The 72,089-nt window shown below is 36.5% G+C and overlaps 6 protein-coding genes across 6 annotated transcripts; all 6 read left to right on the top strand.

The window, feature by feature from the left end:
• The first annotated feature begins 20,678 nt into the window (after positions 1-20,678).
• Positions 20,679-23,115, top strand: LOC143578381 (putative O-methyltransferase 3). Its single transcript, XM_077061977.1, has 3 exons — positions 20,679-20,802; positions 21,744-22,556; positions 22,668-23,115. The coding sequence occupies exons 2-3, from the start codon at positions 21,771-21,773 to the stop codon at positions 22,968-22,970; spliced, it is 1,089 nt and encodes a 362-aa protein (XP_076918092.1). The 5' UTR covers positions 20,679-20,802; positions 21,744-21,770; the 3' UTR covers positions 22,971-23,115.
• A 3,285-nt stretch (positions 23,116-26,400) lies between these two features.
• On the top strand, positions 26,401-28,840 carry LOC143578380 (putative O-methyltransferase 3). The gene is made up of 3 exons (XM_077061976.1): positions 26,401-26,524; positions 27,469-28,281; positions 28,393-28,840. The coding sequence occupies exons 2-3, from the start codon at positions 27,496-27,498 to the stop codon at positions 28,693-28,695; spliced, it is 1,089 nt and encodes a 362-aa protein (XP_076918091.1). The 5' UTR covers positions 26,401-26,524; positions 27,469-27,495; the 3' UTR covers positions 28,696-28,840.
• A 3,288-nt stretch (positions 28,841-32,128) lies between these two features.
• LOC143578379 (putative O-methyltransferase 3) lies at positions 32,129-34,574 on the top strand. Its single transcript, XM_077061975.1, has 3 exons — positions 32,129-32,252; positions 33,203-34,015; positions 34,127-34,574. Exons 2-3 carry the CDS (start codon positions 33,230-33,232, stop codon positions 34,427-34,429), a joined length of 1,089 nt encoding a protein of 362 aa, XP_076918090.1. The 5' UTR covers positions 32,129-32,252; positions 33,203-33,229; the 3' UTR covers positions 34,430-34,574.
• Positions 34,575-37,863: 3,289 nt separating this feature from the next.
• Positions 37,864-40,303, top strand: LOC143578378 (putative O-methyltransferase 3). Its single transcript, XM_077061974.1, has 3 exons — positions 37,864-37,987; positions 38,932-39,744; positions 39,856-40,303. The coding sequence occupies exons 2-3, from the start codon at positions 38,959-38,961 to the stop codon at positions 40,156-40,158; spliced, it is 1,089 nt and encodes a 362-aa protein (XP_076918089.1). The 5' UTR covers positions 37,864-37,987; positions 38,932-38,958; the 3' UTR covers positions 40,159-40,303.
• Positions 40,304-43,591: 3,288 nt separating this feature from the next.
• Positions 43,592-46,028, top strand: LOC143578377 (putative O-methyltransferase 3). Its single transcript, XM_077061973.1, has 3 exons — positions 43,592-43,715; positions 44,657-45,469; positions 45,581-46,028. The coding sequence occupies exons 2-3, from the start codon at positions 44,684-44,686 to the stop codon at positions 45,881-45,883; spliced, it is 1,089 nt and encodes a 362-aa protein (XP_076918088.1). The 5' UTR covers positions 43,592-43,715; positions 44,657-44,683; the 3' UTR covers positions 45,884-46,028.
• A 6,568-nt stretch (positions 46,029-52,596) lies between these two features.
• Positions 52,597-61,368, top strand: LOC143578376 (protein NRT1/ PTR FAMILY 1.2-like). The gene is made up of 4 exons (XM_077061972.1): positions 52,597-52,837; positions 52,934-53,151; positions 53,975-54,516; positions 60,507-61,368. The coding sequence occupies exons 1-4, from the start codon at positions 52,720-52,722 to the stop codon at positions 61,318-61,320; spliced, it is 1,692 nt and encodes a 563-aa protein (XP_076918087.1). The 5' UTR covers positions 52,597-52,719; the 3' UTR covers positions 61,321-61,368.
• The last annotated feature ends 10,721 nt before the right edge of the window (positions 61,369-72,089 follow it).

Genomic DNA, 72,089 nt, shown 5'->3' with positions numbered 1-72,089 from the left:
TCGAATGAGATAGATCTTATCATTTACTTCTGATTCGATCGAACTACTGATCGAATAAGTCACATTCGATCGAATAAGAAACTCGTTCGATCGAATAGACTGATTCGACTCATTCAAGCAGAAACCCGGAATGAAGAACACCCGAACCAAAACGACCAAAAACCCGATCAAAACACGGTTAAAAACAAGTAAAACTTACATTTTTGTAATCTACGTGAAAAACTGAATAATGTGATCGGATTAAAAAGAGGGTTTGAGAAAAAACAAATTTGAGAGAGAAAATCCGTAATATTTTTCGAATAAATCTGTCCGATCGAATAAGTTTGAATATTTATACTGTTTTTGGACTTATTCGATCGAATGGACTTGTTCGTTTGGATCATTCGATCGAATGAGATTCTATTCGATCGAATGAGTCTCTTCACAACTGTTCGCATTCTCTCACACACTGATTCGTTTGGATCATTCGATCGAATGAGATTCTATTCGATCGAATGAGTCTCTTCACAACTGTTCGCATTCTCTCACACACTGATTCGATCGAATCAGTTCATTCGATCGAGTTATTCGTTCGAATAGCAACCTATTCGATCGAATGAGGGAAAACATTTGAAAAATAAATTTTATAAATTTCTCATTTCCCGTCCATCGATCGTGATGCCTATGAACCTGCACGAAAACATAAACTTTTGACACTTGGTTAGTTTTCTTAGACATTTTCCAATCCTGAGAGCTTCGTTCCTACAGAACATATAGATCATAATACATTAGTAACAAATGGAAAAATATCAGGCTCAAACATCTTTGGGTTTTCTTGTCACTTCATTCTTTCTTTCATGCACAGCCTGTTGCACAGATGAACATTTAGCAACCTGCATGAAGTTTTCTTTCATTCCTACACACTGGATAAACATTTAGTAGGAACAGACAGGGATCAGACTACCTGTCACGATGATTTCTCATCGATTCTCAAACAAACAGAAATAGATAAAATGAAAAATAAATAGAAATAAAATCTTTTTGGTTTTTATCAAAATATTTACAGGGTGAGACAGGGATCAGACTACCTGTCATGATGATTTCTCATCAACATTAAAGCAGAATAAAATTAAAAATCTTTTTGTATGTTTTTTTTTTTTTTTTTTTTTTTTTTTTTTATAATATTCAACCTGAAATAAACAACTGTACAAAAATTTAAAACACATTATTTTTGGTTGAAAAGGATCTATAATAAGAAATCATACAGACGTATATGACTATCTACTGAGACTTTTCGAGATTTTTCATTTTTTTTTTTTTTTTTTTTTTTTTTTTTTTTTTTTTTAACAGAATATACGAAGTTAAACAAGACATAATGAATATTCTTTTTGTGAGAAAGATCCGAACAGGAATCATACTAATTACGTGACTGTCACACAGATCCGTGTTTAGCTGTATTATGACATAAAGAAACAGGTTGTGAGCATGTAAATAACTTAAAATGGTTTTCATCGTTTCTGTGATACGAGTTAGGTTCAATTATGTCTCAAAATTTAAGTGGGTATCAACTCAGAGATTATGATGCCTCCTATCTATTCTCAAAGCGTATTTGGCTTTCCCCAAGTCACCCCGAATTGACCTTGACCCATAGTGTCTGATTAAAGTTGTAAGTGTCTTCATCTGCTTCCCGTTTTCTTTCTTACTCCATGATTGAGAAGTCTTGACATTGTTAACTCTAGAATGTTTCAATCACTCATAATGTAATTTTTTATTTTTATTTTTTATTTTTATTTTTTTTTTTTATTTTTTTTTTTTTACAAAGACTTCAGAGTAGTAAACAATTGCAAGTCCCGAATCTGGATCACTGCAGTTTCTTCACACACTATCTTTACGGGAATCAGAACACTTATGGGCTCGTGTATGACTGGGTAATCGCTTTTCTGCCTATCATTCGGAAAGATATATATGAAGACATACAAAACTCTTAAGGAGTTTCCACGTAAAATCGAGTAGATTTAGTTTGTATCACATCTACTTTTACGCACCATAAAAAGCTACCATGACACACAATGACCGTTCTAAAGCCTTTTAAGCCTAATAACTTCACTAGTTAAGCACACAGAATCAGTGTATCTATCATTTTCCAAGGTTGGATCAATTTCTCATTTTCTGAATATATATGAATGTCTTTTTAAAAAAATATAACGTTTAAATTATTTCGCCCCGATCAAGTCAAAGTCTTCAGGTAAACGGCTATCCTGAAGATCCAATGGATCAACTGGACCGACCACATACGAGTATGTGTCCTTCTAACTAAGTATAACCGACTATTTTTCAGCGAAAGAATAAAAACCCATCAAAACCCGCCCCGATCACTTTCAGTCATCTGGTTAATGGCTATCCTCATAATCTACTAGTAGAAGTAAGGACCAAAACACATCCGAAAATGTGTCCATCAAACTGAAGTAATCGACATAATTTTAAGCGATAGTGATGTATAAAAATTTAATATAAGAAAAATGAAAATAAGCTGTACAGAAATAGCAAATCTTTTTGATGTCTCAGTATGATAGCGTCTGTGTACTATCACCTTTCTTGTAACAAGATCAACTTCTCAAAATTTTGAAAATTTTTTAATGTTTTTGGGTTTTTGTATTTTATATTGTTTTTGGTTTTTTTTTTTTTTTTGAAACCTTTCTCCCCCTAGAATTTATAAAAAACAAAATCTTTTTGGATTTTTCAAATTTTTAAGAAAAGAAAAAATGAAAACAATTTAAATGATATCTTCAGGAACATCATCTGATATACGTTTAACGCCGTTGATCTCTAGTAAATATAAAAACCGTGGTTTATCAAATGCTTTAGTGAATAGATCAGCGCGTTGTTCCTGAGTGGGGATTTTTATCACATCGATTAACTTCTTTTCGTAGCAGTCACGAAGGAAGTGATATCGAATTTCGATGTGCTTCGTTTTGCTAAAATGGACCGGATTTTTGGTAATTGAAATTGCAGCAGAATTATCAATATATATGGGAGTAGTAGAACATTCAATACCGTAGTCACGCATTTGTTGCTGAATCCAAATAACTTGAGAACAGCAACTGGCAGCCGCAATATATTCCGCCTCAGCTGTTGAAGTGGAGACTGACGTCTGCTTTTTGCATTGCCACGTTACTAAACGACTTCCAAAGAACTGACATCCTGCTGTTGTTGATTTGTAATCGAGTTTACAACCACCATAATCCGAATCACTATACGCATGAAGATCGAAGTTGTCATCATAAGGATACCAAAGACCCCAATCTGGAGTACCCTTCAGATAACGCAAAATTCTTTTGACTGCAATCAGATGGGAGACCTTCGGCTTTGACTGGTAACGTGCACAGAGACACGTAGCAAACATTATGTCAGGCCGAGAAGCAGTCAGGTACATTAGAGATCCGATGATCCCTCTATAGTGAGTTGGATTGATCAATTCACCCTTCTCGTCAGGATTAATCCCGTGATTAACCTCTAAAGGAGTTCCCTGTGAAGAAGAACTCAACATCTCAAACCGTTTCAAGATGTCATTGACGTATTTTGTCTGGTGAATGAAGATACCGGAATCTTGTTGATCAACTTGAAGTCCTAAGAAGAACTTCATCTCACCCATGGAGCTCATTTCAAATTTTTCTTTCATCACTTGTTCGAACTCCTTACAAAGTGTTTTATTCGTGGACCCGAAGATGATGTCGTCCACGTACACTTGTACCATAATTAGATCTCCTTCTTTTTCTTTTGTGAATAGCGTGCAGTCAATGGTTCCCCTTCTAAACCCGTTGTTCAGAAGGTGTTTGGATAGTTCTTTATACCAAGCTCTCGGGGCTTGGTGAAGACCGTACAAAGCCTTGTTGAGCAGATAGGCTTTGTCCTTGTGATATGGGTCTTCAAAACCTGGAGGTTGTGCCACATATACGGTCTCTTCGATGTGACCGTACAAAAAGGCACTCTTGACGTCCATCTGATATACTTTGAAATTCTTGAAAGATGCATACGCCAAGAACATCCGGATTGCCTCCAAACGAGCAACCGGAGCATATACCTCATTGTAGTCTAGGCCTTCGATTTGCCTAAACCCTTGGACCACCAGGCGGGCTTTGTTGCGAACAATCACTCCACGATCGTCACGTTTACATTTTAGTACCCACTTAGTGCCAATTTTCTTCTGTCCTTTGGGGAGATCCACCAGCTTCCACACACCAAGTCTTTTAAACTGCAATAATTCCTCTTGCATGGCTGAGACCCAGTTGGAATCTTTCAGCGCATCTGTGGTGCTGTGTGGTTCTTCTTGTGCTAAGAAGCATTCATGGGCATTAAGAGCAACTGATCCTGACTCCATCATTTCTGTGTAGAGACCAAAATTCAGCTGTCGACGAGTTTTGACACCCTGTTGAATGTCCCCTATAATGTTGTCTTGTGGATGATCACGTTCAGTTCTAACAACCGGATTGTCAGGAACGACAACATTTTGTTCCAAGTTAGTTAAGTTCGGCTCAGGAACTGGAGCGGATTGTGGTGCCTCTGAAGTAGACGTTAGAGGCTGATCTGCATTCGGCACTTCTTGATTTGACGATGAAGGTTGTGAAGTAACCTGAGTTGGTGCCGATTGTACCTCATCTGCTGGAGATTCATCTTCAGATTCAGATTCGGAAGATTCTTGAACTTGATCGCTAGACTCTGTGGAGGAAGATGATGACGGACCAGGATGAGTTGAAGATTGCAAAGATTCATCAGGAGGTGCATTTTGCGCCTCATACATCATTTGAATAGCAATCTCATACAGATTGAATGACTTGAACAATTTGTCATAATCAAACAACCAGTCTTCTCCTGTCCCCTTGGCTGGTTCTGTGTAGCGTTGAACATCGACATGGTACCATTCTTCAACTAATTTTGTTGATCTGTTGAAGACCCTTTTGAGAGGTATGCTGTAACCCAGAAAATAGCCATTGATGATCTTCTCCTCGAACTTATTATCGACTTGCCTTTTAAGTAACGTGCAAAGAGCTCCAAATGGTTCCAGGTGCTCTAAATTAGGCCTTCGTCGTTGAAGAAGCTCGAAACTTGTCTTGCCGTGGCGCTTGACGATGCCTACCCGATTTAATGTGAAACAGGCGTTGGCAATTGCCTCACTCCAAAACGTAACAGGTAACACTGAGTCGGCTAACATTGTTCTTGCTGTCTCGATTAACGTACGATTTTTCCTTTCAGCAACCCCGTTCATTTGTGGAACATATGGGGCACTGAACTCCTGAACGATCCCTTTTTCTTTGCAGAAATTTTCAACATTCGCATTTTTAAATTCTGTACCGTTATCTGACCGCATTCTTCGAACCTTCAGATTGTATTGAGACTCAATAGTTGTAACCAGCAGTTGTATACACCCAAACGTTTCTGATTTTACTTTCAAGAAAAACACCCAAGAGAATCTAGAATATTCATCAGTAACCACTAGACAGTATGAGTGCCCAGAGATACTTTTGACGCTTATTGGGCCAAAAAGATCCATATGAAGGAGTTCCAACGGAATATCAATTGAGTGGAAACTCTTAGACTTGTGGGACCTTTTTATTTGCTTTCCGGCTTTGCACTGCACACACGAATCAGGGAGACGAAAACTTCTCAGATTAACTCCCTCAACTAGTCTGCGGTGCACAAGCTTGTTCATGTTCCTGACATTTATGTGTCCCATCCGTCTATGCCATAAGACAGTATCACGTTCGGATGCCTTGGACACAAAACATGTCGCCGTTGGAGACGATGACCCTGCCTTAGCTATATCCAGAATGTAGAGATCACTCTGGCGAGCAGCTGACATTAAAACCTTGTCTTCAGGAAAGTTGAAATCCTTAGCCAAGATGTGGCAATCTCGGTCGTCAAACATAACTTTGAAACCTTTGTCGCAGATTTGACTTATCGACAACAGGTTGTTCTCCAACTCTTTGATGAAATTAACTTTCTCAAACGAAATTCGCCCATTTGACACAATTCCTTGGGCCGTGATATAACCTCCTTGATTTCCTGCAAAGGAAACTGCACCTCCTTTTATTTGTCTGACACTTGAAAGGAGATTCATGTTTCCAGTCATGTGCCTGGAAGCTCCTGAGTCTATGATCCACATGTTGAATCTTGGATCATATAGAGCAACCTGCACACAAAAACAAAAGGTTTAAATATCATTGGAAACCCAAGCCCTTATGGTCTTGGGTTTTCCATCTTCATCACGAATGAACAATTCAATCCATTTACCCTCATTAACACTGTTTTCAGATTTGACATTGTTATCAACAGTGTTAGTTTTCTTTGGTTTCCAAAAGTCAGTCTTCTTCTCAACATGTTTGAGATAGCTGGTTGAAGACTGAGTTTCACTTGTCGAAGTGGAAACACTTGGATCTGAGGGGTTTGGGGATTGGTGTGGTGAGGTTGGCTGAGGTTTCCGAGGAGAAACCGACCTCGGTGTGTGAAACCGTTCTTGACCTTGAACGTCAATGGTCGGTCGCCTTCTAGGAGGTGACTTGACATACCTCGGATCCGGAGTCGATATGTACTGCTTAGGATCCGTGTACTTATAGCAAAATCTTGCTATATGCCCTACCTCTCCACACGAAAAACAGTAGTTTCTCCCCCTTTGACTTGGTGGAGAGAAATAACTCTGGTTTTGTCTGTTATCATAGTACCCCCCTGGATTTGACATTTTGGGGTGGAGTTTGTCTAGGAGGGTGTTTTGGGAAATTATGTTTTTCATTAACGTTACCCTCCTTTACAAACTGAGTACTATGTTCCACATAGACTTTCTCAGATTTAGGATTAAACTTTTTCTTCTGAGAATTTCTTGTTGTTGTTGCCTTTAACTTAGATGGTGGTGGGCCCGATTTAGTTGTGGAACCTAAGTCTGTGGCATCAACATTTTGTTTGGACTCAGGAGCCGGGTCAATGACTTCTTTACCCTTAGACTTAGAAATTTGGTTTGTGTCCTCGGGTATATAATCATTTGATTCATCATCCGGCACAGCTCCTGGTGTGCTTGAAAATTGATTCAGGATCGGGGGTGGGACATTGTTATATCCCACGCCTCTTTCCTTTTTGCCTCGGAACTCGGGAATGATGTGTTCTAATAAATAAGATGAATTTGAGTAACTTTTTAATTTGAAATTCAATGATTCAAAATCAGCTTTCAAGTTTTCCAATTCTTTTTTCAAAACATTATTTTTATTTATGTGAAAATTGATAGAGTCTTGTTGATTCAGAACACATATTTCAAGTTCCTTGTTCTGACGCTTAAGGCTATCAATCTTTTCTTTAAAAACAGACTCTTTCTGCTTCCAAGCCTTATTCTGTGCAAGCGCGTCAGTCAGTTCCATTAAAGATCTTGAGGCTGCTTGTTTGTAAGCCTCGAGATCTTCAATTCTCTCTTTTAGAGATTGAATTTCTTGTTCATACAATTCACATTTTAAACATTTAACATTTTCTGGTTTGGGAGTTGATGGGTTAGAACTTACCTTGGCATTTGATGTCTCTGCCATGAATGCAAAGCAAAGATTCCCAGCTTTTTCCAGAAACGATGCAGAAGTTGCTTTAGACTCTACTTCGTTGACTTCTTCAACTTTAGCAGCCTCTGCGGGAATTGTCGAACATGGAGATGTTTGAGGAACATTTGACTCTTTTTCGTGATCCTCCTTAATCTCCAAAGATACCACTTCAACCTCAGGTTCTCCTTCATGGACTTCAGCAGCTGGTTCATCGACAATATATTCTTCATTGGTCGAGGAAACAACAGACTCTGTTTCAGAGTTTTCATCTACTACTGTGACATCAGCCATGTTGATGCTCAAGTTCCATGTCTCGCCTTCATCCCCTTGAACTGCAAGAGCAGTTTCGTTGTTGATGTCGACGTTGTTTGCTGTGGTTTGATTTTGAGGGACCAGTTGTCTCTCAAGGTTGACAGTTGCAGCAGCTGCAGCAGGAGTGGATGATGATGAAGTGGTTCGGAAGGGATATTGGTGACCTTCCCTTCTTGGCTTCGAACACTCCTTGGCAAAGTGACCAAGTTCGCCACAGTTGTAGCATTTTACTTTGTTTTTATCAAAGCCGAACTTGGATTTGTTGTTTATAGAGAGGGCCTGACCTGTTTTCTTCGTCCACTTTCTGGCCCTTCGGAACGCACTGCCAAGAGCCCACATAATGTCTATGCGTTCCATATCATCTTCGTCAAGCTGTTCATAGTCATCGCTGTCCAGATGACTATTTCCTAGCTTACCCGCCACCATTAAACTGTAGGACTCAATTATCGTGCCTAGAGTTGCCATGTGTTCTTTGGCAACCTCCACTGTTACTGTTCCCAAGCCTTCAGTATTCAACGTTGCTTTCTCCGTTGACTTGGGTCCGGAGTTAGTACTTGAGTTTCCAGAAGTTAATGGTGGGACGGAAGATCTCGTTTCAGTCCCCTTTGATTGATTTGACGTTGAGGAGACAAAAGCGGTCTTCATCGGAGCATGATCAGTTGAATCTGACATAGGAGGTTTTGACATGTAAAGTGATTTGTCAGAAGTTGATCTCGGTTTTCTGGAAGAGGCTCTTAGTTCAGCCTCTTCGTGTCTGATTTCTTTAATAAAATCAGACAGGAGAATCGTCTCCAGCTGATGACTTCTTCTCATTACTGTCAGGAAGGTGCTCCAGCTAGGTGGAAGTCCTTGTGCAAGACATCTAACTTTCTCAGTCCCTGTAGTTTTGACGTTATAGGACTTGAGTTCTGACATTAGATGGTAAAATCTCGACAGTAACGACTCAATATCTTCTCCCGACTCTGGACTAAACAGATCAAATTCACGCTTGAGCTCCCGTGCGTGAATTTCTCTAAGGGAATCAGATCCTTCACATCGGTCAACCAGTGCGTTCCAAAGAGTTGACGCTGTAGTAAACTGGTTAAACTGATGAAAAAGATCAATGGAGAGTGCTTGTGATAGTAAGGAGAAGGCTTTCTTCTCAGCATCAAAGGCTATCTTTTGTTCTTCAGATAGCCTAAAGTAGCTCAACGACTCACCATCATCATTCGTTGGATGCACCCAACTTGTCTGGACAGCTTCCCAAAGTCCAGGATTTACACCTGTTATATGAATTTGAAATCTTGTCTTCCAGGTTGTAAATTCGTTTAAAGTCATTAGCTTTGGTGGCTTGTTATAGCTTCCCGATTCAGAATCACTTTCGAGAATCGATTGAATCCTCTTGTTGGTACTCGAACTTGTAGCCATCTTTGTTTCTTTGCTTTAACGTTGAACTGTTGATCGAATGAGTTTGATTCGATCGGATGAGTGGCCTATTCGATCGAATGTGTTATGGTTCGATCGAATGTCTCTCTGAACTACAGATCTGATCTTCCGAAAGTTATTCGATCGAATGTGAATCTGGTTCGATCGAATGGGTTGAGAGGTTCGATCGAAAGAATTTTTGGTTCAATCGAACGGGTTCTGACAGTCGAATAAGACAAAGATCGAATCGGCGGATCGAATAAAAGACTTATTCGATCGAATGGTGACTAATTCGATCGAATGAACAAATCCGGTTCGATCGAATGAACTAGGAGTAATTCTCGGCGGGAAAAACTGATTCGGTCAAAGTTCAAACTTGTTCGATCGAATAGGAAGGCTATTCGATCGAATGAGTTCCAAAAATAGACTGGTTCGATCGGAAAATCTGGAAATTCCAAAATTAGAAGATTTTGACGGATTTTCGAATTTTGAATCAAAAACACGAATTTTGAAAGATCAAGAGGCAACTGAAGATCGAAATATGACTTTTAACACAAAAACAACTTAAGACCAACCAAAAAACGGATCAAAACCACCAAAAATACGAAGAACACGAAGAACGCGAAGAACGTTCTTGACGAAACTCGAACTTTTAACACACAATTCTAAGATCAAAACACCAAAATATGACAATTTTAACAGTTTTTGACAAGAACACGACGAACACCAAGATCAAAAACACCAAAAATTCGGAATTTTCCGGCAAAAATTACGATTTTCGCGAGAAAAACACGAATTTCACCACGAATCTAACGTGAATCAAGAACCAAAGGCTCTGATACCACTTTGTCGGACCGGTGCGGGACACGGTTTCCCAACGATTCACGGGGCAACGTGTTAGAGTGCGGAATCCTCTAACACGGCGATTCGGTGGTGATCAACAACGCACGGTTACGATTCCTAAGACGGTTTGACACCTAGGGACGGAGGAAAAGACCGACACGACGAAGATTGGCAGAGAGGTTTTTCGGCAGCAGCTGGTTCGTGACTGTGTGTAATGTATGCTATATCTCGTGAAATTTCCTAAGTTTCGTTTATATATCGAATACTGATTCGATCGAATGAGTATCTCATTCGATCGAATGAGTCCTGGTTCGATCGAATCAGTCACTGATTCGATCGAATCAGTTTCTTTTGACATTTTCAGTCCGTTAACTTGGTTTCACGATCGTTATTTACATATCGAACCATCCTGATAGAACTGGGGACATATACATGACATTTCATGTCCTAACAATCAGGGACAAGAAAGGGAGCGAGAAGGTGGTCGCAGACCATTTGTCCAGATTAATTGGAGAGGAGGAAGAATATTCTAGGGCCATCAATGAGTCATTTCCGGATGAACAACTGTTTTCTGTTTCAACTTTACCTTGGTATGCTGACATTATTAATTTTCTTGTTGCAGATACAGTTCCTGAATTTTGGCCCAAGAAGAAGAAGCAACACTTCTTGTCACATGTAAAGTATTACGTTTGGGAAGACCCGGACTTGTTTCGGGTGGGTGCCGATCAAGTGATGAGAAGGTGTATTCCCGAGGAGGAAGTCAAAAGTGTCCTATACCATTCTCATTCATCACAATGTGGTGGACATTTTAGTGGACAAAAGACGGGGCATCGTGTCTTGACTTGTGGATTCTACTGGCCCTCCATATTTAAAGACGCAGTTGAGTTTGTTAAAAATTGCGTTAAATACCAACAAATGGGTGGCATTTCAAAGAGAGACGAGATGCCCATGCAACCAATCCTTTTTGTCGACATCTTTGATGTTTGGGGGATTGATTTCATGGGCCCGTTCCCAAATTCTTACGGGAATTTATATATCTTGGTGGCAGTTAACTATGTTTCTAAATGGGTAGAAGCAATCGCCACCAAGACAAACGACCATACCGTTGTTTGCAAGTTTGTCCAAACAAACATATTTTCACGATTTGGTGTTCCTCGTGTCATAATCAGTGATGGGGGTTCACATTTTAAAAATTTTAACTTTGGCAAATTGCTTAAACGGTATGGCGTTAACCACCGCATTGCCACTCCATATCATCCTCAAACGAGTGGCCAAGTGGAGGTGTCCAATAGGCAAATCAAAGAGATTTTGCAAAAGACGGTAAGGCCTGATCGCAAAGATTGGTCAAATAAATTAAATGATGCATTATGGGCTTACCGTACGGCTTTTAAAACACCTATTGGAACCACCCCTTATCGGTTGGTTTATGGGAAGGGATGTCATTTATCTGTTGAACTTGCCCATCTTGCGTTATGGGCGCTTAAGAATATTAATCTAGATTATGAGTGTGCAGGTAAGCAAAGGAAGTTGAACTTGTGTGTGTTAGAAGAGTTGAGAGATGAAGCATATGAATGTGCATCAACTTATAAAGACAAAATGAAAAGAGTGCATGATGCTAAGTCGAGGAGAAAGACGTTCGAGGAAGGTCAAAGAGTGTGGTTGTACAACTCACGTTTGAAATTATTCCCGGGTAAGTTGAAGAGCAAATGGACGGGATCATATCAAGTCAAACGAGTGGGTAAAAATGGTGAAGTGGAAATCGAGGATTTTGATGATCATTTAAGGCAAGTGGTTAATGGACATCGATTGAAGCCATATTTAGAAGATGCATACATGAATAAAGAAGTGCATGAGTCGGAGGTTTGCTTTATTGCAAACGAACCGACGTATTCGGTTGAATAAGAACCAAGAGGTGTCTGGCTGTAGACACTAAATTCAGCGCTAACTAGGAGGCAACCCAGCTCTGTAAGTGTATATCTTTGTATTATGAGTCTTGTTTTTCTAATCGTTTGTCTCGAATGTTCAGTATAGTGCAAAGATCGAGTGTGGGGATGAGCAAAGCAGGGTGTTCTCGGGTGTGTTGGTAAGATAAATATTAAGTAAACTGAGTGCCAGGTAAGTATTTTAAGTTAAAATGTTGAAAAATGGCTAAGGAATTCAAGAAAATGACAAATTTTGAAAGATAGAAAAATTTTTCAATATAAAAAATTCGGCCAAACTTTCTGTGAAAAGTGCGTTTAGAGACGCGCTAAAGTCACCAGGGTGAGTCCATAGCGCGCCACTCTAAGGTCTATTATTATTAAAAAAAATAATTTATTATGATAATAAATCCAGTTTCATCCTCCTCTTTCAAACCCCACACCAAACACACCACACTCCGGTCTTCATTCATCCCGTTCCGGCCGACCACCACTGCACGGCCACCTCCACTGTACACCACCGCTTCCCGTCAACCCACCACCACCACATCTGCACACCTCCACTACCTCCCGTAACCACCACCGCACCTCCTCCCTCCGTCACACCATCACCGGTCAGCCATCACCTCGCACAACCACCACCCCCTTGTCACCACTACACCCCACCCTCCTGTCACACACCACCAACCACAGCCGCAAACCCTAGCGCCACTAACTCCTGACATCTCTGCCGGCCGTATTCACCATCTCCGACCACCACTCCTCCGCCGTCCCCTGCCACCGTTACTTTTTAATTTCTTGTTCAACCGAACCCAGGTACGAGTGCGAGTTATTATGCTTTGATTATGTACTTGTTTTGATTTTTGGGGTTAAATGGGTGTCGGGTATGAATTATTTGGAAGGCAAAGTTGTTAATTGAGAACCGGGGTATGTGGGTTTGGGTGTCGGGCAAGCTCGGGTTAACAAGTGATAAGTTGAAGTTGATAAAGGGTGTTTGTTGGGTCTTAAACGAATGCAATTACTTTGAAGTGTGTGGATTGTTGAATGTATCGGGTTGAGATTTTGATGTCGGATTTTGCCCGGGTTGTTATGTTGTTGAATGGAACTATTTGAATGTGGGACAAAGTGTTGTATATTTTTGTTTTAATTCGGTGTCGTGTCGATGGATTGTTGGGAATTAATTTTTATTAATCAAACTTTACACAAGTAAACGGTAATTCACCCTGTACTTAAACTCCATTCGGGTGAATAAACCGAGTTTTCTAAGCTTTATATTTGCATTCCCGACAATCTTGTTTTTTTTTTATTTTTTTTAGTTTTATAATTATTTGTGTGTATATATATAGTAGTTCTTCTTTTATCGTATTGACAATCGCGACTGAAACACTATACGGTTGTCAATACGATTTCGGGTAACCCGAACTGATTATTGGAATTATTATTTTGCAGATATGTCACAAGAACAAATTGGTTCGAGACCCGCGAGGCGAAAGCGACCCCGTAGGCAGCCCGTGTTTGACCGGTAGCTCAACGATATGGTCGTCGTATTCGTTATGAGGTGGAAGAGATACCGATTGAGGAGGCGTTGGTTGACGAGATTAAGGGGAACAAGGATACACCGCATATTATATTGAGGTTCAGTTTGAATACCACGAAAAGGGAAATATATGATAGGATTTGGGAGGCGCCACTGTTGCGTCATCGTACGTTTAATTGGGATTTGTTGGGTACATTGGGTCAGGCTGAGAGAGTTAGGACGTCGTTGGGGCCGCGTTGGGCCACAATATTGAGGTTTGAGAGGACACAATATGTCAAATTGGTTCACGAATTCTATGCTACATTTAGACATAAGACGAGTGATTTCTATAGCGAACATGCACTCTCGTTTTCGTTGGGGAGGCAGTTATTTGAGATGTCAGTGCCGAGATTTGCGGTACTTACTGGGTTGTATACCGAGGAGGAGGTGCAGACGAGTGCATTCACAGAGAGTGTTCGGGGTTATACTCTAGGGACCCAACGGTATTGGATTACAGCCACTGATCTGGCTGCTTTTTGGTCTACTATTGCTGAGGGCCCGCATGCTAGTAATGCGGTTTCATCTGCCATTCGAGATCCCGTTCACAGGTATATTCATAGAGTTATTACTTCCACTTTCGTTGGTCGTCAGTCGGGTCACGATAAGTGTAGCAATCTGGACTTGATGTGTTTATATAATATTATTGGCCAACATGATGTTAACCTAGCTACCCTTTTATTATCATCCATGGGTCGGGGTGGACGTCGTGCTGAGAGTGTTTCGGCTAGGTTGCCTTTGGGGCCTATTATCTCACAGATTGCAGCCGCATTGGGGGTGTTTGAGAAATATTCTGCTGCTTATTTGACTCCGGGTTTGGAAACAGAGGTTGTGAATGTAGCTGATGCAAAGAAGGCAGGTATGTGTACGTATGAGGATCCTCCACGTCTGGTGGAGGCACGTGTATCAGCTGGGGCAGGCAGTAGTTCGCAGAGATATCAGATTGAGAGACCACTCGCTCAGCCCCGCATACGAGCACCACGGCCGACCCGTCTACCACCACAGCCACAGCCGTTGACCTTAGAGTATGTGTTTAAGGGACAGCTGGCGATGCATGAGGAGAATCAGACTTGTTTCCGCGCTTTATTTGATCATTTGCAGGTACCAATGCCAGACTGTCTGAGGCCGTTTTCTGACATGGGTGGATCAGGTTATGTTGGGCGTGATTCTGAGGCAGGAGGTTCGGGCACCGGTAAGGCTGGTGACGAGGAGTAGTTGATGATGGATGCAGTAGCAGTAACAGCCGGTTAATTTTGGGTTTATCTTTTATTTTCCCCTTATTTTTGTTTTTATATCATGACGGTCTGTACTAAATTTAATATACTTAAGGGAAAAATGTATAAAGGGGTAATCGGCTGGGTAATATATGCATAACTTTTATGACTGCTGCTGTTTATTTGTACTTTTGTGTTGTATGTGAACTTTGTGGGTGTTGTTCACTATAAACCCTCACGAGACCTCACTCGTCCACCCGGGCTACCAGGGGGTTTAAAGGGCTTGTTTCATACGCTAAATGCAATCGTGATTCCTACGAAAGTGAGTTAGGTCTTTTAAAAATTTTACTAGTTTAACAAATTTAATTATGAAATTTATTTAACTTGGCTTGGTAATTAAAATTAACGATTTTGCAAACGGTTTAAAAGACCTATCCTAATGGTTGTGAGAAACGTGCTTCTACTCGTGTGAGAGTTTACAGATACTATTGAGTGAATTGAGGAGCCGGGTTCGTTGAGCGCAAGCAAGAGTATATTTGAGTGGCTTATTTTTCTTATCAGGTAATTTTGTTTTCATAATTCGTTTTGTTTTATTAGTTTTATTGTTAAAAGTGTAATTGTATAGTTGTATAATTTTTAGGACCATCACATTAAGCCCAGTTTTAAAATTTATAATCAGTCAATTTTAATCCCGTCCTCGTTAATGTTCTTTTCAATGCTAAATTTTAAACATTGAGGACAATGTCAACCTCAAGTGTGGGGATGGGGGAAAATTAAATTTTTTGTCTTAGAGTGCCTTGATTGTGCGCAAAAGCCGGAATTGTAAATAGTTTATTGCCATTATTAATGCCAAGTAGAGGTCTTTGGTCATGGTCAGTTTTTAAGCTTCTAGAAAGTCTTCCCATGCAAATGTTTTTCAAAAAGAAAAATAAAATTGACCGTTTAGATGGGGATAACGAGTCATGGGGACATGTACACATGTTTATATCGGCAACCTTAGTCCTCCGGTACGTGTGTGAGTTGACCACATATATATAATACACATATAATACATAGTATATACACATGTCATACGAGTGCCATTATAGAGAGTAACCAGTATGTCCATGATATCTAGAACTTGGTTGTCTCATGCATTTCGAGATCTTAATACCACCACCTGTATGGAGAAATAGGACTGTAGAAACCCCACATATAATGGCCTTTACATGAAAAATAAAAATAAAAATAAAAAAATACTCCCAAACCCTACATATCCCTTAGGAGCCAAGTTTGTGCCTTTTCCCTTTCGTTTGTTTAACCCACATTACAAGCCGTGTTTGCCTTATCCTTTATTATTTTAACCCTGTGGATGAAATTCGGTATGTCAAGAGTTGTATATAAGTTGTTTGTCGATCATAGTACACAATGTACGTATGTCTCGATTCAGTTGTTTGTATATATTGATGTTAGTATTTGTAAAAAAAAAAAAGAAAGAAAGAAAATAAAAAGTTGTAAAATCAAAGAAAAGCTCAAAAAGAGTCATGTTTGAGTTAGTGTCGTTTGTAAATAATAGTGAGTGAGTTGTTTGTTTAAATAAATTGGGTCTCATCCACCATAAGTTACTAAATAAATCCGCTTCCACACCCTAACCTAGGCCACAACAAAACCCTTAGTTCTATTCTCTATGCAACCGGTGGGTAATGGGTGGAGATATGACTTGCTTCCAAGCTTATTACATTGTGTTCATACTTGGTATAGAGGGCAGAGAGATACTAGCACATTTTTTGTTGGTCCAGATATTAAACCGAGAGGAGAGATATTATATTATGAGGGGTATGACCATGTGTGCCTTAACCGGAAACAAAGTACACTCGTTTGGGCGGTTCCATAGTTTTAAATTGTAACATTAAATTATTTGGTGGGTTATCAACCTTGACAGTGTCAGTTCTTGGGAATTGGGTATGACCTTATACCTCACTAGTATTAATCTTGGTAATTTATGAATCATCGATCGAGGTGTATGTGTTGCATGAGAGTTTGCTTGAGGGCAAGCAAAAGATAAGTGTGGGGATGTGATGGTTGGGCAAAAGTCGTGTATATTATTATATTATTTGTTTACTTTTAGTTTAAATATTATATGAACTTTGGTACTTCAAGCGTGTTTATGTGTTTCAGGATACTTGACGTTAAGGACGCTTATCGGGATGAATTATGGGCTTGGAACGAAGATGTAGAAGACTCATAATGATTGGCAAGCTTTCCGATGCAAAATAATTGAAGAAAACAAAGAAAATTCTGTTAGACACCCTTAGCGCGGCGCTAAGGGAGTTTAGAGATACTCTAAAGACTCACATCAGGAAAGCAGACCTTAGCGCGGCGCTAAGGTCTCACCCACTAGACTTTAGCACCGCGCTAAAGTCCTTTAGACGGGAAATTAAAACCTAGCTCTATTATATTGAGTTTTCAGCCCCCATTCGAACTATCCTTCATTCCTTCAACCAAATACAAGCCCTAGGACGATTTTCCATCATCCCGAAGCCTTCGGTTCGTCCGTTCATCGCATGCTTCCGTCCTCTCATCAGATAAGCGAATCTTTCGTGATGCCGATGTCAGGCTAAAACCATTGTATTCACTTTAGGCTAGGGTTTTGTGTAAACTAACTTTGATCAGATTCTATGTTTTGAATGAGTATGAACTTGATTGATTGTTTTTAATCTTGTTTTACATTAAAAATTTATTGTTTAAACAGTTTATGATTTTGATTGTCAAACTTTGCATCACTTTTCTGGTTGTGTTCATCACATGTAGGGTTAGCTCTTATGTCATTGAACCAATAATTGTTAGTCATTGCTTATAACTGATTTTCATATTTTAAACTGGTAATTAGGTAAACCGGAGTTCAGTTGTGTCAACAATTCGGTTAGGGTATCGTTTGTCCTCACAACCCAACTGTTAGGTTTAGTAATTACTGCGCAATTAATCTTACGAATCTGTGATTAGTCGGTCATCACATTACCTGAACCTGAAGTGAATCGTTTTCTTATTATTGTTTACAAACTTTTCCAAGTTATCGTGTTTTCTTATAATCATCTTTATAAACTGCTTGACATCGACTGTCCGCCAAGAATAATATTTAATAATAATGAACTTTACTTGCACTTTCCACTGATTCCATGTGGAGACGACCTTACTTACCCGTACTAGTTATAGGTATTTAAGCTTCATAAATACTTGTTTTTTATTAGAGCACGACATTTACATCACGTATGTTTCACATATACAAGATGTTGTTCCTGATGGAAATTATGGATTCCGGTCTACAGCTGTTGCTCTAGGTCGTCCTGAAGATGACTGGATCCATATACGAAATGAACTTATACAAGAGATGACGAGTAATTGGAATGTGTACATCCATGTATTCGGTGACATTCGTTGTAACAGAGTATTTAATACCCTGCATTGGTCAAGCTATGGAATGGCTCCACGAGAACGCTGGATGGAAATTCCGTCCACAACTTTTATGATCGCTAATAGGTATGGGGTGATCTTTCACGCATTGTCAATAGATGAACGTAACAATTCTACAATTTTTCCATTGTTGCATCATCCTCAAGAAATCCTAGACCATGCTGCCATTGCCATTCTAAATGTCGACGATTGTCATTTTGTGGTTGTTTAGTTTGAAGGGATATACCCTATGCCGACAATTAGCTGTGTAAAAATTTTACATTTACATAACTAATTTTACATATACATAATTTAGCTGTGTATAAACATAACTAAAATACATAACTATTTTTTTTTTAAAAAATGCATAACTAATTTTTTTATGTAACTTATAGTTTAGCATATTACTATTTGATTGTTTCTCTAACGTTAAAATTATAAACTTCAATTTTAATCTAATTATTTTATGTAATTTATAATTTAGTAGGTTACTATGTCGGAAGATGAAAGTGTTGACGGTGATGATGTTATTTATGAGACCCATAAGTATTTACAGTTTCCCGCGGGAACCGAGGACCATCGCAGACTTCGTCGGTTTGTAGACAGGAAAATGGCTAACCCTATCTCGATTAATTGGGATCTTTTACGGGATGTAGGAGAGATTGAGATGGCCGAGGGGATTATAGGTGTGGGTACACCATGGAGACATCTTATAGATCTTGCTAGCCTCCCTTGTTATCGGGAGTTTACTTTATAGTTTTGTCCACATTTCGTTTTACCCCTCCAAACAACATGCATGCAGATAACAGCGTGGTGTTTCGTTTATTTGGCCAGAATCATGGGATGACATTACCCAAGTTTGTTGTTGCATCAGGGTTGTACACAGAGGAGCATGTTCTTTGTCCGAAGTTCGAGGAGGGTATATTTGTGGAGAATGACCAAACAGTGACACAGTTTTGGGGTCAGATTGGTACCCGGCCCATTTAATATAAAGGCCAGGTCGAGTTCGATTATTGATCCTCTTCATCGATACCTACACAAGGTCATCGCGTGTTCTATTACTGGTCATGGGAATAGTAAGGAGTGGTGCACCTCACCTGATCTGTTTTATTTATATTGTTTGTTGACGCCGGTTAATTGTAACCTTGCATGGTGTATGGCTTCTTACTTTGCTACTCTTCATAGCAAACAGCAGGATGGTGAGATTATTTGTGGATCTTATATTACATCTATCGGGCACAATTTAGGTTTGCTCAACCCGGATTCTGTTTGTGGTATGCATGTAAAAAAGGCGAGGAGTTTAGATAAAAATACAGTGAAACGTATGAACATTGCTACGAAGTTCCCAAACTTGGGTTTACGTTTCTCTGTGGTGCCTGGAGTTGTTTGGCAGCCTCAGCAGCATGAGCATGTTCAGGACCAGCCTCCCCATGACCATCACGTTCAGGACCAACACAATGACCCCGCTCAACAACATCATCAATATCACCACAGGCATGTTGTTAGAGGTCCGGTAGTGCCATGCCAAATTATTCAGGATATCCAACATATTCAGGCGAGTCAGGTTTGGTTTCAAGAATGGATGGTTGAATGGGCCAGATCACAGGGTTTTAACCCCCCTCCTACTCCTCAGCACCCGGGTCAGCAACACCATCCATCTCAGTCTTCGGGTCAGCAGCACCATCCATCTCAGTCTTCGGGTCAGCAGCACCATCCATCTCAGTCTTCGGGTCATCAGCACCAGCCATCTCAGTCTTCGGGTCATCAGCACCATCCATCTCAGTCTTTAAGTCAGCAGCACCATCCCGCTGGGCACCCACCTCCACCAGCATAGGGTTTTCATTGGGCAACTTGTTTGTTTATGTGGACTTGTTTTTGTGTTCTCGGTCATGTTTTTATGGTTGTGATGTACTTGATTATGGATGTTCGTAGGGTGAACTCTTATTTTGTATTTATGTGGTATGCTATGTTATGTGGTATTGTTACTTCTATTACTATGTGATTTGTATGTGTAATTATAGATTTAAAATAATATAGTTAAACATGATAGCATAATATAAATTGAAGATTAATATTACAAGTAACACATTAAAATGACACAACTTACAACTAATTTTGGATAACATAAAATTTATCTCGTATAGTTCGTGTAACTCGTATGGGACATGATCGTATAGGCAATCTCAAAAAATATATAATTTATCTCGTATAGTTCGTGTAACTCGTATGGGACATGGTCGTATAGGCAATCTCAAAAAGTGTGTCATGGCAGAAAGTAAAAAGTTGTTATGTCATATGAAATTTCAAATAATCTCGTATGACCCATACTACTCGTATGAGGGGTTACTCGTATAAACCTTATATAATAGTTACTTTTCTCGTATTAAATTGTTTCCTTAAAGTCTTTTTGTGGGGTCCACCACGACAGCAGCATTCTTCTTCATATATCTCAACCCTCATCCACTCATTCCGATCTTACGTTCGTACTTCTTGTATTCAGTTCACCATCGCTATCATCATTAGAAACATCAAGAAACAAAATAAAGGCCTATTTAAAATATGTAAGTTCTTCCTCCTTTTAACTTGATACTCTTAGTTTAATATTCACAGATCAATGTTAATCTGTCGGGCTGTAGCGAATTGATCGATAACGTTGGTATGACGGTAAAAATATCGGGTTTTTATGGTTTTAAAGTGGCATGTTCTAAGTCTTGGGCGTTTTGGCTGCTTATTATTTAGGATTTTGTATTTATAGACGTGATTGATGTGCTTCATGATGATTGATGTTCTGTTTAAGTCTCGTTAATGATCTTTAGATCTCTCATGTTGGAGGAGAATCATTTTGTGTTTGTGTGCATGACTCCATAGTAAGAGTTAAATGATCTTGTTATTGGTATAAGCCTGTTACGGTTTATTCGATTAACCTCCCAGGGACACAAGAGAAGGAAAAAAAATAGATTCAAAAATAATATATTTCTTAAACGAGATTATAATATATAGGAAAACAAAAACATAAAAATAGAAAAAGATAAACAATAAGGAAACATAATATGACTATAACAAAGAAACTAAATAAAACATAATCTTTAATAATAATAATAATAATAATAATAAATATATTAATTTAATAGGATCGTATCACCTTCTTTAAACTACATTGTAATTAGCAGAGCATATTTTCTCATGCAAGACTTTAAAGACTTTAAAGTACGTTTTTATTTCTAAATGGGTACGGGGTACCATCAATTTTTATTTTTAATTTTCTTCTGCTAGTTGTAAAGCTAAGTTAGTCACTTAATCCAGAAAAGTTAACATCATTAGTGGGAAAAAAAACATGAACTTTAGAGAGTTTTTCTTTTTGTAAAACTATAGTTTACCCAACAATATATACGTACACTGATAAAAAGAATTCAAATATTTTTGTAGTAATTTAGTTTTCTACTGTGAATCTTAGTTTTGATTTGGAATAACTTTTTTAACCTTTTATATTTATACTTATAAGCAAGTTGGGTCTAAACTCTAAACCTAAATGGACATCAACCAAAGTCAAGTAGAAGCAAATGAACTCTTTGAAGCTCAGGCTCATATATACAGACATGTCTTCAACTATGCAACCTCCATGTCGCTTGGTTGCGCACTTGAACTTGAGATACCCGACATCATTCATAATCATGGAAAACCGATCACTATTCAAGAACTCGTTTCAAAGCTCAATCTCCCCATTGAGAAAACCCTTAATTTGCAGCGCCTGATGCGGTTGCTGATTCACTCCAACTTCTTCTCCCTCACCAAGATTCATGATCAAGAAGACGAAGGATATGTTCTCACAACCGCATCAAAGTTATTAGTCAAGAACACTAGTGAAAACTCGCAAAACCTACCGAACTTATTACCATTCGCTAATTTGATCCTAGATCCTGTTTTTATAACTCCTTGGCAGTTCTTGGGGAAGTGGTTTCATGAAAACGAATCCACGGCTTTCGAGACTGCTCATGGGATCCGTCTATGGGAATATGCTAACAAGAATCCTGGATTCAATGGGTTGTTTAATGACGCGATGGCAAGTGATTCCAAGATGATGAGTTTGGTGGTCAAAGATTGTCAAGAGATCTTTGAAGGTGTGGAGTCATTAGTTGATGTTGGAGGTGGAACTGGACTCAATGCTAAGATTCTCCTTGAAGCTTTTCCGAATATGACTTGCACTGTTTTCGACCTCCCGCACGTTGTTGCTGACAAGATTGATACTAGGAATCTCAAATATGTTGGAGGTGATATGTTTAACTCCATCCCATCTGCTGATGCCATCTTTTTTAAGGTAATCCGTTAAATGTTACTCTACGAGCTTAAAACTGGTTACGTTTGTTTGTTTTAGACCGTGTTAAAGGGAATAACTAGCTTTGTTGCTAATGCTTGATATATTATGTAGAATGTTCTGCATAATTGGAGTGATGATAGCGTGTTGAAGATACTGAAACAATGTCGGGAGGCTATTCGACTTGAAGGTGACAAAGGAAAAGTGGTCATCATAGATATGGTAGTGGACGAAAAACATAACCGACACGAAATAACAGAAACCAAGATGGTTTTCGACGTCTTGATGATGGTTCTAGTAACTGGAAGAGAAAGGACCGAAGTTGAGTGGGAGAGACTGTTCTTAGAAGCTGGATTTAGTCGATATAAAATAACTCCCAACTTCGGGTTGAGGTCTCTCATGGAAGTTTTTGCTTAGATCTTTTCTTGATGTATCAAAAAAAGATATGTTAATTTTCGTTTTAATAAACGAGTGGTTAAACCCTAAACCATGAAATCTAAATTGTTTATACTTGTATCAAACCTTATATAATGTATCGTTACTGGGCCTTGAACTATAATCTAAATTCTAAATTCCAAATTCCTAAAATTGAGACTCTTTAAACTTGTCTAGTACTAGACTACTAGTTACTCAGCATATACCGGTTTGTTTTTTGAGTTGCCAGTCAATGGTTAAAGAGGTTAAAACCGGTTAATAACTAGTTTGGGTATGAATCCTATATGAATGAATAGGTTATTTAACCGAATTGGTTAACCTAAATAACCGATTATTTTTTTATGTTCTAAAAAAAAATATTCAAGAATCTAAAAGGTGTAATTAAGAATGAGCAAACTAATTGTACCAAGTACCGGTACTCTCTCGAATTCGTACCGAACGGGCATTGGTACATTTTTTTTATGTTCAGCATTTGTACCATTTGGTTTCAACATATTTTTTGTACTTTCAATGGTACCGATTACACTTTCACTAGCTTGTTTCTGTTTTGATACTTTTCGGTATCTCATCCCTAGGTGTGATATACTTTCAATTTCTTAGAATTATTTGCAGACTAAGAGACGTCAAAGGGGATTCTTAACCCCAAAAAATTCCGGGTTCTATGACATTAATCAATTATTAAAATGGTCCATTCTATTTTTTATGTTAAATAATTAATCATATGTAAAAGGACTACCAAACCACATGATGCCAGACTGCCAGTGCATTTTCTCAGTTTGCTTTACACCTGGATCCCGCTGGCCCGGCCCAAGTGGGAGATGGGACCGCATAGTGTTCATTCCAAAGGTGGCCCAAAGGTGTTGAATTTTTCTGTACTTAATTTATATAAAATTATCGATAACCTTTAGACCCACTCACATTCCTTAAACTTGTGAACTTTTTAGGGTGCCGTAGAGGGCGAGAAAACAGCCTAATATGAGGAGATTTTTTTTAAACACGCCCCCCCCCCCCCAAACGATAAAAGGGGTGAAATGTGGGGGCAACGTATTCTTCTTGCCCATCTTTCTTTTGTTTTTATTAGTATTATAATTGTTTGTGTGTGATATATATATAGTGAAAAGATCCAATACTTTAATCCTTAATGTACATTAATGTACGCAAATCCCGTTTTTCACGAATCGATCCATGAATTCACATCCCAAGATCTCGGAATCGTCAATACATATCCAATTAATTATTGGTTAACCGAAAAAAAAACAGTTTTGGATCGTTAATCGATCAATTATTTACTTTTTTCACGAATACCGTTTTTGAGCGTTTTCTAAGCGTTTTAGGTTTTTAGCTGAGCGTTTAAGTTTATGTAACTTATAGTTTAGCATATTACTATTTGATTGTTTCTCTAACGTTAAAATTATAAACTTCAATTTTAATCTAATTATTTTATGTAATTTATAATTTAGTAGGTTACTATGTCGGAAGATGAAAGTGTTGACGTTGATGATGTTATTTATGAGACCCATAAGTATTTACAGTTTCCCGCGGGAACCGAGGACCATCGCAGACTTCGTCGGTTTGTAGACAGGAAAATGGCTAACCCTATCTCGATTAATTGGGATCTTTTACGGGATGTAGGAGAGATTGAGATGGCCGAGGGGATTATAGGTGTGGGTACACCATGGAGACATCTTATAGATCTTGCTAGCCTCCCTTGTTATCGGGAGTTTACTTTATAGTTTTGTCCACATTTCGTTTTACCCCTCCAAACAACATGCATGCAGATAACAGCGTGGTGTTTCGTTTATTTGGCCAGAATCATGGGATGACATTACCCAAGTTTGTTGTTGCATCAGGGTTGTACACAGAGGAGCATGTTCTTTGTCCGAAGTTCGAGGAGGGTATATTTGTGGAGAATGATCAAACAGTGACACAGTTTTGGGGTCAGATTGGTACCGGCCCATTTAATATAAAGGCCAGGTCGAGTTCGATTATTGATCCTCTTCATCGATACCTACACAAGGTCATCGCGTGTTCTATTACTGGTCATGGGAATAGTAAGGAGTGGTGCACCTCACCTGATCTGTTTTATTTATATTGTTTGTTGACGCCGGTTAATTGTAACCTTGCATGGTGTATGGCTTCTTACTTTGCTACTCTTCATAGCAAACAGCAGGATGGTGAGATTATTTGTGGATCTTATATTACATCTATCGGGCACAATTTAGGTTTGCTCAACCCGGATTCTGTTTGTGGTATGCATGTAAAAAAGGCGAGGAGTTTAGATAAAAATACAGTGAAACGTATGAACATTGCTACGAAGTTCCCAAACTTGGGTTTACGTTTCTCTGTGGTGCCTGGAGTTGTTTGGCAGCCTCAGCAGCATGAGCATGTTCAGGACCAGCCTCCCCATGACCATCATGTTCAGGACCAACACAATGACCCCGCTCAACAACATCATCAATATCACCACAGGCATGTTGTTAGAGGTCCGGTAGTGCCATGCCAAATTATTCAGGATATCCAACATATTCAGGCGAGTCAGGTTTGGTTTCAAGAATGGATGGTTGAATGGGCCAGATCACAGGGTTTTAACCCCCCTCCTACTCCTCAGCACCCGGGTCAGCAACACCATCCATCTCAGTCTTCGGGTCAGCAGCACCATCCCTCTCAGTCTTCGGGTCAGCAGCACCATCCATCTCAGTCTTCGGGTCATCAGCACCAGCCATCTCAGTCTTCGGGTCATCAGCACCATCCATCTCAGTCTTTAAATCAGCAGCACCATCCCGCTGGGCACCCACCTCCACCAGCATAGGGTTTTCATTGGGCAACTTGTTTGTTTATGTGGACTTGTTTTTGTGTTCTCGGTCATGTTTTTATGGTTGTGATGTACTTGATTATGGATGTTCGTAGGGTGAACTCTTATTTTGTATTTATGTGGTATGCTATGTTATGTGGTATTGTTACTTCTATTACTATGTGATTTGTATGTGTAATTATAGATTTAAAATAATATAGTTAAACATGATAGCATAATATAAATTGAAGATTAATATTACAAGTAACACATTAAAATGACACAACTTACAACTAATTTTGGATAACATAAAATTTATCTCGTATAGTTCGTGTAACTCGTATGGGACATGATCGTATAGGCAATCTCAAAAAATATATAATTTATCTCGTATAGTTCGGGTAACTCGTATGGGACATGGTCGTATAGGCAATCTCAAAAAGTGTGTCATGGCAGAAAGTAAAAAGTTGTTATGTCATATGAAATTTCAAATAATCTCGTATGACCCATACTACTCGTATGAGGGGTTACTCGTATAAACCTTATATAATAGTTACTTTTCTCGTATTAAATTGTTTCCTTAAAGTCTTTTTGTGGGGTCCACCACGACAGCAGCATTCTTCTTCATATATCTCAACCCTCATCCACTCATTCCGATCTTACGTTCGTACTTCTTGTATTCAGTTCACCATCGCTATCATCATTAGAAACATCAAGAAACAAAATAAAGGCCTATTTAAAATATGTAAGTTCTTCCTCCTTTTAACTTGATACTCTTAGTTTAATATTCACAGATCAATGTTAATCTGTCGGGCTGTAGCGAATTGATCGATAACGTTGGTATGACGGTAAAAATATCGGGTTTTTATGGTTTTAAAGTGGCATGTTCTAAGTCTTGGGCGTTTTGGCTGCTTATTATTTAGGATTTTGTATTTATAGACGTGATTGATGTGCTTCATGATGATTGATGTTCTGTTTAAGTCTCGTTAATGATCTTTAGATCTCTCATGTTGGAGGAGAATCATTTTGTGTTTGTGTGCATGACTCCATAGTAAGAGTTAAATGATCTTGTTATTGGTATAAGCCTGTTACGGTTTATTCGATTAACCTCCCAGGGACACAAGAGAAGGAAAAAAAATAGATTCAAAAATAATATATTTCTTAAACGAGATTATAATTTATAGGAAAACAAAAACATAAAAATAGAAAAAGATAAACAATAAGGAAACATAATATGACTATAACAAAGAAACTAAATAAAACATAATCTTTAATAATAATAATAATAATAATAATAATAAATATATTAATTTAATAGGATCGTATCACCTTCTTTAAACTACATTGTAATTAGCAGAGCATATTTTCTCATGCAAGACTTTAAAGACTTTAAAGTACGTTTTTATTTCTAAATGGGTACGGGGTACCATCAATTTTTATTTTTAATTTTCTTCTGCTAGTTGTAAAGCTAAGTTAGTCACTTAATCCAGAAAAGTTAACATCATTAGTGGGAAAAAAAACATGAACTTTAGAGAGTTTTTCTTTTTGTAAAACTATAGTTTACCCAACAATATATACGTACACTGATAAAAAGAATTCAAATATTTTTGTAGTAATTTAGTTTTCTACTGTGAATCTTAGTTTTGATTTGGAATAACTTTTTTAACCTTTTATATTTATACTTATAAGCAAGTTGGGTCTAAACTCTAAACCTAAATGGACATCAACCAAAGTCAAGTAGAAGCAAATGAACTCTTTGAAGCTCAGGCTCATATATACAGACATGTCTTCAACTATGCAACCTCCATGTCGCTTGGTTGCGCACTTGAACTTGAGATACCCGACATCATTCATAATCATGGAAAACCGATCACTATTCAAGAACTCGTTTCAAAGCTCAATCTCCCCATTGAGAAAACCCTTAATTTGCAGCGCCTGATGCGGTTGCTGATTCACTCCAACTTCTTCTCCCTCACCAAGATTCATGATCAAGAAGACGAAGGATATGTTCTCACAACCGCATCAAAGTTATTAGTCAAGAACACTAGTGAAAACTCGCAAAACCTACCGAACTTATTACCATTCGCTAATTTGATCCTAGATCCTGTTTTTATAACTCCTTGGCAGTTCTTGGGGAAGTGGTTTCATGAAAACGAATCCACGGCTTTCGAGACTGCTCATGGGATCCGTCTATGGGAATATGCTAACAAGAATCCTGGATTCAATGGGTTGTTTAATGACGCGATGGCAAGTGATTCCAAGATGATGAGTTTGGTGGTCAAAGATTGTCAAGAGATCTTTGAAGGTGTGGAGTCATTAGTTGATGTTGGAGGTGGAACTGGACTCAATGCTAAGATTCTCCTTGAAGCTTTTCCGAATATGACTTGCACTGTTTTCGACCTCCCGCACGTTGTTGCTGACAAGATTGATACTAGGAATCTCAAATATGTTGGAGGTGATATGTTTAACTCCATCCCATCTGCTGATGCCATCTTTTTTAAGGTAATCCGTTAAATGTTACTCTACGAGCTTAAAACTGGTTACGTTTGTTTGTTTTAGACCGTGTTAAAGGGAATAACTAGCTTTGTTGCTAATGCTTGATATATTATGTAGAATGTTCTGCATAATTGGAGTGATGATAGCGTGTTGAAGATACTGAAACAATGTCGGGAGGCTATTCGACTTGAAGGTGACAAAGGAAAAGTGGTCATCATAGATATGGTAGTGGACGAAAAACATAACCGACACGAAATAACAGAAACCAAGATGGTTTTCGACGTCTTGATGATGGTTCTAGTAACTGGAAGAGAAAGGACCGAAGTTGAGTGGGAGAGACTGTTCTTAGAAGCTGGATTTAGTCGATATAAAATAACTCCCAACTTCGGGTTGAGGTCTCTCATGGAAGTTTTTGCTTAGATCTTTTCTTGATGTATCAAAAAAAGATATGTTAATTTTCGTTTTAATAAACGAGTGGTTAAACCCTAAACCATGAAATCTAAATTGTTTATACTTGTATCAAACCTTATATAATGTATCGTTACTGGGCCTTGAACTATAATCTAAATTCTAAATTCCAAATTCCTAAAATTGAGACTCTTTAAACTTGTCTAGTACTAGACTACTAGTTACTCAGCATATACCGGTTTGTTTTTTGAGTTGCCAGTCAATGGTTAAAGAGGTTAAAACCGGTTAATAACTAGTTTGGGTATGAATCCTATATGAATGAATAGGTTATTTAACCGAATTGGTTAACCTAAATAACCGATTATTTTTTTATGTTCTAAAAAAAAATATTCAAGAATCTAAAAGGTGTAATTAAGAATGAGCAAACTAATTGTACCAAGTACCGGTACTCTCTCGAATTCGTACCGAACGGGCATTGGTACATTTTTTTTATGTTCAGCATTTGTACCATTTGGTTTCAACATATTTTTTGTACTTTCAATGGTACCGATTACACTTTCACTAGCTTGTTTCTGTTTTGATACTTTTCGGTATCTCATCCCTAGGTGTGATATACTTTCAATTTCTTAGAATTATTTGCAGACTAAGAGACGTCAAAGGGGATTCTTAACCCCAAAAAATTCCGGGTTCTATGACATTAATCAATTATTAAAATGGTCCATTCTATTTTTTATGTTAAATAATTAATCATATGTAAAAGGACTACCAAACCACATGATGCCAGACTGCCAGTGCATTTTCTCAGTTTGCTTTACACCTGGATCCCGCTGGCCCGGCCCAAGTGGGAGATGGGACCGCATAGTGTTCATTCCAAAGGTGGCCCAAAGGTGTTGAATTTTTCTGTACTTAATTTATATAAAATTATCGATAACCTTTAGACCCACTCACATTCCTTAAACTTGTGAACTTTTTAGGGTGCCGTAGAGGGCGAGAAAACAGCCTAATATGAGGAGATTTTTTTTAAACACGCCCCCCCCCCCCCCCCAAACGATAAAAGGGGTGAAATGTGGGGGCAACGTATTCTTCTTGCCCATCTTTCTTTTGTTTTTATTAGTATTATAATTGTTTGTGTGTGATATATATATAGTGAAAAGATCCAATACATTAATCCTTAATGTACATTAATGTACGCAAATCCCGTTTTTCACGAATCGATCCATGAAATCACATCCCAAGATCTCGGAATCGTCAATACATATCCAATTAATCATTGGTTAGCCGAAAAAAAAACAGTTTTGGATCGTTAATCGATCAATTATTTATTTTTTTCACGAATACCGTTTTTGAGCGTTTTCTAAGCGTTTTAGGTTTTTAGCTGAGCGTTTAAGTTTATGTAACTTATAGTTTAGCATATTACTATTTGATTGTTTCTCTAACGTTAAAATTATAAACTTCAATTTTAATCTAATTATTTTATGTAATTTATAATTTAGTAGGTTACTATGTCGGAAGATGAAAGTGTTGACGGTGATGATGTTATTTATGAGACCCATAAGTATTTACAGTTTCCCGCGGGAACCGAGGACCATCGCAGACTTCGTCGGTTTGTAGACAGGAAAATGGCTAACCCTATCTCGATTAATTGGGATCTTTTACGGGATGTAGGAGAGATTGAGATGGCCGAGGGGATTATAGGTGTGGGTACACCATGGAGACATCTTATAGATCTTGCTAGCCTCCCTTGTTATCGGGAGTTTACTTTATAGTTTTGTCCACATTTCGTTTTACCCCTCCAAACAACATGCATGCAGATAACAGCGTGGTGTTTCGTTTATTTGGCCAGAATCATGGGATGACATTACCCAAGTTTGTTGTTGCATCAGGGTTGTACACAGAGGAGCATGTTCTTTGTCCGAAGTTCGAGGAGGGTATATTTGTGGAGAATGACCAAACAGTGACACAGTTTTGGGGTCAGATTGGTACCGGCCCATTTAATATAAAGGCCAGGTCGAGTTCGATTATTGATCCTCTTCATCGATACCTACACAAGGTCATCGCGTGTTCTATTACTGGTCATGGGAATAGTAAGGAGTGGTGCACCTCACCTGATCTGTTTTATTTATATTGTTTGTTGACGCCGGTTAATTGTAACCTTGCATGGTGTATGGCTTCTTACTTTGCTACTCTTCATAGCAAACAGCAGGATGGTGAGATTATTTGTGGATCTTATATTACATCTATCGGGCACAATTTAGGTTTGCTCAACCCGGATTCTGTTTGTGGTATGCATGTAAAAAAGGCGAGGAGTTTAGATAAAAATACAGTGAAACGTATGAACATTGCTACGAAGTTCCCAAACTTGGGTTTACGTTTCTCTGTGGTGCCTGGAGTTGTTTGGCAGCCTCAGCAGCATGAGCATGTTCAGGACCAGCCTCCCCATGACCATCATGTTCAGGACCAACACAATGACCCCGCTCAACAACATCATCAATATCACCACAGGCATGTTGTTAGAGGTCCGGTAGTGCCATGCCAAATTATTCAGGATATCCAACATATTCAGGCGAGTCAGGTTTGGTTTCAAGAATGGATGGTTGAATGGGCCAGATCACAGGGTTTTAACCCCCCTCCTACTCCTCAGCACCCGGGTCAGCAACACCATCCATCTCAGTCTTCGGGTCAGCAGCACCATCCATCTCAGTCTTCGGGTCAGCAGCACCATCCATCTCAGTCTTCGGGTCATCAGCACCAGCCATCTCAGTCTTCGGGTCATCAGCACCATCCATCTCAGTCTTTAAATCAGCAGCACCATCCCGCTGGGCACCCACCTCCACCAGCATAGGGTTTTCATTGGGCAACTTGTTTGTTTATGTGGACTTGTTTTTGTGTTCTCGGTCATGTTTTTATGGTTGTGATGTACTTGATTATGGATGTTCGTAGGGTGAACTCTTATTTTGTATTTATGTGGTATGCTATGTTATGTGGTATTGTTACTTCTATTACTATGTGATTTGTATGTGTAATTATAGATTTAAAATAATATAGTTAAACATGATAGCATAATATAAATTGAAGATTAATATTACAAGTAACACATTAAAATGACACAACTTACAACTAATTTTGGATAACATAAAATTTATCTCGTATAGTTCGTGTAACTCGTATGGGACATGATCGTATAGGCAATCTCAAAAAATATATAATTTATCTCGTATAGTTCGGGTAACTCGTATGGGACATGGTCGTATAGGCAATCTCAAAAAGTGTGTCATGGCAGAAAGTAAAAAGTTGTTATGTCATATGAAATTTCAAATAATCTCGTATGACCCATACTACTCGTATGAGGGGTTACTCGTATAAACCTTATATAATAGTTACTTTTCTCGTATTAAATTGTTTCCTTAAAGTCTTTTTGTGGGGTCCACCACGACAGCAGCATTCTTCTTCATATATCTCAACCCTCATCCACTCATTCCGATCTTACGTTCGTACTTCTTGTATTCAGTTCACCATCGCTATCATCATTAGAAACATCAAGAAACAAAATAAAGGCCTATTTAAAATATGTAAGTTCTTCCTCCTTTTAACTTGATACTCTTAGTTTAATATTCACAGATCAATGTTAATCTGTCGGGCTGTAGCGAATTGATCGATAACGTTGGTATGACGGTAAAAATATCGGGTTTTTATGGTTTTAAAGTGGCATGTTCTAAGTCTTGGGCGTTTTGGCTGCTTATTATTTAGGATTTTGTATTTATAGACGTGATTGATGTGCTTCATGATGATTGATGTTCTGTTTAAGTCTCGTTAATGATCTTTAGATCTCTCATGTTGGAGGAGAATCATTTTGTGTTTGTGTGCATGACTCCATAGTAAGAGTTAAATGATCTTGTTATTGGTATAAGCCTGTTACGGTTTATTCGATTAACCTCCCAGGGACACAAGAGAAGGAAAAAAAATAGATTCAAAAATAATATATTTCTTAAACGAGATTATAATTTATAGGAAAACAAAAACATAAAAATAGAAAAAGATAAACAATAAGGAAACATAATATGACTATAACAAAGAAACTAAATAAAACATAATCTTTAATAATAATAATAATAATAATAATAATAATAATAAATATATTAATTTAATAGGATCGTATCACCTTCTTTAAACTACATTGTAATTAGCAGAGCATATTTTCTCATGCAAGACTTTAAAGACTTTAAAGTACGTTTTTATTTCTAAATGGGTACGGGGTACCATCAATTTTTATTTTTAATTTTCTTCTGCTAGTTGTAAAGCTAAGTTAGTCACTTAATCCAGAAAAGTTAACATCATTAGTGGGAAAAAAAACATGAACTTTAGAGAGTTTTTCTTTTTGTAAAACTATAGTTTACCCAACAATATATACGTACACTGATAAAAAGAATTCAAATATTTTTGTAGTAATTTAGTTTTCTACTGTGAATCTTAGTTTTGATTTGGAATAACTTTTTTAACCTTTTATATTTATACTTATAAGCAAGTTGGGTCTAAACTCTAAACCTAAATGGACATCAACCAAAGTCAAGTAGAAGCAAATGAACTCTTTGAAGCTCAGGCTCATATATACAGACATGTCTTCAACTATGCAACCTCCATGTCGCTTGGTTGCGCACTTGAACTTGAGATACCCGACATCATTCATAATCATGGAAAACCGATCACTATTCAAGAACTCGTTTCAAAGCTCAATCTCCCCATTGAGAAAACCCTTAATTTGCAGCGCCTGATGCGGTTGCTGATTCACTCCAACTTCTTCTCCCTCACCAAGATTCATGATCAAGAAGACGAAGGATATGTTCTCACAACCGCATCAAAGTTATTAGTCAAGAACACTAGTGAAAACTCGCAAAACCTACCGAACTTATTACCATTCGCTAATTTGATCCTAGATCCTGTTTTTATAACTCCTTGGCAGTTCTTGGGGAAGTGGTTTCATGAAAACGAATCCACGGCTTTCGAGACTGCTCATGGGATCCGTCTATGGGAATATGCTAACAAGAATCCTGGATTCAATGGGTTGTTTAATGACGCGATGGCAAGTGATTCCAAGATGATGAGTTTGGTGGTCAAAGATTGTCAAGAGATCTTTGAAGGTGTGGAGTCATTAGTTGATGTTGGAGGTGGAACTGGACTCAATGCTAAGATTCTCCTTGAAGCTTTTCCGAATATGACTTGCACTGTTTTCGACCTCCCGCACGTTGTTGCTGACAAGATTGATACTAGGAATCTCAAATATGTTGGAGGTGATATGTTTAACTCCATCCCATCTGCTGATGCCATCTTTTTTAAGGTAATCCGTTAAATGTTACTCTACGAGCTTAAAACTGGTTACGTTTGTTTGTTTTAGACCGTGTTAAAGGGAATAACTAGCTTTGTTGCTAATGCTTGATATATTATGTAGAATGTTCTGCATAATTGGAGTGATGATAGCGTGTTGAAGATACTGAAACAATGTCGGGAGGCTATTCGACTTGAAGGTGACAAAGGAAAAGTGGTCATCATAGATATGGTAGTGGACGAAAAACATAACCGACACGAAATAACAGAAACCAAGATGGTTTTCGACGTCTTGATGATGGTTCTAGTAACTGGAAGAGAAAGGACCGAAGTTGAGTGGGAGAGACTGTTCTTAGAAGCTGGATTTAGTCGATATAAAATAACTCCCAACTTCGGGTTGAGGTCTCTCATGGAAGTTTTTGCTTAGATCTTTTCTTGATGTATCAAAAAAAGATATGTTAATTTTCGTTTTAATAAACGAGTGGTTAAACCCTAAACCATGAAATCTAAATTGTTTATACTTGTATCAAACCTTATATAATGTATCGTTACTGGGCCTTGAACTATAATCTAAATTCTAAATTCCAAATTCCTAAAATTGAGACTCTTTAAACTTGTCTAGTACTAGACTACTAGTTACTCAGCATATACCGGTTTGTTTTTTGAGTTGCCAGTCAATGGTTAAAGAGGTTAAAACCGGTTAATAACTAGTTTGGGTATGAATCCTATATGAATGAATAGGTTATTTAACCGAATTGGTTAACCTAAATAACCGATTATTTTTTTATGTTCTAAAAAAAAATATTCAAGAATCTAAAAGGTGTAATTAAGAATGAGCAAACTAATTGTACCAAGTACCGGTACTCTCTCGAATTCGTACCGAACGGGCATTGGTACATTTTTTTTATGTTCAGCATTTGTACCATTTGGTTTCAACATATTTTTTGTACTTTCAATGGTACCGATTACACTTTCACTAGCTTGTTTCTGTTTTGATACTTTTCGGTATCTCATCCCTAGGTGTGATATACTTTCAATTTCTTAGAATTATTTGCAGACTAAGAGACGTCAAAGGGGATTCTTAACCCCAAAAAATTCCGGGTTCTATGACATTAATCAATTATTAAAATGGTCCATTCTATTTTTTATGTTAAATAATTAATCATATGTAAAAGGACTACCAAACCACATGATGCCAGACTGCCAGTGCATTTTCTCAGTTTGCTTTACACCTGGATCCCGCTGGCCCGGCCCAAGTGGGAGATGGGACCGCATAGTGTTCATTCCAAAGGTGGCCCAAAGGTGTTGAATTTTTCTGTACTTAATTTATATAAAATTATCGATAACCTTTAGACCCACTCACATTCCTTAAACTTGTGAACTTTTTAGGGTGCCGTAGAGGGCGAGAAAACAGCCTAATATGAGGAGATTTTTTTTAAACACGCCCCCCCCCCCCCCCCCAAACGATAAAAGGGGTGAAATGTGGGGGCAACGTATTCTTCTTGCCCATCTTTCTTTTGTTTTTATTAGTATTATAATTGTTTGTGTGTGATATATATATAGTGAAAAGATCCAATACTTTAATCCTTAATGTACATTAATGTACGCAAATCCCGTTTTTCACGAATCGATCCATGAATTCACATCCCAAGATCTCGGAATCGTCAATACATATCCAATTAATTATTGGTTAACCGAAAAAAAAACAGTTTTGGATCGTTAATCGATCAATTATTTACTTTTTTCACGAATACCGTTTTTGAGCGTTTTCTAAGCGTTTTAGGTTTTTAGCTGAGCGTTTAAGTTTATGTAACTTATAGTTTAGCATATTACTATTTGATTGTTTCTCTAACGTTAAAATTATAAACTTCAATTTTAATCTAATTATTTTATGTAATTTATAATTTAGTAGGTTACTATGTCGGAAGATGAAAGTGTTGACGGTGATGATGTTATTTATGAGACCCATAAGTATTTACAGTTTCCCGCGGGAACCGAGGACCATCGCAGACTTCGTCGGTTTGTAGACAGGAAAATGGCTAACCCTATCTCGATTAATTGGGATCTTTTACGGGATGTAGGAGAGATTGAGATGGCCGAGGGGATTATAGGTGTGGGTACACCATGGAGACATCTTATAGATCTTGCTAGCCTCCCTTGTTATCGGGAGTTTACTTTATAGTTTTGTCCACATTTCGTTTTACCCCTCCAAACAACATGCATGCAGATAACAGCGTGGTGTTTCGTTTATTTGGCCAGAATCATGGGATGACATTACCCAAGTTTGTTGTTGCATCAGGGTTGTACACAGAGGAGCATGTTCTTTGTCCGAAGTTCGAGGAGGGTATATTTGTGGAGAATGATCAAACAGTGACACAGTTTTGGGGTCAGATTGGTACCGGCCCATTTAATATAAAGGCCAGGTCGAGTTCGATTATTGATCCTCTTCATCGATACCTACACAAGGTCATCGCGTGTTCTATTACTGGTCATGGGAATAGTAAGGAGTGGTGCACCTCACCTGATCTGTTTTATTTATATTGTTTGTTGACGCCGGTTAATTGTAACCTTGCATGGTGTATGGCTTCTTACTTTGCTACTCTTCATAGCAAACAGCAGGATGGTGAGATTATTTGTGGATCTTATATTACATCTATCGGGCACAATTTAGGTTTGCTCAACCCGGATTCTGTTTGTGGTATGCATGTAAAAAAGGCGAGGAGTTTAGATAAAAATACAGTGAAACGTATGAACATTGCTACGAAGTTCCCAAACTTGGGTTTACGTTTCTCTGTGGTGCCTGGAGTTGTTTGGCAGCCTCAGCAGCATGAGCATGTTCAGGACCAGCCTCCCCATGACCATCATGTTCAGGACCAACACAATGACCCCGCTCAACAACATCATCAATATCACCACAGGCATGTTGTTAGAGGTCCGGTAGTGCCATGCCAAATTATTCAGGATATCCAACATATTCAGGCGAGTCAGGTTTGGTTTCAAGAATGGATGGTTGAATGGGCCAGATCACAGGGTTTTAACCCCCCTCCTACTCCTCAGCACCCGGGTCAGCAACACCATCCATCTCAGTCTTCGGGTCAGCAGCACCATCCCTCTCAGTCTTCGGGTCAGCAGCACCATCCATCTCAGTCTTCGGGTCATCAGCACCAGCCATCTCAGTCTTCGGGTCATCAGCACCATCCATCTCAGTCTTTAAATCAGCAGCACCATCCCGCTGGGCACCCACCTCCACCAGCATAGGGTTTTCATTGGGCAACTTGTTTGTTTATGTGGACTTGTTTTTGTGTTCTCGGTCATGTTTTTATGGTTGTGATGTACTTGATTATGGATGTTCGTAGGGTGAACTCTTATTTTGTATTTATGTGGTATGCTATGTTATGTGGTATTGTTACTTCTATTACTATGTGATTTGTATGTGTAATTATAGATTTAAAATAATATAGTTAAACATGATAGCATAATATAAATTGAAGATTAATATTACAAGTAACACATTAAAATGACACAACTTACAACTAATTTTGGATAACATAAAATTTATCTCGTATAGTTCGTGTAACTCGTATGGGACATGATCGTATAGGCAATCTCAAAAAATATATAATTTATCTCGTATAGTTCGGGTAACTCGTATGGGACATGGTCGTATAGGCAATCTCAAAAAGTGTGTCATGGCAGAAAGTAAAAAGTTGTTATGTCATATGAAATTTCAAATAATCTCGTATGACCCATACTACTCGTATGAGGGGTTACTCGTATAAACCTTATATAATAGTTACTTTTCTCGTATTAAATTGTTTCCTTAAAGTCTTTTTGTGGGGTCCACCACGACAGCAGCATTCTTCTTCATATATCTCAACCCTCATCCACTCATTCCGATCTTACGTTCGTACTTCTTGTATTCAGTTCACCATCGCTATCATCATTAGAAACATCAAGAAACAAAATAAAGGCCTATTTAAAATATGTAAGTTCTTCCTCCTTTTAACTTGATACTCTTAGTTTAATATTCACAGATCAATGTTAATCTGTCGGGCTGTAGCGAATTGATCGATAACGTTGGTATGACGGTAAAAATATCGGGTTTTTATGGTTTTAAAGTGGCATGTTCTAAGTCTTGGGCGTTTTGGCTGCTTATTATTTAGGATTTTGTATTTATAGACGTGATTGATGTGCTTCATGATGATTGATGTTCTGTTTAAGTCTCGTTAATGATCTTTAGATCTCTCATGTTGGAGGAGAATCATTTTGTGTTTGTGTGCATGACTCCATAGTAAGAGTTAAATGATCTTGTTATTGGTATAAGCCTGTTACGGTTTATTCGATTAACCTCCCAGGGACACAAGAGAAGGAAAAAAAATAGATTCAAAAATAATATATTTCTTAAACGAGATTATAATTTATAGGAAAACAAAAACATAAAAATAGAAAAAGATAAACAATAAGGAAACATAATATGACTATAACAAAGAAACTAAATAAAACATAATCTTTAATAATAATAATAATAATAATAATAATAAATATATTAATTTAATAGGATCGTATCACCTTCTTTAAACTACATTGTAATTAGCAGAGCATATTTTCTCATGCAAGACTTTAAAGACTTTAAAGTACGTTTTTATTTCTAAATGGGTACGGGGTACCATCAATTTTTATTTTTAATTTTCTTCTGCTAGTTGTAAAGCTAAGTTAGTCACTTAATCCAGAAAAGTTAACATCATTAGTGGGAAAAAAAACATGAACTTTAGAGAGTTTTTCTTTTTGTAAAACTATAGTTTACCCAACAATATATACGTACACTGATAAAAAGAATTCAAATATTTTTGTAGTAATTTAGTTTTCTACTGTGAATCTTAGTTTTGATTTGGAATAACTTTTTTAACCTTTTATATTTATACTTATAAGCAAGTTGGGTCTAAACTCTAAACCTAAATGGACATCAACCAAAGTCAAGTAGAAGCAAATGAACTCTTTGAAGCTCAGGCTCATATATACAGACATGTCTTCAACTATGCAACCTCCATGTCGCTTGGTTGCGCACTTGAACTTGAGATACCCGACATCATTCATAATCATGGAAAACCGATCACTATTCAAGAACTCGTTTCAAAGCTCAATCTCCCCATTGAGAAAACCCTTAATTTGCAGCGCCTGATGCGGTTGCTGATTCACTCCAACTTCTTCTCCCTCACCAAGATTCATGATCAAGAAGACGAAGGATATGTTCTCACAACCGCATCAAAGTTATTAGTCAAGAACACTAGTGAAAACTCGCAAAACCTACCGAACTTATTACCATTCGCTAATTTGATCCTAGATCCTGTTTTTATAACTCCTTGGCAGTTCTTGGGGAAGTGGTTTCATGAAAACGAATCCACGGCTTTCGAGACTGCTCATGGGATCCGTCTATGGGAATATGCTAACAAGAATCCTGGATTCAATGGGTTGTTTAATGACGCGATGGCAAGTGATTCCAAGATGATGAGTTTGGTGGTCAAAGATTGTCAAGAGATCTTTGAAGGTGTGGAGTCATTAGTTGATGTTGGAGGTGGAACTGGACTCAATGCTAAGATTCTCCTTGAAGCTTTTCCGAATATGACTTGCACTGTTTTCGACCTCCCGCACGTTGTTGCTGACAAGATTGATACTAGGAATCTCAAATATGTTGGAGGTGATATGTTTAACTCCATCCCATCTGCTGATGCCATCTTTTTTAAGGTAATCCGTTAAATGTTACTCTACGAGCTTAAAACTGGTTACGTTTGTTTGTTTTAGACCGTGTTAAAGGGAATAACTAGCTTTGTTGCTAATGCTTGATATATTATGTAGAATGTTCTGCATAATTGGAGTGATGATAGCGTGTTGAAGATACTGAAACAATGTCGGGAGGCTATTCGACTTGAAGGTGACAAAGGAAAAGTGGTCATCATAGATATGGTAGTGGACGAAAAACATAACCGACACGAAATAACAGAAACCAAGATGGTTTTCGACGTCTTGATGATGGTTCTAGTAACTGGAAGAGAAAGGACCGAAGTTGAGTGGGAGAGACTGTTCTTAGAAGCTGGATTTAGTCGATATAAAATAACTCCCAACTTCGGGTTGAGGTCTCTCATGGAAGTTTTTGCTTAGATCTTTTCTTGATGTATCAAAAAAAGATATGTTAATTTTCGTTTTAATAAACGAGTGGTTAAACCCTAAACCATGAAATCTAAATTGTTTATACTTGTATCAAACCTTATATAATGTATCGTTACTGGGCCTTGAACTATAATCTAAATTCTAAATTCCAAATTCCTAAAATTGAGACTCTTTAAACTTGTCTAGTACTAGACTACTAGTTACTCAGCATATACCGGTTTGTTTTTTGAGTTGCCAGTCAATGGTTAAAGAGGTTAAAACCGGTTAATAACTAGTTTGGGTATGAATCCTATATGAATGAATAGGTTATTTAACCGAATTGGTTAACCTAAATAACCGATTATTTTTTTATGTTCTAAAAAAAAATATTCAAGAATCTAAAAGGTGTAATTAAGAATGAGCAAACTAATTGTACCAAGTACCGGTACTCTCTCGAATTCGTACCGAACGGGCATTGGTACATTTTTTTTATGTTCAGCATTTGTACCATTTGGTTTCAACATATTTTTTGTACTTTCAATGGTACCGATTACACTTTCACTAGCTTGTTTCTGTTTTGATACTTTTCGGTATCTCATCCCTAGGTGTGATATACTTTCAATTTCTTAGAATTATTTGCAGACTAAGAGACGTCAAAGGGGATTCTTAACCCCAAAAAATTCCGGGTTCTATGACATTAATCAATTATTAAAATGGTCCATTCTATTTTTTATGTTAAATAATTAATCATATGTAAAAGGACTACCAAACCACATGATTCCAGACTGCCAGTGCATTTTCTCAGTTTGCTTTACACCTGGATCCCGCTGGCCCGGCCCAAGTGGGAGATGGGACCGCATAGTGTTCATTCCAAAGGTGGCCCAAAGGTGTTGAATTTTTCTGTACTTAATTTATATAAAATTATCGATAACCTTTAGACCCACTCACATTCCTTAAACTTGTGAACTTTTTAGGGTGCCGTAGAGGGCGAGAAAACAGCCTAATATGAGGAGATTTTTTTTAAACACGCCCCCCCCCCCCCCCAAACGATAAAAGGGGTGAAATGTGGGGGCAACGTATTCTTCTTGCCCATCTTTCTTTTGTTTTTATTAGTATTATAATTGTTTGTGTGTGATATATATATAGTGAAAAGATCCAATACATTAATCCTTAATGTACATTAATGTACGCAAATCCCGTTTTTCACGAATCGATCCATGAATTCACATCCCAAGATCTCGGAATCGTCAATACATATCCAATTAATTATTGGTTAACCGAAAAAAAAACAGTTTTGGATCGTTAATCGATCAATTATTTACTTTTTTCACGAATACCGTTTTTGAGCGTTTTCTAAGCGTTTTAGGTTTTTAGCTGAGCGTTTAAGTTTATGTAACTTATAGTTTAGCATATTACTATTTGATTGTTTCTCTAACGTTAAAATTATAAACTTCAATTTTAATCTAATTATTTTATGTAATTTATAATTTAGTAGGTTACTATGTCGGAAGATGAAAGTGTTGACGGTGATGATGTTATTTATGAGACCCATAAGTATTTACAGTTTCCCGCGGGAACCGAGGACCATCGCAGACTTCGTCGGTTTGTAGACAGGAAAATGGCTAACCCTATCTCGATTAATTGGGATCTTTTACGGGATGTAGGAGAGATTGAGATGGCCGAGGGGATTATAGGTGTGGGTACACCATGGAGACATCTTATAGATCTTGCTAGCCTCCCTTGTTATCGGGAGTTTACTTTATAGTTTTGTCCACATTTCGTTTTACCCCTCCAAACAACATGCATGCAGATAACAGCGTGGTGTTTCGTTTATTTGGCCAGAATCATGGGATGACATTACCCAAGTTTGTTGTTGCATCAGGGTTGTACACAGAGGAGCATGTTCTTTGTCCGAAGTTCGAGGAGGGTATATTTGTGGAGAATGACCAAACAGTGACACAGTTTTGGGGTCAGATTGGTACCCGGCCCATTTAATATAAAGGCCAGGTCGAGTTCGATTATTGATCCTCTTCATCGATACCTACACAAGGTCATCGCGTGTTCTATTACTGGTCATGGGAATAGTAAGGAGTGGTGCACCTCACCTGATCTGTTTTATTTATATTGTTTGTTGACGCCGGTTAATTGTAACCTTGCATGGTGTATGGCTTCTTACTTTGCTACTCTTCATAGCAAACAGCAGGATGGTGAGATTATTTGTGGATCTTATATTACATCTATCGGGCACAATTTAGGTTTGCTCAACCCGGATTCTGTTTGTGGTATGCATGTAAAAAAGGCGAGGAGTTTAGATAAAAATACAGTGAAACGTATGAACATTGCTACGAAGTTCCCAAACTTGGGTTTACGTTTCTCTGTGGTGCTTGGAGTTGTTTGGCAGCCTCAGCAGCATGAGCATGTTCAGGACCAGCCTCCCCATGACCATCACGTTCAGGACCAACACAATGACCCCGCTCAACAACATCATCAATATCACCACAGGCATGTTGTTAGAGGTCCAGTAGTGCCATGCCAAATTATTCAGGATATCCAACATATTCAGGCGAGTCAGGTTTGGTTTCAAGAATGGATGGTTGAATGGGCCAGATCACAGGGTTTTAACCCCCCTCCTACTCCTCAGCACCCGGGTCAGCAACACCATCCATCTCAGTCTTCGGGTCAGCAGCACCATCCATCTCAGTCTTCGGGTCAGCAGCACCATCCATCTCAGTCTTCGGGTCATCAGCACCAGCCATCTCAGTCTTCGGGTCATCAGCACCATCCATCTCAGTCTTTAAATCAGCAGCACCATCCCGCTGGGCACCCACCTCCACCAGCATAGGGTTTTCATTGGGCAACTTGTTTGTTTATGTGGACTTGTTTTTGTGTTCTCGGTCATGTTTTTATGGTTGTGATGTACTTGATTATGGATGTTCGTAGGGTGAACTCTTATTTTGTATTTATGTGGTATGCTATGTTATGTGGTATTGTTACTTCTATTACTATGTGATTTGTATGTGTAATTATAGATTTAAAATAATATAGTTAAACATGATAGCATAATATAAATTGAAGATTAATATTACAAGTAACACATTAAAATGACACAACTTACAACTAATTTTGGATAACATAAAATTTATCTCGTATAGTTCGTGTAACTCGTATGGGACATGATCGTATAGGCAATCTCAAAAAATATATAATTTATCTCGTATAGTTCGTGTAACTCGTATGGGACATGGTCGTATAGGCAATCTCAAAAAGTGTGTCATGGCAGAAAGTAAAAAGTTGTTATGTCATATGAAATTTCAAATAATCTCGTATGACCCATACTACTCGTATGAGGGGTTACTCGTATAAACCTTATATAATAGTTACTTTTCTCGTATTAAATTGTTTCCTTAAAGTCTTTTTGTGGGGTCCACCACGACAGCAGCATTCTTCTTCATATATCTCAACCCTCATCCACTCATTCCGATCTTACGTTCGTACTTCTTGTATTCAGTTCACCATCGCTATCATCATTAGAAACATCAAGAAACAAAATAAAGGCCTATTTAAAATATGTAAGTTCTTCCTCCTTTTAACTTGATACTCTTAGTTTAATATTCACAGATCAATGTTAATCTGTCGGGCTGTAGCGAATTGATCGATAACGTTGGTATGACGGTAAAAATATCGGGTTTTTATGGTTTTAAAGTGGCATGTTCTAAGTCTTGGGCGTTTTGGCTGCTTATTATTTAGGATTTTGTATTTATAGACGTGATTGATGTGCTTCATGATGATTGATGTTCTGTTTAAGTCTCGTTAATGATCTTTAGATCTCTCATGTTGGAGGAGAATCATTTTGTGTTTGTGTGCATGACTCCATAGTAAGAGTTAAATGATCTTGTTATTGGTATAAGCCTGTTACGGTTTATTCGATTAACCTCCCAGGGACACAAGAGAAGGAAAAAAAATAGATTCAAAAATAATATATTTCTTAAACGAGATTATAATTTATAGGAAAACAAAAACATAAAAATAGAAAAAGATAAACAATAAGGAAACATAATATGACTATAACAAAGAAACTAAATAAAACATAATCTTTAATAATAATAATAATAATAATAATAAATATATTAATTTAATAGGATCGTATCACCTTCTTTAAACTACATTGTAATTAGCAGAGCATATTTTCTCATGCAAGACTTTAAAGACTTTAAAGTACGTTTTTATTTCTAAATGGGTACGGGGTACCATCAATTTTTATTTTTAATTTTCTTCTGCTAGTTGTAAAGCTAAGTTAGTCACTTAATCCAGAAAAGTTAACATCATTAGTGGGAAAAAAAACATGAACTTTAGAGAGTTTTTCTTTTTGTAAAACTATAGTTTACCCAACAATATATACGTACACTGATAAAAAGAATTCAAATATTTTTGTAGTAATTTAGTTTTCTACTGTGAATCTTAGTTTTGATTTGGAATAACTTTTTTAACCTTTTATATTTATACTTATAAGCAAGTTGGGTCTAAACTCTAAACCTAAATGGACATCAACCAAAGTCAAGTAGAAGCAAATGAACTCTTTGAAGCTCAGGCTCATATATACAGACATGTCTTCAACTATGCAACCTCCATGTCGCTTGGTTGCGCACTTGAACTTGAGATACCCGACATCATTCATAATCATGGAAAACCGATCACTATTCAAGAACTCGTTTCAAAGCTCAATCTCCCCATTGAGAAAACCCTTAATTTGCAGCGCCTGATGCGGTTGCTGATTCACTCCAACTTCTTCTCCCTCACCAAGATTCATGATCAAGAAGACGAAGGATATGTTCTCACAACCGCATCAAAGTTATTAGTCAAGAACACTAGTGAAAACTCGCAAAACCTACCGAACTTATTACCATTCGCTAATTTGATCCTAGATCCTGTTTTTATAACTCCTTGGCAGTTCTTGGGGAAGTGGTTTCATGAAAACGAATCCACGGCTTTCGAGACTGCTCATGGGATCCGTCTATGGGAATATGCTAACAAGAATCCTGGATTCAATGGGTTGTTTAATGACGCGATGGCAAGTGATTCCAAGATGATGAGTTTGGTGGTCAAAGATTGTCAAGAGATCTTTGAAGGTGTGGAGTCATTAGTTGATGTTGGAGGTGGAACTGGACTCAATGCTAAGATTCTCCTTGAAGCTTTTCCGAATATGACTTGCACTGTTTTCGACCTCCCGCACGTTGTTGCTGACAAGATTGATACTAGGAATCTCAAATATGTTGGAGGTGATATGTTTAACTCCATCCCATCTGCTGATGCCATCTTTTTTAAGGTAATCCGTTAAATGTTACTCTACGAGCTTAAAACTGGTTACGTTTGTTTGTTTTAGACCGTGTTAAAGGGAATAACTAGCTTTGTTGCTAATGCTTGATATATTATGTAGAATGTTCTGCATAATTGGAGTGATGATAGCGTGTTGAAGATACTGAAACAATGTCGGGAGGCTATTCGACTTGAAGGTGACAAAGGAAAAGTGGTCATCATAGATATGGTAGTGGACGAAAAACATAACCGACACGAAATAACAGAAACCAAGATGGTTTTCGACGTCTTGATGATGGTTCTAGTAACTGGAAGAGAAAGGACCGAAGTTGAGTGGGAGAGACTGTTCTTAGAAGCTGGATTTAGTCGATATAAAATAACTCCCAACTTCGGGTTGAGGTCTCTCATGGAAGTTTTTGCTTAGATCTTTTCTTGATGTATCAAAAAAAGATATGTTAATTTTCGTTTTAATAAACGAGTGGTTAAACCCTAAACCATGAAATCTAAATTGTTTATACTTGTATCAAACCTTATATAATGTATCGTTACTGGGCCTTGAACTATAATCTAAATTCTAAATTCCAAATTCCTAAAATTGAGACTCTTTAAACTTGTCTAGTACTAGACTACTAGTTACTCAGCATATACCGGTTTGTTTTTTGAGTTGCCAGTCAATGGTTAAAGAGGTTAAAACCGGTTAATAACTAGTTTGGGTATGAATCCTATATGAATGAATAGGTTATTTAACCGAATTGGTTAACCTAAATAACCGATTATTTTTTTATGTTCTAAAAAAAAATATTCAAGAATCTAAAAGGTGTAATTAAGAATGAGCAAACTAATTGTACCAAGTACCGGTACTCTCTCGAATTCGTACCGAACGGGCATTGGTACATTTTTTTTATGTTCAGCATTTGTACCATTTGGTTTCAACATATTTTTTGTACTTTCAATGGTACCGATTACACTTTCACTAGCTTGTTTCTGTTTTGATACTTTTCGGTATCTCATCCCTAGGTGTGATATACTTTCAATTTCTTAGAATTATTTGCAGACTAAGAGACGTCAAAGGGGATTCTTAACCCCAAAAAATTCCGGGTTCTATGACATTAATCAATTATTAAAATGGTCCATTCTATTTTTTATGTTAAATAATTAATCATATGTAAAAGGACTACCAAACCACATGATGCCAGACTGCCAGTGCATTTTCTCAGTTTGCTTTACACCTGGATCCCGCTGGCCCGGCCCAAGTGGGAGATGGGACCGCATAGTGTTCATTCCAAAGGTGGCCCAAAGGTGTTGAATTTTTCTGTACTTAATTTATATAAAATTATCGATAACCTTTAGACCCACTCACATTCCTTAAACTTGTGAACTTTTTAGGGTGCCGTAGAGGGCGAGAAAACAGCCTAATATGAGGAGATTTTTTTTAAACACGCCCCCCCCCCCCAAACGATAAAAGGGGTGAAATGTGGGGGCAACGTATTCTTCTTGCCCATCTTTCTTTTGTTTTTATTAGTATTATAATTGTTTGTGTGTGATATATATATAGTGAAAAGATCCAATACATTAATCCTTAATGTACATTAATGTACGCAAATCCCGTTTTTCACGAATCGATCCATGAAATCACATCCCAAGATCTCGGAATCGTCAATACATATCCAATTAATCATTGGTTAACCGAAAAAAAAACAGTTTTGGATCGTTAATCGATCAATTATTTACTTTTTTCACGAAGACAGTTTTTGAGCGTTTTCTAAGCGTTTTAGGTTTTTAGTTGAGTGTTTAAGTTTTTGTACGCTGATGCCTTTGTTTTTTTGCCTTTAAGCGTCTCGCGTACCTTTCGTACGTTAAGGCATCAGCGTACATGCAAGGCCCCGTTACCGGGACCCTACTTTGGACGTTGGATTTATTCATTAACATAGTTCTAAATATCATAGTTAATTAAAATTTTACGCGGAATGTAAAAACTTTAAACCAATATATTACATAACCATCAATTCTTGTCTTAACGAGCATTCAAATCATTTAAACATAAAACATTGTCTTTTAAATAACATAACATTTCCTTGAGATGCCGGTGTTTTCAATTCCATGCCATGTGTTTCCCCTCAAGCGAGCTGCCTCATTCTACTCACCTGCGTGCATACTAAAAGTCAGCTACGCTGAGTGAGTTCTAGTTAATCATACAACATACAATCTGTTCACATACTTGCACACATGCCCGAAGGTGTGTACATCGTTCATACTTTACTTCTCATGCATAACTGTCCATACTACCTAAAGAGCCTTCCGCCATATAACCTCACATATATTATAAGGGTCTGGTCACCAACATCACAGATATTATTTGGGTCTGGTCCCTATTCTCACAGATATTATTAGGGTCTGGTCCCTATTCTCACATATATTATTAGGGTCTGGTCCTTATTCTCACAAATATTATTAGGGTCTGTTCCTTTTGTTTCGTGCAACTGTAACATACCTGTCTTTAAATACCTTCCTTAATAATACGTGCAATATCCGAAGATCGTTCACGTACTATCAACATAACATACATACATCATTCATACATCACACACACACACACACACATATATATATATATCTACCACCTGACGGTACATGCAATATCCGAAGATCATTCACGCACTGTCAAGCAATCATCTTACATAAATCATACCAAGCATACACTTACCACTTAGGGTAAGTGTATTAACTATCACATCGAGTATGCACACAGCCCCAAAAACATAACAAGAAAGTGGGGCTAGAAACTCACCTGAATTCGGTTATGTTCACCGTTTATGGTTATTCCTTTCTTGAGCTGTGCATGACTAACTGTATAACAATTACATGTATCAATTTAACTATCACTGCCCATATCACGTTTTTAGTCTAATTATAACCCTCAACAAACTGGAGTCCGGGGGCAGCGCCCCTGGTAGCGGGGTTCTAGGGGCGGCAACCCCTAGCGGGGTCCAAGGGGCAGAGCCCTGGCTGGGGTTAAGCTGCCAGGTCAGCTTGGAAAATTTTTATTTTCATTAACTGTCTTAACACGTTTTCCATTAGGATTTCATGATAATATTTTATTGTTAATCTCTCAATCCTTTAAGGTATCTTCTATAAATTATCAAAGTTCAAGGGCTATTTTGTAATTAAATCATTCTTTTCTAAGTCCAAGGACTGTTCTGTCATTTTATTAAGCTTCTAGTTCGTTAATCAGTTTTTAACGAATTGGGTTCATAACGAATGACCCATTCGTTACTTTATAACGAAATGACTGTTATAACGAACTGGTCCTTGTAACGAATTGGACCTTATAACGAACTGGCCATTTGACGAATTGAACTTCATAACGAATGACCCGTCTGTAACAAATTGAACCTTCTAATTCGTTATCTCCTTTTAACGAATGACTATAACGAATTGGGGTTAATTCGTTATCTTTTTCCTTAACGAATTTGGATACGAACTAAGGCTAGTTCATTAAGCTTCCTTTAACGAATCATCTGACAAATTGCCTCTAGTTCGTTAACTATCCGTTAACGAATTAGGGTTAGGTCAGAGAATGTCAGAAACATTCTCTGACGCATTAACCTCGTACCTGCCTTTTCCGGCGCCGCCATTGCCGGAAAACCGGATTCTCACCGGAAAAGCGAGATCTCGCTTATTTCACCACATTTTTCACCATTTTTCGTCCCGTTCGATCCAGGTCTGAGCTAGGGTGACCCCTAAGCTCATCTTAGGTTCGGTTTATACCTGATTCCACCCAGATCTCGTGACATTAACGGTTTAAAGGTGTCAGCTCGTCGTTTTGTGACTAAATATAACAGGTTTAAGTTCATACAATATCATACTACCATTACCGGATCAGGATTGGTTTTCCTTCTTGGTTCGGCTAGAGAAAAGAGAGAAACTAGAGAGAGAGCTTAAGTGTGTGTTTTGGGTGGTGTATGGAATATGTGTAAATGAGTGGATTATTTGGTAATTAAGGCTTATATAATTATGGATCATGGGCTTAAGCCCATGGTCTTTTTCTTCTTTTCTACATAACATAAGTCCATAATTCCATATCCATTTAACCCAACACTAACCCGACTCATAATAACTAATATATATATATAGGGTAAGGATCCTAAGAGAACCCTTTGCAAATTGAGAACTTTGAGAACCATTTTGGACCACTAAAAACACCTTTAAAAAATATTTAAAAAAATCATAAAACAAAAAATTTAAAAAAGTTAAAAAACCAAAATTCTTATATTTCATTCCGGTTTCATAAAAAAACGTCGTATTATACACATATATATAATTTTATTTAATCTTTAGTTACGTAATATACACATATGTACAATATCATTTATCTTAAATTATACATATTTGTATAAAAAATATGTAAATGTACATATATGTATATATATTATACATACATATATACCTAGTTGAGATAGTATTATAAGAATTTATAAGTGTGTTCACAAAATACATAGGGTTAATTTTCTTAAAAACCTTGTTTTTGAATTGTCCCACATCGCCTTGCTTAAAATATCTACAATTGAGCTTTGGTTATAAACAGGCTTCCTATGCATTAAAATATACATTAAGTCACTGCGTTGCAATAAAGCATTCAAATAAGTCGTTGCATTAAAATGTAGTAAATTGAGTATTGACTATTTGAAAATAAGTCATTGCGTTGCACTAAAATGTAGTAAATTGAGTATTGACTATTTGAACATTTGTTAGTTCCAATTACTATTTAAAATTTAAATGTTTTGCTTGTTTTTATTAGTTTTTCATTTTTATTATATTTATATGACAAGGTCGTTTTTTCGTGTAATTTATTTGTAGTTACATTCTATCAAAACTTGATAGAGACCTGATAGTTAATTACCCAATATAAATCTGATGAGTTTTAGACAAAAATATATAATCAGGTATGGATTTGGGATTTTACCTAAACCCGATCCATTGTCATCCCTAATCGTATGAGCCCACTATTTTTCATTCTATTAACTTAAAAAAAAAATCTTTGATTGGAACGTTTTGTTACTATAACCAACTCTATTATTTGTCGTTCGTCAACTAATTACTTACAGAAAATTCCTCAAACTACATATAGATAACAAGTGTATCATATGCAAAAAAAAAAAAAAAAAAAAAAAATTATTTAACATATTATCTCCAAGTGTGTTATAAATATATGTTTATAAATTTTAGATAATAATAATTATTTATATGTTATATTATTTTTTGTTTGTGTTTTGTTTTTCTTTAAAACCGTTGTAGTTTGAAAGGAATACAACAAAAACTAATATCAATTAACCAACTAATAGTTTATATTTAAATTCTTGTAAATTGTACTATATGATGGATTTGTACTAACAATGTATGATTAGTATTTGTTAAACTTGTATTTTAACTATTTATTAAATATATTATTTTAAATTTACACGAGTCTTTAAATTACCCGTGTAATACACAGGGCTTAAGCTTTTGTATGTGTGTGTCGTGTGTATGTGTATGTTTGATCAGCAACATAGCAAAGCCTGCACACAAGACAATCATCATAACACGAAAAGAACATGACTAAAAGAAACACAAAACTACATCATAAAACCTCTCCACTCATCCCAAATCAAACTTCTCCATTTAGACCGATTCTTGTAAAAACCCAAGCGACTTAATTTCACCCAACATGCTATTAAACATCAAATGGACCAGCAACTTGATATTGTTTCCCATCGTTCCAAGTAACAATGTACATTGTAGTATCATAGTTAAGACACTGAGGTCCTCCGTCCTCATATGACTTTATAGCTATGAATTTAAACATGAAGTTTTTAAACTTACTTTTAAATGTATGAATAGACCAAATTATATTAATAAGTACTATTTATGTAATTTTCACTTAATAATATATAATTTAACTACTTTAATTAACTAGCTAATAGAAAAAGTCCAAACACGTCTTATTAATTGTTATAATGAAGCACGAGATAAAAGTTATTCGTTATCTAAAGATAAATAAAAATCAAGGTAGCATTTGGTATGCAGTACTCATAAGGGGAATAAAATGATTCATTGTTTGAGAACTAAAAAAATGGTGTTTGGTTGCTTAATAGAATGCAATCATTCATTACACATGAAATCTCATTTCATCAAAACTATTCGTTCTCACCAATTTTTTTTATTTCATTCCTCATTCATCCTAATTTCTCAACACACCACCACCACCTAACAACAACCACCACCACTACCGTAGCCACCACCACCACCTGACCGCCACTGCCGTCGTCTCCACCACCTCTGCTACCGTTGCCGCCACCTTACCACCATCGCAACCACCGCCACCGCCGCCGCCACCATCACCATTGTCACCGTAACCACCACAACCATTGTCACTGTCGCCGCTTGACCGTCACTGCCGTTACCACTGTCGTTGCCTGACCACCACCACCTGACCTACACCACCATCCCCGCCACCCTACCATCACCATCACTACCAATGCTACCATCACTTGACCACCGCTACCACTCCCACCACCGCAATCGCAACCACTGCCCTAGTCGCCTGACCGCTACTACCACCACCGTTGCCACCACCATTTTCGTCGTCAGAGCTACCACCACCGCCGCCGCCATTACAGTTGTTTTTTTGGGTAAAAATATTTAGTTTGAGATAAGAGTGTTTTTCTTATTTCTATTTCATTCCTACAATTTTGTTTGGATACCAAACAACATTAATTAATATTTCATTTTATTCTCATAGAATAATCAAAAAAGACAAATGAATGGTAATGATCCATTTTATTCCCTTACTCGTTACATTCTTTCTTCCATTTTATTATTCATTCATTTCATTTCCTTCAATCAAACATACTCAGTACTTAAAAAAAACATAGTGACATAACTCGTCAACCTTGCTTTTATGAGTTTATCTCTGCCGGCCAAATTGCATGATAATTCAACAGGTTTACCTAAAATTATCTGAGTTGAAATTAAGCTTTATTTTCTACCTTAATTTTTCACATCTGTTACAAATAACCTTTGATATAATCAGCAGTTGAATATATATGTGCTAGTTGCTACTTTGCTATCATTAAGTTGTTTACATGAAATCGATGGAGATACATTTTGTCGTACTATTGATGTCACCATAAATACTTCACTTTATTATCATTCATACTTTATCAACCAGCATACTAATTTGAGTCGATCAGAAAGCTGAAAACATACACCGACAAGGCGACGATGGAAGGGGTCTCAAATCAAGAAAAATCAATGACTGAAACAGAATTACAAAGCGAATTACTTGTTCACAATCATCATGATCATAAGGGTGGTATGATAACCATGCCTTTCATCATAGGTACATCAAATTCTTCCTTCCTTATTACTTAATTGCTGTGAGACGGTCCGGTTTGGATGGATTCACCATCGGGTTTTAATTTTGTTTCGGAGGCAGTGAACGAGGCATTTGAGAAAGTGGCAAGTTATGGATTGACGCCAAACATGATATTCTACCTCATGGAAGTTTATCACATGGAGCTCGTCACCGCGACGAGCATACTTTCGATCTGGTCAGCACTTTCCAATGGTCTCTCCATTTTCGGAGCTTTCATTTCTGATTCATACTTAGGTCGATTTCGTGTCATTGCAATCGGGTCTTTCTCTACCCTTCTGGTAAGCCCAAATCATCCAATGTTGTTCTTTGATACTTATTTTAGGTTATTGATCAATAATCATTTCATAAATAGATGAATAATATTTTGAATACTATTAAAAAGCTACATGGAAAAGGTTACTCATAAAGCTGAGTAAGTAAATATAATGACAAAACATCAATGGAAATTTTCGAAAGTAGTCCAATTTTTATCAAACTTTTTTTCAAGACCAACCAGAATCCAAAACTAGTCTAAAAATTCCTACGTATCCGACGGAAACCGTCCCTGATCCAACATATTAATGACCCTATCATGACGCGTCGAAGCATACAATTTCGTCGGATCCGACGGTTTACGGTTTTGTTCGACATATTAATTAAACAAACCGACGTAATAATAAACAGTCGGATCTGACGGTTCTGTTCATGCTTAGATTATTTAATTCGGGGGTTTTTAATTTTGAGTTCTAGAGTGAAACTGAACACTATGGTTGTGTTCTCCTCGAAAAACTAAGCAATTTGCATTATTGATTTGCTTGATTTTGTGGAGAAATAAGAAAGATGGAGATGGATGTTGGTTATGGAGTTTTAGGGTTTGAAAAGTAGAAGGAATTTCGTCGGACTCACTAAAATTCCGTCGGATCCGATGTTTTTTTTCAGAAATTCCGTTGAATCTATTAGTACGTTGGCACGTGATGTAATTTTAAAGGTCCAAATAATCCGTCGGACGGTGTTGAAATTCCGTTAGATCCGACGGAATTTTTAGACTAGTTTTGAAATTTTGATTGTTATTGGGATATTTCTAGAAAAGTTTGATCAACAATATTGCTTGTTGTATAACAGGGGATGACATTCCTCTGGCTGACTTCCGTGGTTCCGCAGTTAACACCCTCTCTTTGCGGTGAACCCGTCACAAGTTGCAACCCACCAACACCAACCCAACTAGCTTTCCTTTGTTCATGTTTCGTTCTACTCTCAGTCGGTTGTGGCTGCATCAGACCGTGTTCCATAGCCTTCGGAGCAGACCAACTCAAACACCATCCAAACCTAAACCACCAGAGGCTCATTGACAGCTATTTTAACTGGTACTATGCTTCTATGGTGACTTCAGGAATCGTTGCTTTAACCGTTATAGTCTACATTCAAGATCAACTTGGTTGGCTGGTCGGATTTGTCGTTGTTGTGTTGATTATGCTATGTTCTACCCTTATTTTCTTACTCGGGTCGTCTCTTTACGTCAAAGTGAAAGCCACTGAGAGCCTGTTTGCAGGGCTAATTCAAGTTTTAGTCATTGCCTTTAAGAATCGTAGGATTCGTCTTCTTTCCAACGACTGCTACAATCATAGTAAAGAAATGGAACGGATTGAGCTAACCGACAACTTAAGGTTCGAGAATTACTACCATTCAACATGAATTGTGAACTCATGTTAGTAAATAAACAAATATAGATTCATAAAAAAAGTTATGCTAAAGAACGTGTATAAAACATTTCTCCTTTCACGTGATCATAAAGTAAATTTCAACTCGTGCCCAAATAACCATTTTTTATCATGGTTTTCTACAAATAACCCAAGACCAAACAAAATACCCAAACTAGCCAAAAAATTTCCTTGGATCCGACTGAAATTTTGGACCTTTAAAACCGCACCACATGTCAACGTTTAATGGATCCGACTGAATTTTTCATCTTCTACCTCTCAAACCCTAAACCTCCGTAACCAACCTCCATCTTTCTTATTTCTTTACAAAATCAAGCAGATAAATAGTGCAAATCGCTTAGTTTTTCGAGGAGAACACACCCAATGTGTTAAATTTTACTCTAGAACAAAAAATCAAAAACATCTGAATTGAAAAAAAAATCTAGGATTCGTCGGACAAATTAAACAGTCGGATTCGACTGTTCAAAGTTTGTTTCCGTCGAAACCGACTGTCTTCTACTCTGTCACACCCTCAAAATCCACAAACGGAGTTTTACCGTCAGAGGGTGTAAACTAACAGGATCGGAATCATCAGTTATAATCAAACCATAAAAACGTTTAAATGAAAATAAGTGCGGAAGCGTAAAACCATAGAAACAATGTTACGTCACGCAGGACGATTTAAAACCAATGATAACAGTTAGAAGTAAGTTTGCATAGTTAAAAGTTTTTCAAGCAATGCATGTTCCTAAACCGCGCGCCCGCCTCGGCTACCTGAGAATAACATACTAAAAGTGTCAACACAAGGTTGGTGAGTTCACAAGTTATATAAAAATAAATCGTTCAGCGTTTGCGTTCAGCGTTTTGCGTTACAGCGTTACAGCGTTTTGCGTTACAGCGTTTTGCGTTACAGATAGTGTTATGTCAAATTATATATCGATAGGTAGCTAGTCTATACAACAAGTATTACTAAGTGTTCGACACCGAAGCTGACTCGTTTATTAAGTGCCTTGTCACCAGGTCCTCCAGACCATGGTACGTGTTAACCAAAATTACACCCGCTCGACCTCCAGTCGAGTTCAGCGTTGGGTGGGGTTTTTCAAACCCAGTAGTACTACTCAACAGTGACTCGCTATTTTAAATATTAACCGGTTCGATGTGTAGGACTTCAAATGTTTCGTTTGCTACTTAGCCTTTACAAGTGATATATAATTTATAACAAAATCTTAAATGCGTTGTGGAGTATGTTATCTCCCCCAAGTGAAAAGCGTTTGAAAACAGTTTAAAGAGGGGAAAGTGAAACTCACTGTTTGCGAAGAATTTCCCAAATTAAATCACCAAGATGCGCGTCACAGAAAAACTCTCTCTAGCGTTCTAAAACAACAAAGAGATTTTTCTAAGTGTCGGAATATTATCGAGTCTCTAGACCCGGCACATAATACCTATGCACATAACATGTTTCGTGTTTCGTTTGTGAATCGTGTGTGACTTTAACAAGTGTTTTTGTGACACATTACATGTGTAAGCAATCATATATGTGTCATGTATTCCTAAAGTACATCACTATCAATTATTCCCCGTAAGGGCATTTTGGTCAACAAATAACAATTAACTAGCCATTATTCCCCATGAGGGCAATTTGGTCAAATCATGGCAATCAATTAGCAGTTATTCCCCGCAAGGGTATTTTGGTCAAAACATAACAATTATATAACAAGTATCATGTTTCATGCATTTTTACACAACTCAGCAGCTAGTTTCACCGAGACAGAAATCCTACTAGAAAGATTGTACTATTTCACCGATCATAGCATCTCAATTAATTTACCAAAAATCATCACAGAAGCACATATGTCTTAGGTTTCCAGAACATATTTTATTACATTTTTATTCCACATAGTTTTCTCACAATCATCAAATCATTACAGCAAACTCACAACAGTCAAATTCATGCGCAACAGAATGTTATTTGAAATTCCCGTTAAACGAAAAATCCAATAAATGCAAAACCACTTGGGTTAGGTTCCTAACTCAATGAGTCAACTTCCAGAAGTGGAACCAACCCAATTGGTCTCGTAGTTCATGAGATATAACATTTACTAAACAACCTAACAGCAGGTCTAACAACTCAGCTTTGCACAACGTTTTTGTAAAATCATAAAAGTTAACCTTTACTTGTCCAAAAATTACAAGTTTGGACTTTATTAAAACTAAACTCAACAAAATACCCTGTAGTGTTAACAACCTCAACCAATTTCCACATTAACATTTATTTTACAGTCGTCTAAACATAACTTACAATCTGTCCAGTACCAGTTTTGACCTTTAATCACAATTAAATCGTTTGACCAACCAAAACACCTCCAAATTTGGCGTGGTTGGACTTTCTGAAAACTAGACTCAGAGTACTACCTTGTAGACTCATAATTTGCTCAGTTTGCTTTTATATTCAACAAGTTACACATCATTCAATCTTAACAATCACTGCTGTCAAAAACTCAGCAAGCCTAAACAATCATCTAACATGCATCCTAAGCATACGACATAACCCAAAACATGTAATACACATAATTAATCATATAAAATCAGTAGCAACCCTCTAGGGTTTACAAACAATCAACGATTCATCAATCTTTCACCGTTCAAAATCACATATGATCCTCAATATCAACAGCCAATACATAATCAATCATAAGAACACTTAATATGATATTCAATAGTTAGGGTTTCATATTTATACCTTAAAACGCAGAAATAAACCAAGGGAAACGTGAGGGGTGCTTAGAAACGAGTGTAGGATGCTCCGATTATGACGAACAATATCAAAACGAGGTGATATGTGGGTGTGTGTGAGCTGCCGATCGCAAGGATGAGGGAGAGGGGGGCTGCCGGTCGCGATCGGGGTAGGGAAAAAAGAAAGAAAAGTGATTTAGGGTTTTAGGTTTAGTATTATTTATAAAAGTAAGATGTTACACTCAAGTCCCTCAACTTTCAATTGTTATTTTTCTAGTTTAATTAACTAATTCTAGTATATTGAGTTAACGTTTATAACGATGTTATCACATAACACATAAGCCTAACACATAATTATCACATAATTATTGTTTTGACATTTTTCGTTTATTCACCAATCATTTGCGTCAACTCGTTTGCGTTTCGGTGCAATTCCCGAAAGACTACACATGTAGTAAGTGTTAAGCGTCATTTAAACCCTAGTTTAAATGTAATGAAGTGTGCGTTATAGATTCAGTGATATTTAAGTTTGAATTGACAGAGTTGAGTTAACGGAGTTAACCTAAAATTGACGATTGTCACATACTCCGACGGTTCTTCACGTTAATCGGTGGGCCGAAAGATTAAAGCGTCGGATCCGACCGAACATTAGGCTACGTGGCGCGTCGTGACTGGTTAAAAATTCCATTGGATCAGTTTGTGCTTTGGTCGTATCTGACTGGAAAATATGGCTAGTCTGGGAATTTGTTTTGGTCTCTGGCTATTATTGGAAGAAGTTGGTCAAAATTAGCTATTTTGTGAATTTTCCCCGAGTTTTTTTTTCTAATATGGTGTTAGTGGAAAAAATATTTATCATAATGATGTTAGTTTAAACATATTTACCAAAATACTGTTTTAGTTATTTATTAATTTCTCTCTCCTAATTTTATTAGATTACATTAACTAAATAATTATTAACTTAATTATTATATTAACTATACTATATTTATAATTTTCTAACCACTTTATTTATTTAAATAAAAGGTAAAGCGAATATAATTATTTATTACACAACTTTTATCATATCTTAACACTAATATTTGTTTTTACATGGATCAAAGAATATAAATTATTTAATCAATATTTTTTATTTCACTTTGTTCTTTTCATGCATACGTAATACAAAATAACTAAAATTCTTAAATGTGCAATAAATTACTAAATAATTTAAAAATATTAGTTAAGTCCATAGGCGGCTCGGGCATAACATTTTTAATTTAAGCAAGTATTTTATATGAATGTGTATAAACGATTATTTTTGTAGTATAACATGATTATAATTTCCCTTTTATGGTATATTTTAGTACCGTAGGTTTAACTAGGACAAAAAAAACATATTTTTTAAAACTTTTATCAAAGTAAACTTGTACATTTCAGGTTTAATTTTATATCATCTCAAGAAAATACGCTCCCAATTAGGTTTATCAAATTTGATGTTTGCATAGTTAGAAATACGGGCTCCTAGTTTGGTTTGTTGTTGAATATTTATCAAGAGATACTGTAACATACAAATTGTTTAAAATATAACAAATTTTTATCTAAATTTTTGTTGTGCACAGCAAATTTATAAAGATTTTTCTAATAAGCTGCCATAAAATTACAGATTAAGAGATTAAAAATAATAAAAGAAATACATATATTAAAACTAAGAGGTTTATAACGATTCACTTTTATTTTACGTATATAATAATAGTAATATTTATGAAACCAATGAAAAGAATCATACTTTTACGTATATAATAATAGTGTTGTTTTGTTCCAGATACAGTTGAGTATTAGGACACCATAACACAAACACTAATCTAATTACTTTATAATTAATTAACTCAATAGTTATTAATTAGTTTTTTTTTTTGAACGGCCAATTTCAGTAACAGTCCATCCCACTCGAGCCAAGACTATGTTGTCTTAACCGGGCTCATGTTTGGGCACGACCTAACCACCAATTCACCGGATAAACCCGACCCCCACGCTCACAGCGGAGAGGTGGTAAAACCGGTCGAGATCAAGAATCGAACCTGGGATCTCCAGGTCTTCTTTCATATCCCTGGCCATCTGAGTTAGCCTAGATGGTTGTTATTAATTAGTTGAAGTTATCTAATAACATTAGGAGAGAGAAACTAATGTGATTAAAACACTAGTTTGGAAAATACTTTTCATTTAACACCATTTTGGTAAATATTATTTCCACCAACACTAGTTTGGGAAAAAACTCAATTTTCCCCTACAAACTTGTTTTAGAGTCAATAGGAAGAAGAATATGCATTCTAGTATTCTACTATTATGAAAGGCATTGTCTATTCATACACCCATATTACTATTCGTACACCCTTTTTATGTACAATTTGTCTTTTACATAGACCCTCTCTAAAACTAGTGGAGTGTATGAATAACAGCTCCCTTATGAAAATAATGTCGTTATTTAATCATAGTTAAACAACTACTATGGTTAGCAAACTTTACTGGTTGAGTGGAACACGTTGGGTGATGGGTCAATACGGGTTTTGAGGAATATTATTAACTTCGGATCAAAACATATGGTTTAGAAACATATTAATTTGATAAGTGTCAAACGGGTTTTGTCCAAAATGAAATTGAGTTGGAACTAGCTAGTTAAATTTAAAAAAAATAAAAAAAGGAGTAACCAAAATAGGTGGCTCCAACGGCGGCAATGGTGGAGTGGTGGCGATGGTGACGAGTTGTAGGCGGTAGCGGAGACAATGACTACGGTGCAGTGGAGTAGCTGCGGTGCTGATGCTAGCAACGGTCACGGGTGATGCTATAACCCATTTGGAAATTATCAATTTTGACTCGTTTCTTAATTTATGTATGAAATTAGTCCGTTATCTATAATTTTACCCAAATCAACTCATTCTTTTAAGAATATCATGATTGCCACATACAATGACAATTATCAAAAGTTCACAGCGGGGTTCGCATTGCGAAAAAGATGCAGACTAGGGTGCCCAAGCCGCAAAGAATCCACCACGGGTCCACGGGTGCTCAAGCCGCAAAAGGGTGTTGACCACATGGGTGCATTTTGCACTTAACTATTATGTTACTTAACACAACACCACCACAATGTCTATGTCTGCACTTTTACAATAAAATTTGTTTTGTTGCTTAATTTGTAACAAGAACTCGACCGAATCTAATCTAATAACTAGTGTCCTTTGGGTTTTCAGGTTTCTCAACAAAGCGTGTGTTGTCAGAGATTTAAACCAGGATTCTTTGGGACTAGATCCATGGAGAGTGTCCACAGTTGAGAAGGTGGAATCTCTCAAATCAGTAATTTTGGTATTACCATTGTGGTCCACGGGCATCTTAATATTCACGACCATTTCACAGAGTTTCCCAACTCTCCAAGCGCAGATAATGAACCGATATGTCACCCCATCATTCGAGATTCCGGCTGCATCATTCAGCTTATTCGAGGTCTTGACAATCATGATATGGATCACATTTTATGATTGTATCTTGGTCCCACTTCTAGTAAAATATACACATCGATCAAGGGGGTTCCATCCGAAAACTCGAATGGGATTGGGGTTACTATTTTCAGTCTTGGGTATGGTTGTATCTGGGATTGTGGAAACTATAAGGAGGGATTCGACAGCTGACATGTCGGCTATGTGGTTGGTTCCACAATATGCGTTACTAGGTTTAGCCGAGGCGTTAAATTCAATTGGGCAAATGGAGTTTTACTATTCTGAGCTCCCAAAAAGCATGTCGAGTATAGCCACAGCCATGTTTATGGTGAGCAATGCGATTTCTGGGCTCGTTGGAAGCCTTTTGATTAATGTTGTGGATGCAGTCACGGCTAGAGGAGGTAACATTAGTTGGCTATCGAGTGATATTAACGAGGGTCACTTGGATTATTACTACTGGTTACTTTGTTTTCTGAATCTCCTTAACTTTATCTACTACTTAATATGTTGTCGTGTTCATCGGAGTTCTTCGTTGGAAGTCAGAGAAGAAGGATATGATTTTAGGCGATAAATATCAATTTGATTTTTAATTTCCCAAATGCCATTACAATGTATTATGCAATAAAATAAAGTTGTTATATTAGAACCCTGAAATCCGTTTTATTAACATGATAACATGATATTTCATTAGATAGGGTTATATATTACTTGTATTATACACTTGCTCGTTGAGTTTGAATTGTTAATTACTAGTTAGACAATAGCTTTGATTTTATAATTGAGTTGCTCATTGGGTTTCCATTTTTTTATTTAGACATTTTATTAAAGATTTTATAAAAAATGTTATTTAATTACTAAAATTTACATTGGCAATAGGTTCAAATTATTGTTTAATACCAATGGGTTCAATCGCCAAAAAGATTGAGTTTGCTCGAAAATATGCTATTCGCTTTACACAAAACACGAAAAAGATTGGTGTCGGGGAAACCTAAAGGGTAGCTCCGCCGATGAATGGTCTTACAAATTAGTTGTTGTTCTTATACAATGACTTCAAAATCAAATAGCTTTCTTAAGTTGCAATGTAGATCATGTTCTTTTAGTATTTAGGTGATAATGTTTAATGTTTCATCCAGTATAATCTTGCATTCAAAACATTCAGTTAAATTTCAGGGTATGGCCGGTTTCAAAGTACTATATTCTGCTATGATAAAGTATGGTTAAATAAAGTACAATTATATGATTGCAATGTAAGTTCACGTTTCCTTAATAGATGAAGATGTTTGTGGTAGGTTTAGTGAGCCATCAACCTTTAAATACATACCACATGCAGGATAAAAGTTTAGCGTCCGCATTACTAGAAAACTGGGCATCTAAGACCGCATTTTCAGATTGGCGGCAATCACTATTTTTACAATGAATGTAATTTCGGTCATAAATAGCTAGTTTTGTAGTTGTAACTAGAATATTAGATTAGGGGAAAACAACTCTTTTGAGTGAAGATATTAATTTGTGGCGTATGTAACATATATATAGGAGAAAAATGACATTTATATTACTTATCAGGCTCAAATTACACCGACTCGATCAGAAACACATACAACGAGAAATTGTATCACCAGTCACATATTTTTTCAGCTAAATAAGATGAGAATGCATGTTGGCATGGTGCCAACATACAAGAGTTCATGTCTTCATACTCATCAAAATTATGGCTGAAATTATAGTTCCTGCGGTAATAAAAAAAAGCACACAACAAGAAAGATTTAAAATGCACTTATTAAAGATATAACATCCAGATACTAAGATAGTAAGTTTGGAGGAAAACACCGGAAACATGTTATTTGGTATGTACCAAATAATATGTTCAGGCCATATTTGGACTTTTCTTGTGGTGTTGTGGGTCGGGACCTCCTGGTGCTATTTGGTCGGTCCCAGCTAGCGATCTCTCATGCTTGAACTTAGATAAATCATATCCAAGTTTACTGAAAATCTGTCTGCTGTCTAAGCTCTTGACACTGCGGAAGCTTGTTGCTTCTGGTGTGCTAAAATGTGCAAAAATAAGTAAAATAATTAATATTGATAAGTGAAGGGAAGCTGATTTTGTCATGTTTAGGCTAGATTAAATATGATATCAAAGAGCTTGAATATGGTGTAATTAAGATAAGAAGATACGAGCTTATGGTGTATGGTAACACATTATAAATCTTGAGTTTATATACTTGTTTGGAGCTCTAAAAAATACTAAAAGATATCAGATATTATGCCCACTTTTTTCCTATAGAAAATTAGAAACAGACGTGCATTGACAACGAGGTTGTTTGGTTATCCTTGTCATGTGTTATGGATATAGGAGAGAGAGAAAGACATAAAGACAAAGAGCTTTTGATGTAAAGAATTATAAAAAACTAAAAGCTGTAAATATGAAGAAAGAATCTATTTGGAAATAGAAGCAACAGTCACTAAGTAACATGCATTTGCCTTTCATTGTTAAATATTAGAAATTATACATAGGTCATAGATGATTCAAAATTTGTCACACATTTAATCCTAAATACAGGCTTAATTAGTTGTTTGACCTGTGATCGACCAAGAATTAAAAGGGGGTTACTAATTAGTTACTTAATAACCAAGTTAGTGTTATTAGTTTTGTTTTTAGCTAAGCTTGAGTTCATATTACAAATAGATGATACCGATTAGCGTTAAATAAAAAAAAACGAAAGTTATGTGAAACATATGTTTTTAGTTATATTTTGTGTATAATATATTGAGAGTTATTTGGTATTTGTTTCGTGTGTGTTTTTTCGTTTTGCGTTGATTAATTCATTCTTGAATTGGAATCAGAACGATTAACTCTTTCCACTAATCTTTGGTGATTTTTTTCCAAAACGTCTAGATCAAAGTCATGATCAACGCTCAATTGAAGACTTGCGATCGAAATCCTTTCCAATTTGCGAATGAGGGTGTTCGTGTTTATTTGTTCTCTGTTTTGCGATTAACAAGGATAAAAATAGAAGAGGTACTTGAATTTTAATCAACTGAGGTTTGTATCTTTTGGTTGGTGTGGTTTGAGTGTCCTACTCCATGGAGGATCAATGTGTCTCGATTTGGTGGCAACACCGCGAACAACCCTCCTCAATGAAGATTCTTCATCCCAAATCGGTTTGATGAAACAAAATCTTTTTGTGAATCTCCATTGTCTCCGGCTGTTATCGTACCAATCACTATAATCTCCATGTTAAAAAATCTCCATGATCTTCATAGGTGCCAAATGCCATACCAAATCTCTGTAATCTTCATGGATTTGGTTAAGTATAAGATGACAATTCCTCATGATTGGTTGGTTTCATTCTCCATAATATCCACACATTCTCACACCCTCAGTAAAGGGAATTCAAGAAAAAGGGTTTTCGTAGAGGTTTGTTTTTTGCTTTTGCTGCTGAATCGGAATTTAAGAAACCCAAATAGGTTTGGTATAAACTATTTGGTTTGGAGTTGTTTCGAAGTTCAAAGGAAAAAAAGACAAAGTTGTTGTATTTCTTTGGTAAAAAAGGAGGGTTGGACCTTTTTTGGGGGCAGATTGAGCTAAGCTTGACTAGGGTTTGACTTTTTTTTTGTCAATTGACTGATTTGAGTATAGCCCATAAATCTGAACCCGCAATGGGCAGTACTACTAGTAAGAGCATTCATAGCCTGTTTCATATATTTTGTTGTGTAATTTAGCTAAAAAACATCATTTTATAAATTCTTCTATCATTTTTTAAAATTCTTTCACATTCTATTCCTTATTTATATCCATAAATTCTTTTTTATTATTTTTATCTCTTTTGTCTTGTTATATAGTGTATTGTGATTGGGCAATAGTTGATATATTATATGGTATGGATCAAAAGTGAGACCCTATATTTAGGGTTTTGCTTTAGTTGTCATATAACTCATCCATGTTAGGCTAAGGGTAGTGGGGCTTGGTTGAGCCCCAAGTGATCCAATATATTTGCGCCACATAGGCGTTGATGTGGCACAAGATCAAGCCACTCAACCAAGCCCCAGAGTGTGTAGTGGTCCAGGTGATCAGAGGCTTGATCAAGTTTTTTATTTATTTAATTATTTTAAATAATACATTAAATAATAATATAAAACATTACATTAATAATAATATAAAACATTACATTAATACTCAAAGTGCTCCGGCAAGTCATTTGCTAGACGCATGAATAATCGTCTAGTCATTCGAAAACGGGTTCTAAAACTATCCTCACCATATGTGGGATTGGGACTAAAATAGTGACGTATCTAAGTTACGTTAGCGGTCTTTCGATCACGAATACGCGGTTGCCGGAACAATGGGGCTCGGGGGCGATTTTGATCTCTCAAAAAGCTTACCGTCGTTTGAACCGCTTGACAAATGAGTTCGTATTCTTCGGTAGAATAGGACGACGAAGACGATGACGACGATGCCATTTATAAATATGGAGATAAAGAGAAGTTTTGATAGAGAGAATGTGTGGTTTGAGTTTTTATAGAAAGTGTGGATTTGTATTTATAGACAATTTTTTTTTTAAATATATTTGATTGGCCAACGGATAGGTTGACCAGTCAACGAGTCTCCAACGGCTATCTCTCCCGCGGTCCCAGCCACAGCTGACCACCGCGCCCCCAACCACCTGAGGGGTGTAGCGGTGTTCGCGAGCCACGTAGGTGGCGGCGCCCCCCGCTCACCCCCCACTACCCTCAACCTTATAGAGAATGGATTGAAGAGATGATTTTGATGGTTTTCTCAAAATTTACCTTAAATTATATGGGTTTGACAACTTTAGAGATTGGGTTGGGAATGCTCTAACCTGAAAGTGCTTACCGTCTCATGTTAACTTAAGTCAAATATACGATTTAGGTGATGCGGATTCGTGCTATATTTAACGTCTATGACATGTGAGATGCCATTGAAATGGGAATAGGGGTTGATAATAGATATGCATGTCATCAATTATACATGTTTTACATGCATATGTGCTACTGTTTTTACACTTTTTTATGATCATTACTGTATGAAAATACTACCTAAATTGTCTCTATTTGTTAAATATAGTTATTTGACCCTCAAAAATGAAATAAGAAGTAAAAACATACACAAATGATAAAGATTTTAAAAGTATGAAGAATTGGACAAGACTAAGCAGCGCCAACCGTGTATGGTCGTGCCTAGCTCCCAAATCAACATAAGTCAAAGGCAACAAATATCAAAATCTGACCTAAAAGCCTTTCACGGCCATGCCCACCCTAAAGTGTCATTGTGACTGTAATATTCAAACCACAAAATTATAATGAAAACTCCAGTGCAATTGTAATGTAAGTTTTGGTCGTATCACGTAGTGTTATTGTTGTATCTTATAAACTATATATGAAAGCATACACAATAAGATCATTTTTGTAAGGAGTTTTTGCGTGTTAAGTTGACACTTGTCAAACCAATCACAACCTTTATTTCTCATTTCCAACTCACAAACTCTTAAAAACATCATGTCTCACGTATCTTTCATCTCTCCTAGTCACATTTATAAAATTGTTTTTGGATATTTTTGTATAAGAACTAATTACTAATTCCACCTCTCTCCTTCACATCATCCTCCGTCTTCTCGAAAACACCGTAAAAAACATATATTATGGATGCTCTTAGTCTTATTAGTCTTGTAGTTTTGTGTTATTTACGGTGGAAAGTTCAAAAAAGAAAAGGAAAATAAAAGTGAAGAAGAAAGGGACAATTAAGGCTAAAGACAAGACAAATTTGAACATTCTTATTTTTATTTGTCTTGTAGTTTTGTGCTATTAACGGTGGAAAGTTCTAAAAAGAAAAGAAAAACAAAAGTGAAGAAGAAAAGGACAAATAAGGCTAAGGATAAGACAAATTTGTACATTCATTTGCCATATGCTATTTATTCATTTTATATTTTGATGATTAGTCAACAGATCTTTGATGTCGAATTGCCACATACGAATGTGTTGATGCCCTCCTGACTACTAACGGTTGCCTTTGGACATCATATAGTGGATATAAATTTCCCTGATCAATATTAGTGGCTAGGCGGTCTTCTTGATTATATAGTATAGTATATCTTGCCGATCACTTTTTAAGATTCCGAAATCTTAAAAAACATGATTGGGAGAATCAAGAACTGGATTATATATAATGTGATAAAGAGATTAATTAGTGGATATGGCGGCTTAGTGATAATTTATTTATCTTTATCAACTGGAACACTATGATGAGCCATCATTCTTTTCATATATTAGCCTTCTGCTTCAGAAAATCAACATGCTAGGCGTCTTCTTATGTGAAGTATCAACTTCTGTTAGTTCCGTTAGTCTCAGTTATTTTGTCTATTAGTCATTGTTAGCGGTTTTCTCTGCGCATGACTAATTCAATCATTCATAGTTTTCTTTCTACACATAAGGGCGATGCGATTGTATATATATACAAAGACAGACTCGATAACTATTTTTAGGGGGGTTGGAAATTTATCGTTATACGTGTGTATAATATATTTTTCTGTATCGTACATTGACTCATTATGACAGAAAGGTTACTTGAGTTAATAAATAAACAGTAAAATTGTAAAAGGGAAAGATAAATAGGCTAAATTAAGTGGAATTAATCATGGACTAAAAAGGAAAGATGAGCCTTAGGTCCATGGGCTTAAGGGAGTATAAATACCCCCCTTAAACCCTAAATCTTGCATACTAAAAAAATTATCATCATCTAAAGAAACCTTCCAAAACGTACAACTCTTTTTCAATATCACAAATTCAAGTAACGTTCAAATTCTCATCACCAATCGGATTACGTAATTCCCAAAACTTTTAAAACAATTATAACAAAAATCTTTTAGTTAAGAACGGTAAGTTTAGTATGATATGTTTCTATATTCACCTATTTGTATTTGAAGACTATTACCTACATATATTGTGGTTAATAATCACATATAATTATATAAACATCTTTTATACTTAGAGCATTCTCGACAGTTTCTTTATCTCTATCTCTATAATTACACTTAAAACATTACATCTCTCATGTACAATTAAAAAATATTTTTTTTACATCTTTATCATCATCTTTTATCTCTCATTCATACAACCACTTTCAAATATATTACTCCCTCCGTCTCATTATAAGTGTCCAAGTTTGAAAAACACAAAGTTTATGGTGTGTTGAATGATTACTTTTTTTTCTTACCAAATGACAATAATGCCCTTGAAAAGTGAGTCAATCAATATTGTTTATTAATGTTGGTTGTGTGTGTTTAAGGGTAAACTTGAAAATTAACTAATAAATTTAAAAAGTGGACACTTGTAATGGGACAAATAAAAAAGGAAATGTGGACACTTATAATGGGACGGAGGGAGTAAAAAATAAATAAATTATGAACAATGTTCATCCAAATTTACCCATCCTCTTAAATTTTTTCTCATCTTCACTCACAACAACCACTTACATTCTCTAAAAAGTCTTAGAGATTTCTCTCACAATTTTTTAGAGGATCTGTTGTGAATGCTATCTATACTTCTTTTTAGGCATGTAAACGAACTGAACATTCGGTGAACTATTCGTGAATTGTTCCACGAGAAGTTCGTTTATTTAATAAATGAATGAACATGAACAAAAAGTTTGTGTTCGTTTAATTAAACGAACGAACATAAACACATGTTCCGTTCGTTCATTTATGTTCATGAACGTTCGTTTATGTGTGTTTATATATGTTTGTTTGTGTATTAATAACAATAATTAAATGTTATTTGGATGAGTCATCTACTTAAAGTTTTATATTTGTTAATTTGTGTTCATTTAAGTGTTTTCATTTAAGATCGTTTATGTTTGTTTGTGTTCATATACATTCATTTATCTTTGTTCAATTATATTCGCTTAGATTTTAAACAAATGAACATAAACGAACACAAATGTTCATTTTTTATATAAACGAACATGAACAACATTTGTTTGATTAATTGTTCGTGTTTGTTTAAAGTTAAATAAACAAACACTAACATGCCCTTGTTTGTGTTCGTTCAATTTGTTTACACGCTTTCATTATTCACATTGATGAATACATCGGTCTCAATCTCTAGGCTCTGCCGATTTATTTGTGTTTGTTTGTGTTCGTGAGCACATTATTTTCCTTAATGAACGAACACGAACATAAAATCTCGTTCGGTAAGTGTTCGTGAACACATTATTTTCTTAACAAACGGGCGAACGGCCTTGTTCGTGTTTGTTTACAGCCCCACTTGTTTTATACAAATAAGAATAAATGCCTACATATCTAACACATTTACCTTTACATAATGTAACTTTTACGCACACGTAATTTTTATGACACGTGTCAATACAATTTTGTAGGAAAATGTCACATCATCACTATACTCCATGTCATCTACCACGTTAGCTGGCATGTCAGCTGCAACCCAAACAAATAGCAATACTTCTAACTAAACGTATTTATTAATTTTAGTTTCATATATATGTGTTCGTATAAGATGTTATATGCCTACACGTAACTGATGCGGGGGTAATTATCTATATCTACAAGCGTGAGTCTAGACAATTTGACATTTAATTTATGTGTAACTAAGGATAACTTCCAACACATACCAGACAAAGGTCATTTGCGATATTGCAATTTGGTTCCATGTGATCAAAATAAGCCCTAAGATGGGGTATATCTTTGTCATATGTTCCGTGTTCATATTTCATTTCGGTCATTTGTTCTTCGTTGTTAAATTATAAAAGTTATGCTAGTTAATAATTACAAGAATGGACAACTACAAAACTTAGTTGTTACTTATGTCATGGGGTATATTTTAACCCCTTTTAACTTCCCATAAGCACCACATTACTCATTTTGTTCTCTTTCACTTCATCTTACCCAAAGAAATGGTTTAATCTATATAACTCCGACCATCTTACTCCGAGTAATTGTTAATTTAATATATTGTTCTTTGTCTTTTAACCTGTGAAAAACATAATTAAATTTATCTTTAAAGTGTTATGACATCTTAATTTATATTGGGCTTTAGAGTATACCTATGACCTTAGTGATTTAATTTTTCATATTTGACTATGCAAACTTTACTTGATAATTTCATGTGGTAATTAAATCAACGCTTTAATTTTCTTTTAGTGCAAGTTCTATTAAATAAATTTTGGTCATGTTATCTTTACCCTTTGTTTAATCATCAATCAAGCCAAAAGACATTTTACAAAAACGTCCAAAATGTCAAATGGCAAAATCCTTTGGTCGTACATTATCCACTTTGATGTGTCCCCTACTTTCACATGTCATTTCACACAAACACTCTTAATGGCGTATCCTGATACGTGCACGAATAGATTTTTGTTTTTTTTATACGTGCATGAATACTAGAGTTAAAAATAAAAAAATAAATAAGAAAAGAAAGAAATTCTCTCCTTTTTTTGCAATTAATTATTCGTAAGGCAACTACCGCAATTTTAAGGTTGTTTTGGCCTGACTAGGAGCTTGACGTTATGATAGACTAAACTTAATTTCATAGATAAAATTCGTCTTAGATACTTTACTATATATTAATTTACTTATTATTCAATATAAATCATAATATTCATCATACAAGTCAAAAGATGTTGACTACAAGTTTGTTTAAGTTTAGCAACAGGTTCCAAAGACGCAACGCCTCCATGACAATGGTCTCGGGCAGTGCCCCCAATATTAGGATCACAGGGCAGACTTCCAGTGGCGAAGATTGGATGGAGATGTCGAGGGGGCCAGACAAAAATACGCATTAAAAGAACCGTAAACGGAGGGGGCCAGGATCAAATTTTTGGTTGAAAACGGGTAAATTTACACTATGTATAAAATATGTCGGGCGAAAACGGGTAAATTTACACTACTACGCAAAAAAAAACGAAGGGGGTCAGGGCCACCCCTGGCCCCAACTACTCTTCGCCCCTGTAGACTCCTTCAATCGGGTCGAAAATGAGCGAAATTTTAAAAACAACCAGGACTTCAAAATGAAACCTGCCAAAAACATTTTCCAAGCCTAATCTGTATATATGCGACAAAGTGTCATTTTGGGCAAACACTCTGGTTCTCGAATTCAGAAATAACACATACTAAATTTTTGTATCTTCATAGTTTTATCCGACTGAATATTCAAACAAACCACTGAATTAATTCGATCTTAGAATGTATGATGACTCTTAGATTATTATGCATTATCAATTATGAAACCCTAACAACTTATTGAAATTTTTGTTGGAAATGAATATTTTTCACCAAGTATAAATATGTATTTTCACAAACTTTGGGCACATTTATTTGTATTTAGTTATGGTTAAGTTATGTGCTAACTATTTTCGTTTGGGTTCTATGTTAACAGAGCTTCACAACGAGCTAAACAGCATCCGTAATGAAGCTAAAATGAATGAGATATCAATGCTCGAAATGAGGTGTTTCAAAATGATAGAGCTGTTAAAACTTTGATAAAATAGGTGAAAGTGAGAGCTTGTACTACATCGAAGAGAGACAAAATCTTTAACAGTTGATAAGAAAATAGCTTTCTTTACTAGTTGTTATCCTTAAAAGGACACGCACAAGTGAAACTTTGAAAGTTTTATATTTATCACATCCGAAGTCACTCGTCTTTACACATAAATAAGAGTGTAAAGAAGCTGAGCTCAAGCTCATTGACTATTTATTTAATTTATTTTTATACATTGATTATTGTGTGTGTGTATATATTTTAATTATAATTTTATATGTAAAGTGATATTATTTAGTTATTTTTATTATAATATTACTTAATAATTATATATATATATATATATATAGGGTTAGTATCATTTAAGAACTCTAAAAAAGTTAAGAACTCTAAGAAACTCTAAACAACAAAACATTTTTAAAATTTTTTTTACATGTTAACATTATTTAAGATTAGTTTTATCATATTTTACATAAAAAATTTTGATTACATATATTAATCACAAGTTTACATATGTGTAAAATTTATGTACTAACAATTTACATAGGTGTAAAACAAAACATAGATATGTATAAAAACTAATTTTCAAAATTGTAATATTACATATAGATATAAAAAATGATAAAACTACATTCAAATAACATTAACATACAAAAATTTTTATAAAAAACATTAGTTTTCAAGGGTTCCTTGAAGTTCTTAAATAATTTAACAGTTCTGTAATGATACGCATCCTATATATATATATATATCACAAAAAATTATATAAATAGTAGTCTTGTTTAGGCACACGGCCCGGCTCGAGCTCATGCTCATCTATTAAGTGAGCTTATT

Source organism: Bidens hawaiensis, unplaced genomic scaffold (genome assembly GCF_021521415.1).
Source record: "Bidens hawaiensis isolate Kalapana, Puna unplaced genomic scaffold, B.hawaiensis_p1.1 tig00029267_1, whole genome shotgun sequence".
In the NCBI taxonomy this organism is placed as follows: Eukaryota; Viridiplantae; Streptophyta; class Magnoliopsida; order Asterales; family Asteraceae; genus Bidens; species Bidens hawaiensis.
Note: the sequence above shows the minus strand (reverse complement) of the source record. Positions and strands in the feature narration are given on the sequence as shown.

What these genes read in the sequence shown, in the direction of transcription:
- LOC143578381 (XM_077061977.1), top strand. Translation starts at nt 21,771, where the DNA reads ATGGACATCAACCAAAGTCAAGTAGAAGCAAATGAACTCTTTGAAGCT. An exon ending in CTGATGCCATCTTTTTTAAG is followed by an intron (nt 22,557 to 22,667) that starts GTAATCCGTTAA and finishes TATATTATGTAG; the next exon opens with AATGTTCTGCATAATTGGAG.
- LOC143578380 (XM_077061976.1), top strand. Translation starts at nt 27,496, where the DNA reads ATGGACATCAACCAAAGTCAAGTAGAAGCAAATGAACTCTTTGAAGCT. An exon ending in CTGATGCCATCTTTTTTAAG is followed by an intron (nt 28,282 to 28,392) that starts GTAATCCGTTAA and finishes TATATTATGTAG; the next exon opens with AATGTTCTGCATAATTGGAG.
- LOC143578379 (XM_077061975.1), top strand. Translation starts at nt 33,230, where the DNA reads ATGGACATCAACCAAAGTCAAGTAGAAGCAAATGAACTCTTTGAAGCT. An exon ending in CTGATGCCATCTTTTTTAAG is followed by an intron (nt 34,016 to 34,126) that starts GTAATCCGTTAA and finishes TATATTATGTAG; the next exon opens with AATGTTCTGCATAATTGGAG.
- LOC143578378 (XM_077061974.1), top strand. Translation starts at nt 38,959, where the DNA reads ATGGACATCAACCAAAGTCAAGTAGAAGCAAATGAACTCTTTGAAGCT. An exon ending in CTGATGCCATCTTTTTTAAG is followed by an intron (nt 39,745 to 39,855) that starts GTAATCCGTTAA and finishes TATATTATGTAG; the next exon opens with AATGTTCTGCATAATTGGAG.
- LOC143578377 (XM_077061973.1), top strand. Translation starts at nt 44,684, where the DNA reads ATGGACATCAACCAAAGTCAAGTAGAAGCAAATGAACTCTTTGAAGCT. An exon ending in CTGATGCCATCTTTTTTAAG is followed by an intron (nt 45,470 to 45,580) that starts GTAATCCGTTAA and finishes TATATTATGTAG; the next exon opens with AATGTTCTGCATAATTGGAG.
- LOC143578376 (XM_077061972.1), top strand. Translation starts at nt 52,720, where the DNA reads ATGGAAGGGGTCTCAAATCAAGAAAAATCAATGACTGAAACAGAATTA. An exon ending in AACCATGCCTTTCATCATAG is followed by an intron (nt 52,838 to 52,933) that starts GTACATCAAATT and finishes TTTCGGAGGCAG; the next exon opens with TGAACGAGGCATTTGAGAAA. An exon ending in GGTCTTTCTCTACCCTTCTG is followed by an intron (nt 53,152 to 53,974) that starts GTAAGCCCAAAT and finishes GTTGTATAACAG; the next exon opens with GGGATGACATTCCTCTGGCT.